The sequence below is a fragment of the Megascapheus bottae genome, chromosome 29, assembly GCF_031878675.1.
Source record: "Megascapheus bottae isolate mThoBot1 chromosome 29, mThoBot2.hap1, whole genome shotgun sequence".
Taxonomy (NCBI): Eukaryota; Metazoa; Chordata; class Mammalia; order Rodentia; family Geomyidae; genus Megascapheus; species Megascapheus bottae.
Window position 1 is genome coordinate 11,256,185 of NC_143537.1, and position 61,395 is coordinate 11,317,579.

Here is a 61,395-nt window from a genome sequence, read left to right on the forward strand (position 1 = left end):
GATCCTGCATGCTGGACAGGAAGAGCTGGGGACAGGAGATGAGACATGGTGAAAGCCAGGATGGGGGCAGGTGTTCTGTTTGCCCACAGCCTATCCCGGGCTCCTCTCATGTCTGATTAGACCAAGAGAGTACCAAGTTCCCTCTCACAGTCCTGGTTCATTTTTTCTTTTCCAGTTGTGAGGCTTGAACTCAGATCCTGGGTACTGTCCCTGAGTTTTTTTGCTCAAGGCTGATGCTCTACCATTTGAACCATAGTGCCATTTCCAGCTTTTTCTTTTCATGCGGAACTCTGATATCTGCAGTGCTGTGCCTGCAGGGAGGCACTCACTCCACAGACAGAGCCACATGTGCCGTGACTATGACAGCCCACACCCCTCACACCCACTCCTTGCACGCCCCTTGACTCCATTCCCAGCTCCACTGGGACTGAGTATCCAGCCTCCCCCTTCCCACACTCGCAAAGGGTTTATGCTTGTCTTCCTGGGGCCCTTTCTTCTGCCAGCCAGAGCACAGACTGTGCACACCATGGCAGTCACAGAGCTCAAAGCCAAAGGCTGAGATGCAGAAGGGAGTGGCCCAGCAGCTGCCCAGGGCCCATTGCCCATCCATGAGACTCTTATCTCCTATTAACCACTAAAATACCAGAAGTGGTGCTATGGCTTAAATTGGTAGAGCACTAGTCTTGAGCTGAAGAGCTTAGGGATAGCACCCAGGTCAAGAGTTCAAGCCCACCACTGACAAAAGAAATATTCTCTTATTTAAAAAAAAAAAACACAAAACTTAAAAAGGGGTCCAAGAGTTTGGCTTAGTGGTAGAGTGCTTGTCTAGCATGTACTAAGACCCAGATTCAATTCCTCGAAACCACATACATACAAAAAAGCTGGAAGTGGTGCTGTGGCTCAAGTGGTAGAGTTCTAGTGTTGAGAAAAGTTCAAGGACAGTGCTCATGCCCTGAGCTCAAGCCCCACTACTGACTCAAAAAAAGAAATTAAAGTTTTCAACTGGGGACAGTGGCTCACGCCTGTAATCCTAGCCACTCAGGAGGCTGAGATCTGAGGGACGCAGTTCAAAGCCAGCCTAGCCACTCAAGGCCAAGAAATTTAAGATACTTTTTTTTTTTACCAGTCCTGGGCTTGAGCTCGGGGCCTGAGCACCATCCTTGGGCTTTCTCAAGACTAGAGCTCTACCACTTGAGCCTCAGCACCACTTCTGGCTTTTTTTCTGTGTATGTGGTACCAAGGAATCGAACTGGGTCTTTATGCATGCTAGCAAGCACTCTACCACTAGGTCAAACTCCCCACCCCCCAAGAGACTCTTATCTCCAATTAACTACTAGAAAACTGGAAGTGCCCCAGTGGCTCAAGGGTGGCATCCTTGAGCTTCAGAGTTCAAGCGCCAAGATCAACAAAAAATAAATAAATTTTCTACTTCAGATTTCTTTATTAGAAAACGATAATCTAGAGGGGCTGGGACTTTGGCCTAGTGGTAGAGTGCTTGCCTCACATGCACAAAGACCGGTGTTTGATTCCTCGGTACCACATACATAGTAAAAGCCAGAAGTATTGCTGTAGCTCAAGTGGCAGAGTGCTAGCTTTGAGTTCAAGGACAGTGCTCATGCCCTGAGGTCAAGCCCCAGGACTGGCACAAAAAAAGAAAGAAAAATAATCTAGGGCTGTGAGGTTGGCCTAGTGGTAGAGTGCCTGCCTAGCATGTATAAAGACCTGGGTTCAATTCCTTGGTATCATATACATAGAAAAAAGCCACAAATGGTGCTGTGGTTCAAGTGGTACTTGAGAAAGCCCAAGGACAGTGCTCAGGCCCTGAGTTCAAGTCCTAGGACTGGCAAAAAAAGAAATATAATCTATTTTTAAAAGAGAGTATTAAAACTGGACTCTGGCTATAATTCTACTTAGAAGTTTGAGTATTATAGATTGAAGCTTGCAGTAGTATTGAAATCTGAGGATTTTATATTGAATCTCCAATAAACTACCAAATATAGCTAGAAGTAGTGTTATGATTTAAATAGTCGAACATTAGCCTTGAGCAAAAGAAATTCATGGTCAGTGCCCACTTGAGTTCAAGAACCAGACAGGACTGACCATGTGCTGGTATCTCACACCTGTAATCCTAACTACTCAGGAGGCTGAATGGATCAAGGTTCAAAGCCAACTTAGGCATTAAAGTCTGAGAGACTCTTATCTCCAATTAACCACCAGAAAACCAGAAGTAGCCAAATGCTCAAATTGGTAGGGCCCAGAGTCCAAGTCCCATGACCAACACACATACATAACAGACACACACACACACACACGCTGCATTGTATTTAAATTGTTTATCAACTGTTTTAGAATACATATTAAGGCTATCTCTCTCATTTTATGGGATGTAAAATAGGTTCATTATTTTAGTGGAAAAATTGTAATTTGTCAGTTACAAATGTGTGTGTGTGTGTGTGTGTGTATGTGTGTGTGTGTGTGACATTTTAAAGTTGCAAAAGCCATAGGACATCCAGAGGACAAAAATAGGATCAATATGTTTCTAAAAGGTATTTTTAAGGAAATGTTTATGATTCATTGACTTTAATTCCTAAAAAGAATTTCCTAAGTGTGACAAAATGGGCAACACTACTTCAAACTTCAGCATAGGTAACATCTACAAATCATACAACCTTGAGCAAGACATAGTACCTTGAGTTTTCTTCTGTAATTTTTATTATAAGACAATTTGTTTCTAGCTGGGCCTGGTGGCTCACCACTGTAATCCTAGTTATTCAGGAGGCTGAGACCTGAAGATCGCAGTTCAAAGCCAGGCTGGGGAACTAAAAAGGTTGTGAGACTCTTACCTCCAATTAACCATCAGAAAACAGGTAATGGCTCCATTGCTCTATGAGTAGAGCAGTAGCCTTGAGCTGAAGAGCTCGGGAGACAAGGACCAGGCCCAGAGTTCAAGTCCCACCACCAATAGAAAGAAAGAAAATATTTCTTTTAAGACCAACACTTCCTGAACTTCCAGGAAGAACCATCAGCAAACCCATAGATGGGATATCTGGGATAAGTTTGAGGGATTATGTATTAGAAATGATAGTGGGAAGAGGCTGAAGATATTAGTGAGAATAGGATTACGTGAAGGATTGACTCTCCCCATTATTCGCCCAGGTCAAGCAAAGCTCCAATTTGTACTCACCTGCTTGCCATCTAACAGGGGCTCAGCTGAAAGTCCCCCATCGGCCCAGGCAGAACATCCCATTCTGGACCTTAATTAATGTACCTATCTATCCCTTGCCCCTGGAGAATTACAACCAGATTTCTACTCCTTCACTTCCGTGTTAAGACCCATATAAGCTGGACCCCAAACCCAGTGCCTGGAACAACCTCCAAGCCCGTGGGAAGGTCTGTGCCCCTTGCTGTCAATAAACAGTCCTCCCGTGTTTGGAATGGAGTCTGGTCTATTCCTTTTCTGTTCTCAGTTTTCCTAACATTAGGAATTATATTTCACTGACAAATACTTTCAATTGTGAATATAAACCACAGCCTCACATCCTGCCTTACTCCTGGAGCCACAGCACCTCTTCTTTTCTAGTGGTCAGCTGGAGATAACAGTTTCAAGATCTGGGCTAGGAGTTTGGCCTAGTGATAGAGTGCTTGCCTAGCATGCATGTAGACCTGGGTTCAATTCCTTGGTACTACATATACAGAAAAAGCTAGAAGCAGTGCTGTGACTCAAATGGCAGAGATCTAGCCTTGAGAAAGCACAAGGACAGTGCTCAGGCCCTGCGTTCATGCACCAGGACTGGCAAAAGAAAAAAAAAAAAAAAACGGTATTCAAAGCCATTAAACTGATTCCTGGGGCCGGGAGTTTGGCCTAGTGGTTAAAGTGCTTGCCTAGCATGCACGAAGGCCCGGGTTCGATTCCTTGGTACCACATACATAGAAAAAAGCTGGAAGTGGTGCTGAGGCTCAAGTGGTGGAGCTCTAGCCTTGAGAAAGTCCAAGGACAGTGCTCAGGCCCTGAGCTCAAGCCCAGGACTGGCAAAAAAAACCCAAAAACAAAACCTGATTCCTGGGTGATTTTCCACTGCACTAATGTATCCACTGGAATGAAATAAAGTAGGATTGTTACAATAACATCAAGCACAAACCCTGGGTTAATTTAGATTTCCCAAAATCTAACAAAACTTCCAAATTCCATCTATAAAATCTGAAGGAGTTTTTGGTTATTTGTTTCAGAATTTTGCCTCTCCCTTTTTTCTTTTTTTTTTTTTTTTTTTGCCCTGAGGCTTGATCGCAGGGCCCTGGCACTGTTCTTGCTCTTCAAGAACTGATAGATTGGGGGGGATGAGGGAGAATGTGAGTGTGGGCAGAGGAGTGAAGTTTAGGGTAGGTCTGTGTTGATATGAAGCTTGCTGGCTTGCCCTACACCAGTCTGTTTTTGTCTTTTCATTCTGCATGCCATACTTTGTTTTGAATTCCTACCTCTTCTCTGGTCCTACAAGTTCCTCTTAGTAATTCAAGGCTACATATCTAGGGGACTTCAACCTTGTCTTCCCACACATTATCTGTTAGACTGTGGAATCATTTTTTTTTGTCTCCTTCGCTCTTGTCTCAGATCCTATACATCTATCTTAAAGATTTATTGTGATTTTTTTTTTCCCAGTCATGGGGCTTGAACTCTGGGCCTGGGCACTGTCCCTTAACTCAAGGCTACCACCCCACCCATGAGCCAAGCCCCACTTCCCATTTTCTAGAAGTTAATTGGAGATAAGAGTCTCAGGTCCTTTAGTGCTCGGGCTGGCTTTGAACCTTGATCCTCAAATCTCAAGCTCCAGAATAGCTAGGATTACAGGCATGAGCCACCACGCCCAGCTTGAGAAAAGTTCTTTTCTAACAAAGCAGGTTGTTTCCTTTCTGGCAATCTTGTGAGAATTTTTTTTCTGAAAAGTTCTTGCTTTTAGCTGGTTGACTTGGACTTTGTTAATTACATTTTAGTTATATCTTTTTTTTCTACTTTTAATTAAGAGATTCTGCTAGAAGGGCCTTGAATTTTTATTAGATCCTGTTGCAGACTGTGAACCTAAGCTCAGCCAATGTGAGCAGAGGGATGAAGCCTGTTGGCTTAGATATAAAAAGGTAGCAGCCCATCTGCTCTGTGTGTTTGCTTCCAGAGTTTTGGCTGACAACTCACCCTTCTGTAGAAGTAAACTTTGCTTTCCCGAACTCCTTTCCAGTTAATGTCTTTATTACTACATGACACTCCGACATCCAGAGCCACTTCTAACAGCAATGATTGCAGAGCAATGTTACATTTTTCTACCTAACAACTATGCCCCAATGGAATTATATCTAAGGCATTCTAACACTTGGCTACCCCAGCCAATGAGTTGGCCAAAAATTCACCAGCCTAAGAGAAGTGTGGTTTGAGAGGTTGAAATGAGTTATGGCATCTATCATGATTTCATTTGTAATATTTTGGAGAATACCAGGACTGCTTTAAATTGTCTCCTCAGCCTCTACCAGTGATGCCTTCCTCATAGAGATCTCTGAGTTCCTAAGTCAGATATACCCAAATTTCAAAAGAATGGCGATATATAAAGAAAAGGAGGAAATTTGGGGAGGAAAAAACAAAGCCAATATTTTCTTTCAAACTGACATGTCTGTACTGGTATTTGCTGGTACTGATATTTCCTAGTATTTACCTTCAATTGCAACTGGGCTCTGTATTGCTCATAACTTGCCAGCAATGTCAAAGGTCTGAGTTATTAAAGAATAGTCCCGCCATCCCTTAGAGTGGGACTTCCCACTGACTTTACCAACTTTCTCTAACTGGAACTGTCAAGAGACGCATTCCCAGTCATATTTCCAGCCAGCCTCCATGAGAAGAGTATGCACCTTTGCTTCTAAAATGGCAGCCTCTTCCAGGAGGAATCTTTCACTGACAGAGTGTTTTCTCGCTGAGCGTGGTGGCTCATGCCTGTAATCCTAACAACTCAGGAGGCTGAGATCTGAGGATCAAGGTTCGGAGCTGGCCCCAGTAGAAAAGAACTTGATCTCCAATTAACCTCTAGAAAATGGGAAGTCGGGCTTGGATCGATGGTAGGGTGGTAGTCTTGAGCAGAAGAGCTCGGGGACAGCATCCGGGCCTAGGAGTAGGGTGGTAGCCTTGAGCTGAAGAGCTCAGGGACAACACCTAGGCCGAATTCAAGCCCCATGACCCACAAAAACAAAAACAACAACAACAACAACAACAAAACAGAGTGCTTTCTGACTTCCTTGTGCTAGCCTATCACCTTGGTAACCAACTATTAACAAATATGACCCTGACTCCCTAGCAGCAAGGAGAAGAAAACAATATCATGGGGTTAGGGTACAGTCTGAGCAGACCACCATGCCCGGTGTGCCTGCCTAGCTCTGGGAAACTGGCAGTGCATCCTTTGGTGGAGAAGTAAAATGCCTTGACAAATAAATCTGTATTTTGGCCTAGTGGTAGAGTGCTTGCCTAGCATGCATGAAGACTCCGGTTCAGTTCCTTGGTACTACATTCATAGAAAAGAAATAGCGGGAAGTGGTGCTGTAGCTCAAGTGGTAGAGCTCCAGCCTTGAGAAAGTCCAAGGACAGTGCTCAGGCCCTGAGCTCAAGGCCCAGGCATTGCAGGGGTGGGGGAAGAGAGGGAGAGAGAGGGAGAGGGAGAGGGAGAGGGAGAGGGAGAGGGAGAGGGAGAGGGAGAGAGAGAGAGAGAGAGAGAGAGAGAGAGAGAGAGAGAGAGAGAGAGAGAGAGAGAGAGCGAGAGCTGTATTTCTTGTGTGTCTATTCATTTCTGACGCACAGAGGATCGTGTTTCCAGGATGTTTGCTGACAGGACTGAAGTCCAGACCTCCTGAATCACAAAACACTATATCTGGACTAGGAGCATGGCTTAGTGCCTAGCATGCATGAAGCTCTGGGTTTGATTCCTCCATACTGCATACTTAAAAAAAGCCAGAAATGGTGCTACGGCTCAAGGGGCAGAGCACTAGCTTTGAGCAAAAAAAAAAAAAATGTCCAAGGACAGTGCCCAAGCTCTGAGTTCAAGGCCCAGGACTGACCAAAAAAAAGAAAAGAAAAAAGAGACACAATGAGACAGACAGACAGAGACAGATAGGAGAGACAGAGACAGAGAGCCAGTGTTCCCTGGGGTTTTTGGGTTGTTTTAGCCCAGCTTTCTATTCCCCTAAGATTCATAAACCTATGATAGAGCTATATATTGGGAAAGATATTTATAATGGGATCACGATAAATTACTAATGAAGAACCTGCAAGACCTTTGTTTTGGTTTTGTCAGTCCTGGGTTTTTGAACTCAGGGCCTGAGTATTGTCTCTGAGCTTTTTCCTGCAGGCTAGCACTCTACCCCTTGAGCCACAGTGCCACCTGTGGCTTTTTCTGTGGATGTGGTACACATACATGCTAGGCAAGCGCTCTGCCACTAAGCCACATTTCCCAACCCCCACTTCAGATTTTGTGGCAGTCCACTGAGAGGATCAGTCCTGCACAAGCTGGTTTCGAACTGCAATCCTCAGATTTCAGCCTCCAGAGGAGGTAGGCCTGAGCCACCAAGCAACCGGCTAGAACCTGAGTATTTTCACTCTTGCTGGTTGGAAAAGTTCCATTCTTTTTTTTTTTTTCCTCCAGAACACCTGCCAGGCATAGAAAGAGGCACCAGTAGCTCACACCAGTAAACCCCAGCTACTTAAAAGGCTGAGATCTGAGGATTGAGGTTCAAAACCAGCCTGGGTATGAGAGTACAGGAGACTCTTCAATTAACCTCAATTAACCACATAATAATAACAATAATAATCATAACAATAACAATAAGAGGTTGCGCTTTGGAGCTCCACCTTGATCAAATGTCTCAGAAACGCGGAGTCCAAGGGTCTGAGTTCAAACCCCAAGACAGGCCCACCAACACAAAGGGCGCATGCGCGCGCATGCGCGTTTGCATAGACACGCACGCATTAAAGCTCCCTACTGGAACGCAGCTGGGTGCGATCTGGGCTACAGTTCACGCTGGTGAGCAGGCTCTCGCGAGATTAGGTAGGCCAGTGTCTCTCCCGCGCGTGCGCGCGCGCACACACATACACACACACACACCCCCAGGCCGGAAGCCCCGCTAGATGAGCCTCAGCCCGCGCCGTAGCGGCCGCCTGAGGAGGAAGGCGGGGATTCGGTGTCCGTCCCGCCTCCTCTCCCGGCCTTTGCCCAGGGTGGTGGATTTCCATCGTGTTCGCCGGTGGCCATGGGGCTCGAACCGCGGACGCTGCCGCCCTCTCCCAACTGGTACTGCACCCGCTGCAGCGACGCGGTGCCCGGGGGCCTCTTCGGCTTCGCCGCGCGGACCTCCGTCTTCCTGGTCCGCGTGGGCCCGGGAGCGGGTGCCATTCCGGGGACGCCCCCGTTTCGAGGTAAGTGAACCCCCTCCCCCGCACTCCCCGTGTGCCGGAGCCCTCCGGTGCACCGTGGGGACCCCGGCCACCTCTGTCCCACAGGCGGAGGGAAGATCCTTCCCGGGTTACTAAGCTAAGGGAGGTCGGCCGCGCCATGGCCGGCGTTCCCGCCTCTGCGCATCCCCCACGTGGAACCGCAGAATGGATGAAAAGGCTGCCCTGGCTACACGGGACATTTAAACCCTGCGTGGCTCTGCAGCCCAGCCACCTCCACCTCCCCGGGCCCCTCCTGAGATCCGGGGGGGGGGAGCTGCCTCCAGCTGCAGACCCCAAGCAGGATCCTACAGCTTCTGTAATGTGAAAGAGGCTAGGCTGCCTGGAGCCGTTGTGGCAGGGGTGGGACTCGAACTTGGGGAGTCTCGGGGGATGACTCCTTGGGTGTTGATGTTGCACACAATAGATTTGGGAACTCCCAAGCTTTATCTGCTTAGCTCTTCCAACCCGTATGATTCTGTCTAGATTCTTTAATAGCCACTGAACCCCGATGTCTGCTTTTTTGGTTCAAGTCATAGGAGAGTTGGTGGGACACACGGAAAAAGTCTCTGGCTTCACATTTTCTCATCACCCTGGTCAATACAACCTCTGTGCTACCAGCTCAGATGACGGTACGGTGAAGATCTGGGATGTAGAGACAAAAGCAGTTGTGACAGAGCATGCACTTCATCAGGTACTGACTTCCTTTTTTTTTTTTTTTTTTGCTAGTCCTGGGACTTGAACTCAGGGTCTGAGCACTGTCCTTGGGCTTTCCTCAAGGCGAGCGCTCTACCACTTGAGCCACAGCACCACTTCCGGCTTTTCTATGTATGTGATACCAACGAATCAAACTCCGGTGTTTTGTGCATGCTAAGCAAGCACTCTACCACTAGGCTAAACTCTCAGCCCCAGGGGTTTTGTTGTTTTTTGTGCATGATCTGGGGCTTGAACTTACGCTTGATCTGTCCCTGAACGTTAGTGCTCTACCACTTGGGTCACAGCTGCTTTTCCGGCTTTTTAGGTGGTTAATTAGAGATAAAGGCCTTTCTTCCTGAGGCTGGCTTTGAACCTCCAGCCTCAGATTTCAGTGTCCCTAGTAGCTAGGATTGTTGGCATAAGCCACCTGGGACTAGCTCATTTCTCAGATTTTTTTAAGTGTCCATGCTGAGAGTACTTTTTAAAAAAATATAGTTTTTCTAGCTCATCTGTACAAGGGAATTTTTCTAATTGTATTCCTTAATTTCATAAACTGTGTTATAGTATGCATCAGAACTTTTTTGAAAGGACATGTGTATTTTGTTTATAAACTGGTGGCTAGCAAACCACTATGCTATTTTAAATCCAAATCACTATGAAAATTCAGCCACATTGAAATCTTGTTAATGTATGCAATAAGTGTAGAGACGTGTCAATGAAGACACAAAGTCTAATAAAATATTTAGTAGCTGGCTTACATAAAGTACTATAAACTATGAGTGAATAGAAATAAAGTTTGTGAGTGTGGGGGAGTGGGTTCATGGGGCTTGAACTCGGCCTGGGTGCCGTCCCTGAGCTCTTCAGGAGCCAAGCCCCACTACCTGTTTTCTAGTGGTTAATTGGAGCTAAGAGTCTCAGGCCCTTTTGTGCTCGGGCTGGCTTTGAACCTTGATCCTCAGATCTCAGCCTCCTAAGTAGATAGGATTACAGGTGTGAGCCACTGCAGCACCTAGCTAATAGAACTAATTTCTAAAACAGATGGTTACTTGATATATTCGTCTTGAAATAAGGAAAAAGGAAAAACTACTTTTACATGAGATTGGCAGTGACCTAAGAACTTCAATAATCAATTAAAGAGGCAGAAAATACTTTAAAAGCCCAGTAAAGCGGCTCACACCTGTAATCCTAGCTACTCAGGAGGCTAAGATCTGAGGATCGTGGTTCAAAGCCAGCCCCGGCACTAGAGAACATGAAACTCTTTTCTGTAATTAACCTCTAAAAAATGGGAAGTGGGACTGACTCAAGAGTAGGGTAGTAACCTTGAGCTGAAGAGCTCAGGGACAGTGCCCAGGCCCAGAGTTCAAGCCCCATGACCCACCAGAAACAAAACAAAACAAAAACTAATGAAGTTCAGTCTGGTGGCTCATGTCTGAATTCTAGTTACTCAGGAGACAGACTAGAGGATAAAGGTTTGAAGCTAATGTGAGCAGAAAAATCTATAATACTTCATTTTCAACTAACCAGCAAAATGCCAGTCTAGAAGCATGGCTCAAACAGTAGAGTCGGCTGTAACCGTAAAGCTGTCACAAATGTTAAGGCAGGTTTATGGTACAGGTTAAAAATCAAGTAAAATTCAACAATGACAAAAATACATATTTGTTTTGTTTTGAAGCATACAATATCAGCATTGCACTGGTCTCCTCGAGTGAAGGATTTAATAGTTTCTGGGGATGAAAAAGGAGTCGTTTTCTGTTATTGGCTTAACAGAAATGACAGCCAGCACCTCTTTATAGAACCCAGGACAATTTTCTGTCTTACTTGTTCGCCTCACCATGAAGATTTAGTAGCTATTGGGTAAGTACTATGCCATCCATATTAATCTTTCTTTTTGTTTATGACTTTTCCATTTGCATTTCCTATTAATATTTCTCAATAGTACCTACTGGGGTTAACTCCCTCTCCCACACCTGATCATCTCATGATCTTTAGGTCCCATTCTTTCTTTTTGCTTTCATTTCCATGACACTGTACTTTGTTGATTTGTTTCTTACTTTATACTAGGGATACAGGGAATGTCTGGCTCTCAGGCCATGGCATCTTTTAAATCATTTGGTTGAAGGCACCTGCAGGTAGGGGCCAAAATTTAGTAAATCTGGTAGCTTGTCCTGGGCCTTGAGCTCAGGGCCTGAGCACTGACATTGAACTTTCTCGAGGCTAGAGCTGTACAACTTGAGCCATAGCACCATTTCCAGCTTTTTTCTATATATATGGTACCAAGGAATCAAACCTGGGTTTTTGTGCATGCTAGGCAAGCACTCTACTAGTAGGCCAGACTTTTGGCCCCTAGTTTGAACTCTTGACATAGGCTGTTCCATTGGAACATTTGAAGACAAAGTCTGACTGGAGTTGATTCAATACACTGATGGGGCCTGGTCTAGGTGGTATATGCTGTTAGCTCAGCAAGAAGATTGTAAATCTGAAGCAAGCCTGAGCTGTATAGTAAGACCTTTCTTTTTCTTTCTCTTTCTTTCCTTCCTTCCCTCACTCCCTCCCTTCCTTTCTCTCCCTCCCTCCTTCTCTTCCTTCCTTCTCTTCCCTTCCTCCCTCCCTCCTTCCTTCCTTCCCTCCCTTCCTCCCTCCCTCCCTCTCTCTTTTTCCTTCTTTTTACGAGTCCTGAGGCTTGAACTCAGGCCCTGAGCACTGTCCTTGGGCTTTCTCAAGGCTAGCATTCTACCACTTGAGCCACAGCACCAGTTCCAGCTTTTTCTATGTATGTGATACCCAGGAATCGAACTCAGGTCTTCGTGCATGCTAGGCAAGCACTCTGCCATTATGCCAAACTCCTCGCCCACCAAATGATTTTATATGGCCCTAAGGTCTGAATATTCCTATTCCTGCCTTCCTCAATGTAAAAGCTTGCGCCACCATGTCAGATTTTGGCCAGGTAATAGTATTAGTGCCAAGAGTGAAGGAGAAAATGAACAGAACCAGGCAGCATGAAATGAACACATTAGTAAGTGCTAGCAGCTTAGGCCTGTAATCCTAGCTACTGGGGAGGTTGAGATCTGAGGATCAATGTTCAAAGCCAGCCATGGAATCACTAAAGAGCTAAAAGTGGAAGTGTTCTTCAAGAGGTAGAGCTCCAGTTCTGAGCATAAAAGCTAAAGGGACAGCATCTAAGCCCTGAGTTCAAGCCCCAGAACCAGCACAAAAAAATAACAATAGGGCTGGGAGTTTGGCCTAGTGGCAGAGTGCTTGCCTAGCATGCATGAAGTCCTCAGTACCAAATACACAGAAAAGGCTAGAAGTGGTGCTGTGGCTCAAGTGGTAGAGGGCTAGCCTTGAGGAAGCCCAAGGACAGTGTTCAAGCCCTGGGACTGGCCAACACACACACACACACACACACACACACACACACACACAGAGAATTTATTATTAGTATTTTCCCTACCCCAAATGCACATTGCCAACTTTGAGATGCCACCATACGAACCCCTGAACCAAAGTGTTTAATACAGAGACTGTCTTCATTGTTCAGTGATATTCCTGACTCTTGTGTTTTAGCTACAAGGATGGCATAGTGGTTATCATTGACATCAGTAAGAAAGGAGAAGTTCTTCACAGGCTTCGAGGCCATGATGATGAGATCCACTCCATAGTCTGGTGTCCCCTACCTGGTGAAGACTGCTTATCCTTAAACCAGGAGGAAAGTTCAGGTATGGATGCTAGAAGGGAACCATCGTATTCCAGATCTAAAATAGCCAAGTGTTGGGTAGGATTAGGTGCTCGGAATTACATTGGAAACTCTAGGTTTCACAAATCAGGCCTGTGAAATAGCTACCTTTTAGAATCTTTGCAAAGTAACTTTTTTCCATAAGTATAAGCTTAATGCAAATTAGAAACAAAAATTACCACTTCTTTCCTAGAAGAACCTGAAATTCCCAATGGGAAAGTTAAGGCAGAAACTCCAGAAACCAAGGGCTGCTACTTAGCCACTGGAAGCAAAGATCAGACCATTCGAATCTGGAGTTGCTCTAGAGGCCGAGGTAAGGCTGATACTTGATGTTTATTTTGTGATGGAGTTTATATTGACATGGCAGAAATACCTGTTTTTCTTTCTTTATCCAACAATGTATAGCATTTGTTTTTACTTTGACCCTTTGGTAGATTTATGGCCAACTAGGAAAAGGAATTTACCCTCTGCTTTTCCAGTTTAGGAAGATCATAGATTGGGTTGCCTCCTTAGCTCCCAATAATGTTTCAGTGGGAAAATGAGGTAATGTTTCAGTGGGAAAAATCATTCTAACTAAACAAGCCTAATAACTTATGATTCACAGGCTCTGTACCATTAGTGACTTCAAATACCAATTGTAATCACTTACTAGTGACCTCATATTAATTGTCAATGTCTTAAGTGCTCATTGACTTTTAATTTCTAGGAGTGATGATTCTGAAATTGCCCTTTCTCAAAAGAAGAGGAGGGGGCATAGACCCAACTGTTAAAGAACGCCTTTGGGTGACACTCTATTGGCCAAAGAATCAACCAACACAGCTGGTATCTAGTTGTTTTGGGTAAGTCTTTGGGTTCCTGCTTTCAGTTTAGACTTGGAGAATCCTGGGTTTCTCTTTGTAGACACAGAGTATGGAGAAAGTGATTGCCAAGATTTACATTTTCATGGCTGGGAGTATAGCCTAGCTTGCCTAGCATGCATGAAGCCCTAGGTTCAATTCTTTAGTACAACATAAATGGAAAAAGACAAAGGTGGTGCTGTGGCTCAAGTAGTAGAATACTATGCTAGTCTTAAGAAAGCTCAAGAGGGGGCTGAAAGTTTGTCCTAGTGGTAGAGTGCTTATCTAGCATGCACATAGACCCCAGTTTGATTCCTCAGTACTACATACATAGAAAAAAATGCCAGAAGTGGTACTGTGACTCAAGTGGTAGAGCTCTTCCCTTGAGAAAACCCAAGGATAGAGCTCAGGCCCTGAGCCACGCCCAGGACTGGCAAAAAAAAAGAAAGAAGGGGCCGGGAGTTTGGCCTTGTAGTGGAGTGCTTATCTAGCATGCATGAACAACCGGGATCGATTCCTTGGTACCACATACATAGAAAAAAGCTGGAAATGGTGCTGCGGCCCAAGTGGTAGAGCTCTAGCCTTGAGAAAGCCCAAGGACAGTGTTCAGGCCCTGAGCTCAAGCCCAGGACTGGCAGAGAGATTGCTCAAGGACAGTGCTCAGGCCCTGAGTTCAAGCCCCAGGACTGGCAGAAGAAAAAGAGAGAGACATTGTTAGGAGCCATTTAGTTTCTGCTTTTTTTTGTTGTTTGTTTGGATGGTCATGGGACTTGCACTCTGGGCCCTTCAGCTCAGGGCTACCACTCCACCACTTTGAGCCACAGCACCACTTCCAGTTTTCTGGTGGTTTATTGGAGATGAATCTCAGGGACTTTCATGCCTGGGCTGGCTTTGAACCACAATCCTCAGATCTCAGCCTCCTGAGTAGCTCCTGAGTACCTCCAAGTGTGAGCCACTGGCACCTGGCCTATTTTCTGCTGTTCTGAGATGGGATCTCATTATATAGCCAAGAATGGTTATGAACTTACCATGCTTCTGCTTTAGCATCCCAAGTGATAGAATTACAGGCATCCCCCACCGTGCCCACCTATCTACCATAGGCTCCTGGAAATAGAAAAATCATGACATGTTTTCTATGTTTACTGTGAAAAGATTAAATAACTTACAGTCTGGTTACTAAGAATTCAGACTCAGGGGGGCTAGAGGTAGGGTACTTGCCTAGCATGCACGAAGACCCAGGTTGGATTTCTCAGTACCACATACATAGAAGAAAGCCGGAAGTGGTGCCGAGGTTCAAGTGGTAGAGCTCTAGCCTTGAGAAAAAGTCCAAGGACAGTGCTCGAGCCCAGGACTGAGGGGGAAAAAAAAGGAATATAGACTCAGATAAAAATGAACTTCAAATTCAATTGGCTACCTGCTTTTTGTTGAAGGAAGCTGAGATCTGAGGATCATGGTTCAAAGCCGGCATGGGAAGAAAAGTCCCTGAGACTCTTATCTCCAATTAAAAACCAGAAATGTTGCTGTGGTTCAAGTGGTAGAGCTCTAACCTTGAGCACAAAGAGACTCAAGTTCAAGCCCCACACTGACCATAAAAAAAATTTTTTTTTGATTGGATAGTGATATTTCCAATTTCCTCTGGTTGTTATGACTATTCAAGAAACAGAATTTATTGAGCATTTCCTGTTGAAGAGAGATAGTGATTTCTCCCCACCAGCAAGTGATTTATGATACTGCAGAGCATGCACATGCACTGGATACCTTCTAATTCAGTGTATAATTGAAGGTAAATTTTGTAAGTTCTGTTAGAATAGCATGTCAAGAACCAGACTGAAAAGCCAGATACTGTTCTGAAAAATGCTTTCAAAAGGAACAATTAAACCAGACATTGGTGGCTCATGTCTATAATCCTTGCTTACGAGGCTGAGATCTGAAGATCATAATTCTAATCCAGCCTAGGCAGGGCAGTCCCTGAGACTCGTCTCCAGCTAAGCAGTGATAAATCCAGAAGTAGACGTATGGCTTAACTGGTAGAGTACCATCCATAAGGTAAAAAGCTAAGGGAGAGCAAAAGTCCCAGAGTTCAAGCCCCAGTCCTGGCACACACAAAAGAGGAACAATGAAATTATCTTCAAGTGAATACTTAAGACCCTGGCTCATCAGTAACTGATTCTAGATTGCTTGTGAGAGAGTGTTAATGCTTTTGTTCTTCCTTCGCAGAGGTGAGCTGCTGCTGTGGGATCTCACCCAGTCTTGGAGACGGAAATATACCCTCTTTAGCACATCAGCAGAAGGACAAAATCATTCCAGAATTGTGTTTAATTTATGTCCTTTGCAAACGGAAGATGATAAACAACTGCTACTTTCTACATCAATGGATAGAGATGTAAGAACAGATTTGTCTCATTCAGCTTCATAGACAGTGATTTCTAATTTGAGCGGGTGTAAAAGGGGCCAGTCATTTTCCCTGTCATGTTCCAGAACTCTGTCTTATTAGTAATCAGTACTAAAAATGACAATCATGTACAGGAAGGGAAATCTCTGAGTAAAAGATACTTTATATTTTAGACAGCAACCTTTATTTTATTTATTTTATTATTTATTTATTTTTTGTGGGTCATGGGGCTGTCCCTGAGCTCTTCAGCTCAAGGCTACCACCCTACCCCTGGATCCACAGCCCTACTTCCCATTTCTTGTGATTAATTGAAGATAATAGTTTCTTGTTTTTTAGTGCTCAGGCTGGCTTTGAACAGCGGTCCTTAGATCTCAGCCTCCTGAGTAGCTAGGATTACTGGTGTGAGCCACTGTGCCCTGCTAGCAGCTTTTTTTTTTTTTTTTTGCCAGTCCTGGGGCTTGACTTCAGGGCCTGGGCACTGTCCTTAGACACTTTTTGCTCAAGGCTAGTACTCTGCCACTTGAGCCATAGTGCCACTTCTGGCTTTTTCTGTGTATATGGTTCTGGGGAATTGAACCCAAGACTTCGTGCATTCTAGGCAAGCACACTACCACTAGGCTATGCTTTTTTTTTTTTTTTTTTCTTGCCAGTCCTGGGCTTGAGCTCAGGGCCTGAGCACTGTCCTTGGACTTTCTCAAGGCTAGAGCTCTACCACTTGAGCCTCAGCACCACTTCCGGCTTTTTTCTATGTATGTGGTACTGAGGAATCGAACCCGGGTCTTCATGCATGCTAGGCAAGCACTTTAACCACTAGGCCAAACTCCCGGCCCCCTAGGCTATGCTTTTAATTTCTATTTTTCTCTTGTATTGTAGCTATCACCCTTACTCAGTTTGCTGAATAAACTACTAGTGCTAGAATAGAATGAGAAAACCGTTCAGAGAATTCAATGACTAGGTTCTGATTTCTCAAGTATAGGACACTGAATTTACTGGAAATAAGTATGCTCCAAGATACATTTGAGCTGAAATTAGTTGCTCGCACTCTCTCAACACAAAGAGATGTTTGTTCCAAACCTACTGTATTACAACACACATTTGGAGTATTGGTGTCTGTTTTCTCTTTCTCTGCTTTTTTTGTTTTCTGTATTTTAGCTGCCCTAACCCTTGAATCATTTCAGGTCAAATGTTGGGACATGGCCACCCTAGAATGTTGTTGGACCCTTCCTTCCCTTGGTGGGTTCGCCTACAGCCTGGCTTTCTCTCCTGTGGATATAGGCTGTTTGGCTATAGGTGTTGGGGACGGCATGATCCGTGTATGGAATACACTCTCCATAAAGAACAACTACGATGTAAAAAATTTTTGGCAAGGTGTCAAATCCAAGGTTACAGCGGTAAGGATGCTTTCTTTTAAGCTTTTTCTTTTTCCTTCTTCAAGTAGGTAGTTGCTTTTTAAAAGGGTCTCTGCTTATTTAATGAACTCTGGGAAATCAAAAGTAAATTTTGTGTGTGTGTGTGAAATCTATAACTAGGAAAGTGAAAGCACTCCCACTGTCTCCAAATTTAACATTTAAAATTATGAAAACTTTGTTTATATGTTTTAATAGTTAAAAATTAGAGCTAGGCATGGTAGCTTACACTTGTAATCCTGAAGAGAGTGAAAGAATTATGATTTAAGAATAGCCCAGGCAAAAAAGTTGACAGTACTGCATCTCAATCAGTATCTGAATCCAGTGCATTGTGCTTTTTATTTCAGCTATTCAGAAAGGATAAAAAGATCATGGTTCAAGTAGGCCTGGTCATAAACATAAAACCTATGGGCCAGGAGTTTGGCTTAGTGATCGAGTGCTTGCCTGGCATGCATGAAGACCCGGGTTCGATTCCTCGGTACCACATACATAGAAAAAAGCTAGAAGTGGTGCTGAAGCCCAAATGGTAGAGCTCTAGCCTTGAGAAAGTCCAAGGACACTGCTCAGGCCCTGAGTTAAGCCCCAGGACTGGCAATAAACTAAAACCCTACTAGAAAAATGACTAAAGCAAAAAGAGTGGGCATGTGGCTTAACTGGTAGAAGGCCTGCCTAACATGCATGAGACCCTAAGTTTAAATACTAGGATAGACTGGAGGGAAGGATGAAGGAAAGGAAGGAAGAAAAGTAGTAAGGGATGAGTTACTGATTATAATCACATATTGGAATGATGTGAAGGTTAGAATGCATTCAGGTTAGAATACATATATAACTTTGTTATCTAAAATACTTATGTGCCCATTTAGTTTTAAGAGCAGTAAATGTCTGATTTTAAAATATAATACAAGAGTGGTTAGAAATTAATCCTTTTTTTCTGCTACAATCACTATTTAATCTTTCATCCACAGTCTATTGTGCTTCTCTAGACTTGAGCTCTACCACTGGAGCCACAGCACCACTTCTGGCTTTTTGCTATGTATGTGGTACTGAAGAATTAAACCTAGGTCTTCATGAATGCTAGGCAAGCACTCTACTGCTAGGCCAAATTCCTGGCCCATTTAAATGCTTTAACTTTTTTTTTTTTTTTTTTTTGGCCAGTTGTAGGGCTTAACTCAGAGCCTGAGCACTATCCTTGGACATTTCTCAAGGCTAGCACTCTACCACTTTGAGCCACAGCACCACTTCCTGTTTCCTGGTGGTTAGAGATAATAATTTCATGGACTTTCTTGCCTAGGCTGCCTTTGAACCACAGAACCACCAGCCATCATGCCTGTAATCCTAGCATCTTAGGAGGCTGAAATCTGAGGATTGCAGTTCAAAGCCAGCCTGGGCAGAAAAGCTCCTGAGACTCTTACCTCCAATAAACTACTCGAAAAATCCTGGAAGTGGAGCTGTGGCTCAAGTAGTAGAGCACCTCTAGCCTTGAGCACAAACTGTGCTCAGACTGTTGAGTTCAAACTCCAGGTCCAATAATAACAACAATAACAACAAAACTAAAATAGTCAATAGAAAATTTAAAGAAATCGAGGGCAAAAAGTATTTGAATATTGTAAGGACTCTTGGGATTGGAGGTATGCTTTAGTCAGTTGGTAGGATACCAGCCAATAAATGAAAGTATCAGGTACCAAGTCCTAGTACCTGAATTATATGTACTGTATTCCTCTCCTCTCATCTATTCTCATTTGGAAACTTTTCTTATAGCTGTGCTGGCACCCAAACAAAGAAGGTTGTTTGGCTTTTGGAACTGATGATGGAAAAGTGGGATTATATGACACCTACTCAAACAAGTAAGAACTGGGTGATGCTTACTTATTAGCACACTGACTAACCAAAATGTCAGTGTGAATTTAATTTTGAATTCTTAAACCTACATGCACATCAGTATTATCTGAAAACTTTTTAAAGTGACAGTCTGCCTTGATGACTAAAATTTAGAACTCAAAAATAAATAAATTTACCTGTTTATTTTGGTGCCGGTCCTGGGACTTGAACTGAGGGCACTGTTGCTGATGATCTTTTTGCTCAAGGCTAGCACTCCACTACTTGAGCCACAGCTCCACTTCCAGGTTTTGGTGAGTTATTGGAAATAAAGACTTATTAACAGATATTCCTGCCCAGGCTGGCTTTAAACCTCCAAGCTCAGGTCTCAGGCTCTTGAGTAGGGAGGATTATAAGCACCTGGCCAGGGTTATTTATTTAGTTACTTATTTATTTATTCGTTTATTTATTTAACCAGTCCTGGGACTTGAACTCAGGGTTTGGGTGCTGTCACTAAGTTAGCACTCTACCGCTTGAGCCACAGCACTACTTATGGATTTTTCTATATATGTAGTACAGAGGAATTGAACTCAGGTCTTTGTGCATGCTAGGCAAACACTCTACCACTAGCCCAAACTCCTGGACCACAATTTCAGTTTTTTAGTAGTTAATTGGAGATAAGAGTCTTACTAACTGTCCTGCTAAGGCTGGCTTTGAACCTGAATCTTTAGATCTCAGCCTTCTTGGTAGCTAGTATTATAGGCCTGAGTCTGGGGTCTAGATCAGAAATTTATTTTTCTTTTTTTAATTTTTACAGGGGAGGTTGCTCTTGATTATAATTGTAGCTACTCAGGAGGCTGATATCTGAGGATTGAAGTTCAAAGCCAGCCCATGCAAAAAAAGGCTCTGAGAGTCTTTTCTTTCTTTTCTTTTCCTTCCTTCCTTCCTTTTTTTTTTTTTTTTTTTTTTTTGCCAGTCCTTCAGTCCTGGGGCTTAAGTGCTCAGGGGCTGAGCACTGTCCTTGGACTTTCTCAAGGCTAGTGCTCTGCCTCTTGAGCCACAGCACTACTTCTGACTTTTCTATGTATGTAGTCCTGAGGAATTAACCTGGTTCTTCATGCATGCAAGCCTCTACTAGGCCAAATTCCTGGCCCAATAACTGAAAACTATATTGATTTAAATATCTCTGTGTCATCATAAAATTGCTAAAAAAAAATCTTATCAGCATATCATTATAAGGTGAATTTTCAGGACTAACATTAAAACAGTTACATAGATGGAGAAAGAATATTGCTATATTTTTAGGTATTTAAGCTTATTCTTTCCCTTAGCTGGAGAAATGCTGGTTCATTGTCTAGAATGATTCTTATCAATTAGTCAGGTCCATAAAAATAAATAATGCCACATTTGGTGCTGTCATTGATTTTGGAATTCTGAAATGACACCTGGAAGATAATTTGTGTTAGAAGTCATACAATGTCGGCTGGGAGTTTGGCCTAGTGGTTAAAGTGCTTGCCTAACATGTATGAAGACCTGGGTTCGATTCCTTGGTACCACATACATAGAAAAAAGCTGGAAGTGGTGCTGAGGCTCAAGTGGTAGAGCTCTAGCCTTGAGAAAGTCCAAGAACAGTGCTCAGGCCCTGAGCTCAAGCCCAGGACTGGCCAAAAAAAAAAAAAGTCATACAATGAGACAGTGTTTGTTTTGTTAGTTCTGCACTATACCACTAGGCCAAACTCCTGGCCAATATGGCAGTTTTATACAAAGTATGCTTTACTGACACATATCACTAGAAAATTTTAAGAGCAAGGCTTCTTTAAAAAAGATAGTCAACTGCCAGGAACGGTGGCTCACACCTGTAATCCTACCTACTCAGGAGGCTGAAATCTGAGGATCAAGGTTCAAAGCCAGCTGGTACACGAAAGTCCATGAGACACTACCATGTATGTGGTACCAAGGAATTGAACCCGGGTCTTCGTGCATGCTAGGCAGGCACTCTACCACTAGGCCAAACTCCCAGTCCTGACAATTTCTGTCTTGACAGGTAGAATTAGTAACCTCTTAGATTTCTAGCTGTCATAACCTTTATATTTCTATAATGCTACAGCAATGTTAGAATACTTGACAATTTCAAAATGGGCTGCTTCAGAGCGCAGACAGGACAATCCCAAACTGGCCATATGGATGAGAATTGACTTTTTCTTTTCTTTTTCTTTTTGGCTAGTCCTGGGGCTTGAACTCAGGGACTAGGCACTGTCCTTGGACACTTTTTGCTCAAAGCTAGTGCTTGAGCCACAGTGCACTTCCAACTTTTTCTGAGTTCTATGGTGCCAAGGAATCAAACCCAGTGCTTCGTGCATGCTAAGCGAGCACTCTACCACTAGGCTACGCTCCCAGCCCCAAGAATTATTGACTTTTTTCTAGGTAAGGGGTATTTAGGGCTAGTTTTTGTATATTAGGTATTACTGCGTATATCAAGTGCTTTTTTTTTTTTTGCAATCAACAGGAGATTGTACTGAAACTACTTTTTCTATGAATAACTGAGTTTGTAATAAAGTCATTTTAGAAAAAGATGGGCTGTGTTCCCCTATTCCTTCTTATTATTTAAATCTTCCTCTTTGTTTTATACCACCTCCCACCCCAAAGACCTCCACAGATTTCTAGTACATATCATAAGAAGACTGTGTACACCTTAGCCTGGGGTCCACCAGTGCCTCCGATGTCACTTGGTAAGAGCATGCACCATTCTTTAACAAATATGTTGGGTTTTATTTCACTTTAATCCTAAGACATTAAAACTAGAAGGAGTTATAAATGTCCTAAGTTGTAATTTTCTGTGTGCCCAAGAATTCATGAAAGTAGCACTAGCAAGTAATAAATTGGAGTGTCTAGAAGAAACGATTTACCTATAACTCCCCTAAGCTCTAAAGCATTAATAGAGCAGACATTTGTCATTGTTTATTGTTCTGGGTCCTGGACTTTGACTAATATATTCTGTTCCTTTTCCTCTTCTAGCCACCATCAGCCTTGTCTTTGTTTTTCTTGTCTCAAAGAAATAAGTCAGGGCCAGGAATTTGGCCTATTGGTAGAATGCTTGGCTAGAATGCACGAAGACCTGGGTTTGATGCCTCGGTACTGCATAGAAAAATATGTCAAACTGGGCATCACATCTGTAATCCTAGTACTCAGGGAAGTTAAGACATGAGGGTCATGGTTCAAACCCAGCCTTGGCAGAAAAATCTACCTGCCTTTTATTACTAGTAAAGCTGTGGTATTTCCTTATTGCAGTGAAACATCCTAAATTTCTGTAGTTCTTATAAATGGATTATTAAGTCATCAGAATGTAAGCAGCCTTCAGTTACACTTTATTCATTTGACAAAAGGATTGCTGTGCATACTAGGGAAATACTTTAGAAACCTTGCAGTTTAGTTATGGGAATTTCTGCAGTCCTGTATATTTAAATGTCCAAAAAGTAGAATATTCTTTTTTTTTCCCCCAGACCTATGGCTTGAACTCAAGGCCTGAGCACTGTCCTTGGGCTTTCTCAAGGCTAGAGCTCTACCACTTGAGCAGCAGCACCACTCCGGGTCTTTGTGCATGCTAGGCAGGCATTGTACCACTGGGCTAAACTCCCGGCCTATGAGATTCTTACTCCCAATTAAACACAAAACAAGCTAGAAGTGTTGCCGTGACTCAAATGATAGAGTACTAGTCTTGAGCAAAAGCTCAGGGATGGCGCCTAGGACCGACCAGAAAATGAGAATGCCATACAGATAAAAGTATAAGGATCTCTAGAAATAAAGGAAATAAAGCAAGCCTTCCCAGAAGCCTGACGAGTAGGCTAAGATCTAATAGATGTGATTTATCTGTATTGATACTGAAGTTGTCTGAAATCTTAGACTTTTACCTAAATAACAAATATAATTGAAAGCAAAAGGGCATTAGAAGTATAAGGTTCTTCATATATCTGCTAATAAATTTCAGTGACTACAAATTAATTTCTGGGGCGGGGAACTAGTGAGAATTTTCAGAATTGATGTTGCAGAAAAATGTTTAAATGTGTTGTGTCTTGGAAATTATCATAGAGTAAAGAATATCTCTTTTAATTCTCCCTACAGTTGTGTATAGGATAGAAAGAACAGTTTATTCCAATGTATTAAAATGTTCCAGATTTTTATTTCTTGAATCTCCTAGTCTGACATACTCTGGAAACAAATCCTTAAGTTGTTGAAAATGATAAGCTTTCTTTTCTGCTATAGGAGGAGAAGGAGACAGACCTTCCCTTACTTTGTACAGCTGTGGTGGGGAAGGGATTGTCTTACAGCATAACCCCTGGAAGCTTAGTGGAGAGGCCTTTGATATCAACAAACTCATCAGGGACACCAATTCAACCAAAGTGAGTAGCTGTGGTCTGAAACCTCACCTCTGGTTCCTCTGTTCCCCTCTTGCATGCTACCTACCACACTAGTGATATCCACCGTGCTGGGTCAGACTTTTTTTTTTTTTGCCAATCCTGGGCCTGAGCACTGTCCTTGGACTTTCTCAAGTCTAGAGCTCTACCACTTGAGCCTCAGCACCCCTTCCAGCTTTTTTTCTATATGTGGTACCAAGGAATCAAACCCGGGTCTTCTTGCATGCTAGGCAAGCACTTTAACCACTAGGCCAAACTCCTGACCCTGGGTCAGACTTTGTTGGCAGAGTGAATGAATGTGTTACCTTAGGGGACTTTATCATTGAGTGACATGAAGCACTCAGTTGCAGTGTTTCATGATGAGATTTCATATCTTAACCATAAAGCTTCCTTTTTAGGCCAAGTATTTAACTTGAAACAAAATGATGCCATGGCAAAAAAAAAAAAGACCAAATAGGCTTTTCAAATCCAACCACAAAGTATTTTTGCTCAAGACACCATATACAGCTAGCCTTATTGTGTGTGTGTGTATGTGTGTGTGTGTTGCCAGTCCTGGTGTTTGCCAGTTGTGGGGCTTGAACTCAGGGCCTAGGCAGTGTTCTTGGGCTTTCTCAAGGATAGAGCTCTACCACTCAAAGCCACAGCACCACTTCTGGCTTTTTCTGTGTATGTGGTACTGAGGAATTGAATCTAGGTCTTTGTGCATGCTAGGCAAGCACTCTACCACTAGGTTAAACTCCCAGCCCTTCCTATATGTTTTGATCATATAAAAATGTTTAACTCTAATTAAAATTTTTTCTTTTTTTTTTTTGTCATGGGACTTGAATTCTGGGCCTGGGCATTGTCCCTGAGCCCTCAGCTCAAGGCTACTGCCCTACCCCTTAAGCCACAGTGCCACTCCAGTTTTCTGGTGGTTCATTGGAGATAAGAGTCTCACAGACTTCAGTGCCCAGGCTGGCTTTGAACCTCAATCTTCAAATCTGAGCCTCCTGAGTAGCTAGGATTTCAGGCATAAGTTACTGTGCCTGGCTTTTTATCTATTTTTTAAAAATGAAAAGATTTTTAAATTCCCAAGTATACATCTCATTAGGAGGTTGAGATGATGCAAAGAAGCCCTCGCTTAAAACAGCATTCCTGTGTCTTAGTTTTTGTATGTGTGTGCCAATCCTGTTTTTTGTTGTTTTTTGTTTGTTTCCTTTAGACTATTCCTCTACCACTTGCCATAGCTCTACTTTCAGTTTTTTTGGTCATTAATTAGAAATAAGGGATATCTCATTCCTTCCTGCCCCGTCTGGTTAACCACAATTCTCAAATCTTAGCTTCTTGGGTAGCTAGGATTATAGGCATGAGCCATTAGTACCCAGCTATGTTACTTATATTTAAATCATGTGATCTGCTGAGTGTTTTCCTGTTTTTATTTTGTGAAAATATCCCTCCCTGAAATAAATAGTAAAAGAGCGAGGTAAAAGCTAGAAAACTAGAAGTGGCGCTGTGGCTCAAGGGCTGGGATGGTAGCTTTGAGCTGACAAGCATAGAGACAGTGTCCAAGCCCAAGGGTAGAGCAGTAGCCTTGAGCTGAAGAGCTCAGGGACAGGGCCCAGGCCCAGAGTCAAAGCCCCATGATAAACAACAACAACAAAAAGAACAAGGTAAAAGATACTATGATTCTCCCAAATAAACAAAAAAAGATACATAATGTGCTTAATTTAAGTTATAAAGTGAACATTTTGGAGTTGTTGAAATGCTGCATATATTTAGTGGCATTTAGGGAAGCAATCAAATATCCAAAGCATTCAAGCTAATGAGCATGAAGTAGTATGAACAGTATTAATGTGTATATCCTCAGCTGCAGTCACCATTGAGCCATAAATTTAAATCTCATGGGTTTCCTGTAGGCATTTTAGGTTTAAGTAAAATAATTTCTCCTGCCTTTCTTTTGTTTATTTACTTATTTTATTTAAAGTCCAAGACTGGGACTCAAAGTTGGTACCTGATACTTTAGCTCACTGGCTAATGGTTTACCAACTAAGCCATGCCTTTAACCCTAATTTCTGATTTTAAAAAGCCAGAAAAGATAATAGTGATAATACTTTTCATCCAGAAACCCACATTTAATTGTTTGGTTTAATATTCTATGGGTATGCTTACATGGCATCTTTTTGTTTTTGTGTGTACTCAGGCTTCAAATCAGTAAGTTACCCTCTCATAGAAACCAGACTCATGCTTATAATACTGGCTACTCCAGAGGCTGAGATTTGAGAATCAAAGTTCTTATCCAGCCCGGAGACGAAAGTCTGTAAGACTCTGATCTCCAAAATAAACTGGGGAATTGAACTGTGGGTCAAGCAGTGAAGCACTGCTCTTGAGGGAAGTGGCCAATTGAGAAGGCAAGGTCCTGAGTTCATGCCTCAGTAGTAGCACACAAAAAAGTTAATTTCCTTTTCCTTGACCACTGTAATAAATTTCTCATTAAAATAATCAACATTGGGCGCTGGGAGTGTAGCCTAGAGGTAGAGTGCTCGCCTAGCATGCATGAAGCCCTGGATTCTATTCTTCAGTGCCACATATTCAGAAAAAGCCAGAAGTGGAGCTGTGGCTTGAGTGTTAGAATGCTAGCCTTGAGCAAAAAGCATCCAAGGACAGTGCTCAGGCCCAGTTCAAACCCCATGACTGGCAAAAAAAAAAACAAACAAAAAACAAAGAACATTGTATTGGGGCTGGGAGTATTGGTGCTCTGAGGCTCAAGTGGTAGAGCACTAGCCTTGAGAAAGTGCAAGGACAGTGCTTAGACCCTGAGCTCAAGTCCAGGACTGGCAAAAAAAAAAAGAAAAAGAACATTGTACTGATGGTTACTAACGTTACTGTAACAATCATATATTGATAATATTCCTTTATTTTCCTAAATTTTACTTACACATTATTATCCAGTAATAAAAATAATTTCTTGTGGAGAGTTTGGCTTAGTAGTTGAGTGCTTGCCTAGCATGCACAAAGACCCGGGTTCAATTCTTCATAGTACCGTATACATAGAAAAAGCCAGAAGTGGGGCTGTGACTCAAGTTGCAGACCATCAGCCTTAAGAAAGCCCAAGGACAGTGTTCAGGCCTTCAGAGTTTCAAGCCCCAGGACTGGCAAAAAGAAAAAGAAAGAAAAAACTCATCTTTAGAAAGTTTTTAAATGGCAGTTAAGGATCAGGGGTATATACGAGGAGTCTTGACTGGAAGTAGGTATTTGCGAGCTCTTCACGTATATAAGTGATAGTTGCATTGGGAATGGGGCTTACTGGTAGAGTGCTTGCCCAGCATACTTGAAGTCCTGGATTCAATTCCTCAGTACCCCATAAACAGAAAAGGCTGGAAGTGGTGCTTTGGCTCAAGTGGTAGAGTACTAGCCTTGAGCAAAAGCAGCTCAAGGAGAATGACCAGAAAGAAAAAAAAAAGAAGAAATTTGAATAAGCTGGGCATCCATGAAGTATGAAGTAGGCTAAAGAAACCAGCAAGAAGAAGGTCCACATAGTCTTAGAAATAGAAAATAAGAATATGTACATTTTGTTAAGGGACCTTGAAATCCATGCTATCACATATAAGTTAAACGTGCCTGACAGTAGTAACTTGCCTCTATTCCAGTAAATAAATTATTCTTAGCATACTTGTTCATAGTAATTTTTTAAGTTGCCTAGAGACTGGCTGCCATGTAATTAAGATGTGGTTAACCATAGGAATTTTTCAAAAAATGTTGTGTTGTCAGCATTAATTTGTAAGATATAAAGAGAAAAACATACTTATAGTCAGAATCGGTTTTTCTTTCTAGTACAAATTGCCTGTGCACACAGAGATCAGCTGGAAAGCAGATGGCAAAATCATGGCTCTTGGCAATGAAGATGGGTATGTGTTTGTTTCCTTAAAAAAAAAAAAAATAGGGCTGGGACTGTGGCTTAGTGGGTATTTAGTGGTAGACTGCTTGTCTAGCATGCATGAAACCCTGGGTTCAATTCCACATAAAAACAGAAAAGGCCAGAAGTGGTGCTGTAGTTCAAGTGGTAAAGTGCTGCTGTAGTTCAAGTGGTAAAGTGCCAGCCTTGAGCAAAAAAAGCTCAGGGACAGTGCTCAGGCCCTGAGCTCAAGCCCAGGACTGAAAACAGGCATGGGGAGAGGTGGGTCCAGGGAAAGAGATAGAGTTTCACTATGTAGCTCTGCGTTGGCCTGGAACTCAGGTTGGTCTCACCCTCATTATCCTCCCAATTCAGGGATTACAGACATGAATCACCATAGTTGGCTCAGGATTGCTTGGGAAAGAATGCTCTTTTTAGACATGGAAAGAATTATTAGGTCTTCTTTGGAGTAGATGGCTTTTTGCATTTGGCAATAAAGTTAAATCACATTTCTTGCCTTGTTATGTTTTTCGTTAAAAAAATTTATTAAAGAATGTATTAACATTAATTTGTACATCATATTTCAAATGACGTATTTAACAAGTAAGTATTCAAGAAGGGAATCTATCTACAATCACAAGCACTTAGATTTTAGAACATAATTAAAATTAGACTGAGGGCTTATATGTCATAGATACATATTAATCTATGTAATAAAACATTATGTCTGTAGAGTCATAGATTTTTATCTTGTCCGTTGGCTATGTAGAATTCCATTGTATATATATACACCACATTTTCTGTATCCATTGATCTGCAGTAGGGCATCTGGATTGTTTCCATCACCTGCCTATTGTGAATAGTGCAGAGATGAACATAGCTGAGCAGGTGTCCTTATCATATCCTGGGTTATGGAGTTCAGGATAGATGCCCAGGAGTGGTATGGCGGGATCATATTTTCAGTTCAAGGAACCTCCACACTGCTTTCCAGAGTGGCTGAACTTGCTTACAATCTTGGTATGTTTCTTATTCCAGATCAATAGAAATATTTCAGGTTCCCAACTTGAAGCTGATCTGCATCATCCAGCAACATCACAAACTTGTGAATACAATTACATGGCATCACGAGCATGGCAGCCAGCCGGAGCTCAGCTATCTAATGGCCTCAGGCTCCAACAATGCAGTCATTTATGTGCACAATCTGAAAACGGTCATAGGTAATACTTGGTTATTATGTGTTCAGTTACTTTCAACCTGATCTTTGTATGTTTCTATGTTCTTTTGTTGTTGGTCATGAGGCTTGAACTCTGGGCTTGGATGTTTTCCTTGAGCTCTTCAGCTAGCAGCTAGCAGCATTCTACCACTTGAGCCACAGCACCACTTCCTCTACTTTCTTTTTAGCATTTCAATTACTGTTTCCTTCTTTTTCAGAAGTAGCAATTTTGTCATCCTTTAAAATTTTATTCACACACTTCAAAAATGTTAGATACCAATGGCTCATGTTTTTAATACTAGCTACTCAGGAGACTGAGATCTGAGGATCCCAGTTTAAAGCCAGCCTGGGCAGAAAACTCTGAAAGACACTTATTTCCAGTTAACCAACAAAAAGTCAGGAGTGGAGATGTTGCTCAAGTGGTAGAGTGCCAGCCTTGAGCAATAACACTAAGGTAGAGAGGCCTAGTTCAAACTTCATTTCTTACGTGGACACACACACAACCTACTTTCTTTTATAATCCCATGCTTGACCATTGATCAATGTTAACTGCCTTTTTTTTTTCCCTGGGGTTTGGAAGGGCAGTCCTGGAGATTGAACTAAAGGCCTAGATGTTATCCCTGAGCTTTTGTGTACAAGGCTAGCACTCTACCACTTAAGCCACAACTCTGCTTTCCAGTGTTTGGGGTAGTAATTGGAGATAAAGAGTCTCATGGACTTTAGTGCCAGGGCTGGCTTTGAACCATAGTCCGCAGATCTCAGCCTTCTGAAGAGCTAGAAGTACAGGCAAGAGCCACCAGCCCACAACTAGAAGAGCCACACACACACCCACACACCCTTTTTTTTTTTTGCCAGTCCTGGGGCTTGAACTCAGGGCCTGAGCACTGTCTTTGAGCTTTCTCAAGGCTAGTACTCTACCACTTGAGCCACAGCACCACTTCGGGTTTTTTTCTATGTATGTGGTACCAAGGAATTGAAACATAGGCTTTTTGCAAGCTAAGCAAGCACTCTACCACTAGGCCATGCTCCCAGTCCCTTATCTATTGTCCCTCCCCCATAATAAACTTCATTTTATACCTTTTAACCTAGAAAATATTAAGAAATATATTATTTTCCTTTTTTTCTTTGTTGATTGTAAGGCTTGATTTCAGGGCTTGGGCTCTGGTCCTGAGCCTCTTTTGTACTCAAAACTAGTACTCTACCACTTGAATCACAGCACCATTTCCAGCTGCTGCTGCTGCAGCTACTGCTACTGCTATTGCTGCTTCTTCCTCTTCCTCCTCTTCCTCTTCCTCCTCCCCCCTCCTCCTCCTCCTCCTCCTCCTCTTCTTCTTCTTCTTCTTTTTAATTTTTTTGAGTCCTTTGAATTCAAGGCCTGAGCACTGCGCTGGAACTTTCTCAAGGCTAACACTCTACCACTTGAGCCACAGCATCACTTCCAGCTTTTTCTGTGTATGTGGTACCAAGGAACCAAACCCAGGGCTTTGTGTATATGAGGAAAGCACTTTACCACTAGGCCACACTCCCAGCTCACTTCCAACTTTTTCTGAGTAGTTTATTGGAGATAAGAGTCTCAGGGACTTTTCTGCCCCAGCTAGTTTTAAACTGCAGTCCTTAGATCTCAGCCTCCTGAGTAACTAGGGTTACACTGGCACCTGCTTTATTATTTTCCTTTTGTTGGCTTTCAGAAGGAAATTCTGAAAATTTTGACTGTGGCCTTTCTCTATATCCTTTTCTTAGAGAGCAATCCTGAGTCTCCAGTGACCATAACAGAGCCCTACCGGACCCTCTCAGGACATACAGCCAAGATTACCAGTCTGGCGTGGAGCCCACATCATGATGGGAGATTGGTGTCTGCTTCATATGATGGAACAGCACAGGTAATGTGTCGTTAACCTCTCCTCCACCTTGAGGCTTCCTCACGGTGCATTTGAACCTAAGAATTAAGGAAGCATCAGAGAGATTATCTGAGCTCTAGAAGCCATTTTGTTTATTCTGGACTCTTAAGTCTTGTTTTTGTTTTTTGTTTTTGTGGGGTTTTTTTTGACAGTTCTGGGGTTTGAATTCAAGGCCTGGGCACTGCCCTTAGACATTTTTTGCTCAAGGCTAGCGCTCTGCCACTTGAGCCATAGTGCCACTTCCAGCTTTTTGTGTGTATGTGGCACTGAGGAATCGAACCCAGGGCTTCATGCATAGGAGGCAAACACCCTACCACTAGGCTGCGCTCCCAGCCCAGGATAAGCCTGGATTTTATACTTAGACAACACAAAATGTATTAATAAGAAGTAGCAAATTCTGCAACCTTTTTACAGATTTCATCCTGATTTACTGTGAGTACCTAGACAGAATTCACATGTTTTGGGTTGATATTTTCTTTTTTGTTTTATTACAGGGTTTAGTGCCTTTGGCTTTTTCACACAGTCTGGCATTCTTCCCATTTTGGGCCTTTTGAGGATTAATTAGAGATAAGAGTCTGATGAGCTTGAACTCAAGGCCTAGTCACTGTCTCTGGACTTCTTTTGCTCAAGGCTAGCACTTTACCACTTGAGCCATAGCACCACTTTTGCCTTTTTCTGTTGATGTAGTACTAAGGAATTGAACCCAAGGCTTTATGCATTTTAGGCAAGGGCTCTACCACTAAGCCACATTCCTAGCTCCAAAGCTCTTATTTATTTATTTTTCTCTTTTGTGAGTCATGAGTCTTGAACTTGGCCTGGGTGGGCGCTGTCCTTGAGTTCTTCAGCTCAAGGCTACTGCCCTACCCCTGGAGCTGGGTGCTGTCCCTGAGCTCTTCAGCTCAAGGCTGCCTCCCTACCTGAGCCAAGCCCTGCTTCCCATTTTCTAGTGGTTAATTTTAAATAAGAGTCTCAGGTTCTTTTGTGCCCGGATGGATTTGAACCTTGATCCTCAGATCTCCACCTCCTGTGTAGCTATGATTACAAGTGTGAGCCACCAAGTCCAGCTTTGTTCTGTTTTGTTTTTGAATAAGTAATTTATCCTCCAGGATAATAGAACAACGGTCATAGGTAATACTTGGTTATTCTGTGTTCAGCTACTTTCAAACTGATCTTTGTATGTCTCTATGTTCTTTTGTTGTTGTTCTGTCACGTGGTATTGGTGTTGGATGCAGGTGTGGGATACTCTCCAGGAAGAGCCTCTGTGCAACTTCCGAGGACATCGAGGCCGGCTGCTCTGTGTGGCATGGTCCCCGTTGGATCCAGATTGCATCTATTCAGGGGCAGATGACTTCTGTGTGTACAAATGGCTGACTTCTATGCAAGACCATTCCAGGCCTCCCCAAGGTCAGTCAGAGCATAGAGTCCATAAGAGTATGCCTAATATGCGCTCTCTTTTCCTTAGATTGACCAGAGCCATGCAAGACACTATTCATTCAGAGCCCCAGCAAGGGTGGCAAGGCCGTAGAAAAACACTGCCTGTCACCTAGAGCTTGGTGGCTAAGCATCATTCTTCACTGTAAAGTCCAAGGCTTTTTTGGGAAATAGAAAGATCCAGGACATCATGTTGTGCCAGAAAGCCAAGGAGAACTAAGGACATAGAAGCCAGCTTGAAGTGGCTGCTGCTAGTGATGAAAACTGGGACTGTTTGAACTTGAAAAGAAGTAACAGAAAAAATTTATTTCTCATTACAAAAATATTGAGTAATAGTGAGCATGACCACGTGGTAGAAACAACTAGAAACAATTAGACTATATTATAACAAATAGAAGTTGGGAGTTGATACCTCACTCAGGAGGCTGAGGTGTGAGGGTTGCAGATTGAAGCCAGCCAGGCAGGAAAGTTTATGACTCCCTTCTCTGCTAAGCTACCAAAAAAGCTGGAAGTGAAGCTGTGCTCAAGTGGTAAGAGTAATAGCCTTAAGGAAAAGAAGCTCGTGAGCGGGGGTGCCAGTGGTTCACCCCTGTAATCCTAGCTACTCAGGAGGCTGAGATCTGAGCATCATGGTCAGAGACAGCCTAGGAGACTTATCTCCAATTAAACACCAGAACATGGGAAGTGGCATTGTGACTTAAAGTGGTAGAGTACTAACCTTGAGCTGGAAGAGCTCAGGGACAGCTCCCAGGCCCAGAGTTCAAGCCTCACGACTAAACAAACAAACAAAAAAGAAGTTAACAGACAACACCCAGTCTCAGGAGCAGCACTAAAAATTTGAAAAGGTAGACATTTACATAAATTACTTGATAGGTTTACATGAAAAATTCTAAAAAAGAATATTCAGCTTTGTCTATGGTTTCCAAATACTGGCAACAGCTCAAATGCTTTTCTGCAGAGAAATTTATTACCTGTTGAACACAGTTCCTACAGTGGACTTCTACTCAGCAAAAAAAATAAATAAGCTAGAAGGTAATAGGTTAGAGGTGTGGTTCAGTTGTACTGCATAAACTTTTCATATATATAGTATGTGTAGGTGTGTATATGTATACACATACTATATATACAAACATTTGTGTGTGTGTGTGTGTGTGCACAAATGCTCACATTTCCCTGTGTTGAATGCATAGAACCAGCAAACAGAAAGAGGAAAAAAAATCCAGTTCTCTGTACTACCCTGAAAAACTAAGTACTAATAAACACAACAAAATGATAAATCTCAAAAAAATAAACTGAACAAAAGAAGCCAGTTACAAAAGATAGCATATTACTATTTAATTTCTGTTTAGATGAAATCCTATAAAAGGCAAAAGTAAACTATAGTGACAGCAGTCAGTATCAAAGACTGGGGCTCAGGAAGGAGATGTGTTTTAATACAGACATGAAAAAAAAAATTTTTTTTGCCAGTCCTGGGGCTTGAACTCAGGGCCTGGCACTGTCCTTGGACACTTTTTGCTCAGGGCTAGCCTTTGCCACTTTGAGCCACAGTACCACTTCCAGATTTTTCTGTGTATGTGATTCTAGAAAGTCAAACCCAGGGCTTCGTGCCTGCTAGGCAAGCATGCTACCACAAGGCCACAGTCGGGCCCAAGAAAGAACTTTTAGGAGTGAAAGAAATACTTTATTTTGTTTGTGGTGGCAGCGGGAGGTTACATGAGTGGATCTATGGGAATCCATCAAAATAGTAAAAAAAAAAAAAAAAAAAGTGAATCTTACAGCATTGTGATATTTTAATCTTGAGAAAGTTCAAGGACAGTGCCCAGGCCCTGAGTTGAAGTCCTAGCACTGATCGCCCCCCCCTCAAAAAAAAAAAAAACTGAACAAAGGAGGCAGTGCTGGTAGTTCACACCTGTAATCCTAGTTACTCAGGAGACTGAGATCTCAGGATTGTGGTTCAAAGCCAGCCTGGGCACAAAAGTCCCCCTGAGACTTGCAACGATTAACCACTCAGAAGCCAGAAGTAGAGCTTTAGCTGAAAATAGTAGAGCACTGGCCTTAAGCAAAAGAACTCAGGGATAGCACTCAGGCCCTGAATTCAAGTGATACGAAAGAAAGAAAGAAAGAGAGAGAGACAGAGAGAGAGAGAACAAAGCTAAAGGATACAGACTTTAAAAAGAAATGAGTGCTTGACTAAATGGTGACATAATTCATTCTCATGATAAAATGCTAAGTGATAAATATAAGTTGATGAGAATTTTGTGTAGACTCCCATTCCATATCATCTAATAAAAATGCTAGCGTATATAAGCCTTCCATAGGAAGCTGTTTCATATTGCCATCTAAAACTGAACTCATAAGAGAAAAGGTATAAATCACCATTCAGGTATTATACTGACTTCTTTTTCTTTTTTTTTTTTTTTTAGCTGGTCCTGGGGCATGTGCTTTAAATCATGTAATTCAATGTAATTCAGAGGGTTTTTGTAAAGCATTGGTAGGGAGGGGGAGGTGGGGATAGCAGTAGGAGGGGAGGGAAAATGGAAAGGCTAAATTTGGTCAAAGAATTTTTTTTTTTTCCAGTCCTGGCCTTGAGCTCAGAGCCTAAGCATTGTCCTTGGACTTTTCTCAAGGTTAGAGCTCTACCACATGTACCTCAGCACCACTTCTGGTACTGAGAAATCAAACCCAGGTACCACATACTCAGAAAAAGCCAGAAGTGGTGCTGTGGTTCAGGTGGCAGAGCACTAGCATTGAACAAAAAGTATCCAAAGACAATGCACAGCTCCTGAATTCAAGCCAAAGAAAGAAAAGCAAAAGTCTGTCGGAGTAATGTAATAAGAGTTTTGAGAACACCTAGGATCCCTTTAACCAAGTTTTTCTTACTGTGATTTTTATTTTGGGGGGGATAGGCAAAAAAAGTATTGAATTAGAGAAAAAACGGCTCTCTCAACCTAAGCCAAAGGCCAAAAAGAAGAAAAAACCTACCTTGCGCATGCCTATAAAGCAGGAGTCACTTGAGGGAAATGAGGAGACCAAGGAAAATTCAGTACCCACAGAGAATGGGGTGTCGGACCAGGAGGGTGAAGAAGAAGCCCCGGAGGCAGACTTACCCTGTGGCCTCACTTCCGTGGGTATGTGCAGAATCACCTATTTACTCACTAACCCATAAGATTTCATCATGGCAACGTACACTAAGCCAGGTCCTTGCTCAGTTTGAAACTTCTTTATCTCACCTACCTTATTTCCCACCTTTTAACTTAGGTAGTATCTTCAGTGCCTTTGGAAATCATATTAATTTTTCTTAAAACATCATTTCTCTAAAATAAATCCCCTTGAAATGTTAAAGGGAATCTGCTGGATGATTGAAATAGAAAAGGTCAAGTTTTGTTTTAAAAAAATAAAACTAGAGGATGGGGGGTGTTGGGGGGGGAGGGAAATGGGCCTACCAAGACATGTGAAAGGGTATCAATGTATGTGAATTAATGCACCTTCTATCTGGCAAATACCATGTAACCCTTTTACTAATTACAAAAATAAAAAAATAAAAAAAAAATAAAACTAGACAGAGTAACACCATGGGACAAGGTGAAATAAGGATAGTGTGTACATAGACTTTTAAGGAAAAGAGACTTAACAATGTGACATCTTCAGCCCCATCTGTTGCTTACAAATGTCTGGGCTTCAGAGCTACTGCTCCAGTGTGAACTGCAAAGTGTCACCATCTTACCTTGATCTCATTACTAGCTTTTTGTCTTATTGGGAAAAAAAAAAAAGAATTATGAACAGTTAAGCTGGGGTATAAGCTCTGAGAAGTCTGAGAGATCACTAATCTTCCATAATAATCTTCCCAGTTCAGCTTGACTCAAGGGTAGGGTGGTAGCCTTGAGCTGAAGAGCTCAGGGACAGTGCCCAGGCTGGGTTTGAGCCCTACAATTCCCCTCCCCCATACCCCCCCAAAATAATAATTTTCCCAGTTCATGAAAGAGAAAAAGTTATTATTGGGTAAAATAGCACTTTTACTCTTATACTCATTATACTATCTGGTCCTTATGGATTGTTGAATGAATAAATATATCAGATAATATAGAGTTGTTATGATTTACTTCTATTTAATCTAGAAGGAAGAAAGGAAGTGGATTTTTTTTTTAAATGATGGTCCTGGGATTGGTACTCTCTGCCTTGTGCTTTCTAGGCAAGATCTGTACCTTTAGAATCACACCTCTGACCCTATGTTGAAGTGGCAAAAAGCCATAGTCTACTCGAATCTTTGATCCTCTCTATGTATAGCTGTTGGACCCATAGCATGGGAAAATAAAGCTTCACATATTTTGGCTGCTGTATCACCAAATGGCTGCCCGTAAGGGATGCTTCCTGGAGTTGATCAGCAGATTACCTTTTCTTTCCTCCAAATCTATGCCTTTAGGATTGTGTCTCTATCATGTGCAGCTTATTCTCCATTACTAAAGTGGTTCTTTGTATAACTAAATTTGTAGTTGGCACTTGGCAATCCAAATATTAAGTGCCTGGTCACTTGAGCAGAGTTTAGATACTTTTTGTTCTCAGATACAAAGTTGAAGAGACTAGAAATTTAAATTTTTCCTTAGTAAGATAGACAAGGGACAGTTTTCCAAAGTATGCCTAGTATGGGTAAACTTGAATTTCTAAGCTTGGTAATGCTTTCTATTTTGAGAATTAGATTCTGCACAATTCTTATGTCAAGCATTGTTTTTATTTTCCCCCGTGGTTTAGATGCTAGAGAACCAATTATCTGCAGTCCGGTTTCCTCCAGCTTTGAAAAGTCAAAAGTCATTATTAATAACAAAGTTACTTTACTGAAAAAGGAACCAACTAAAGAGAAATCAGGTTAGTATCTAATAACCAAAATGTGCTCTTAAAGTTAATTAAACTATTATATGCAACTTAGAACTCAAGGATTTATGATAAAATAGGGTGGATTTTCTGCTTATGTTTTAGTTATGGGCAATAGATTTTTGTGAATGTGTGTGTTTTCCGTTTTTGTTTGTTTGCCAGTCCCGGGGCTTGAACTCAGGGCCTGGGCACTGTCCTTAGGCTTTCTCAAGGCTAGTGCTGTACCACTTCAGTCACAGCACCACTTCCAGCCTTTTCTGTGTATGTGGTACTGAGGAATCGAACCCGGGGCTTCATGCATGCTAGGCAAGCACTCTACCACTAGCCCACGCTCCTGGCCCCTGAACTGTTTTTAACATCTGATAAAATGTTTTATCGCGGTGGCTGTTGCTTCATTGATGCTACCAAGGGCATTTTGGGTATGTTGTGGACATTAACTAGATAGTTTAATGTAGGATTTAGAATCTTTGTATCTAGAGGCACAGGTCACTCTGGTACAGTGCAGTTATGCAATAGACATCCATTCCATTTTATTTCTTACCCACTTTCCAGCTTGGCATTCTTTTATTGTATTTCAGAAGCCTCGATCAAGAAGAGGAAAGCTCGGTCCATGCTTCCTCTGAGTACAAGCCTGGACCACAGGTCCAAAGAGGAACTTCATCATGACTGTTTGGTACTGGCCACTGCAAAACACTCCAAAGGTAAAGACATAAACTTTGATCAACACACATGCATCTGTGGGTTTGTATATCAATGATGCATGTTTAACTGATCATACGAGTAAAATAACATCTAAAATTAACTGTATCTACGTTCCTTTTTTTTTTTTTTTTTGCCAGTCCTGGGCTTGAGCTCAGGGCCTGAGCACTGTCCTTGGACTTTCTCAAGGCTAGAGCTCTACCACTTGAGCCTCAGCACCACTTCCGGCTTTTTTCTATGTATGTGGTGCCGAGGAATCGAACCCGGGTCTTTGTGCATGCTAGGCAAGCACTTTAACCACTAGGCCAAACTCCCGGCCCCGTTCCTTTTTTTTTTTGGTGGGTCATGGGCCTTGAACTCGGCCTGGACACTGTCCCTGAGCTCTTCAGCTCAAGGCTTCTGCCATACCCTTGAGCCAAGCCCCACTTCCTGTTTTCTGCAGGTTAAGTGGAGATAAGAGTCTCAGGTCCTTTAGTGCCCTAGCTGACTTTGAACCTTGATCCTCAGATCTCAACCTCCTGAGTAGCTAGGATTACAGGCGTGAGCTTCTGTGTCACCTCTGCGTTCTTTCGTAGCCTTTGCTCTTTGGGGTGTGGTCCTCTGCTTTATCCTTCTCAATATGAGTCTCAGAATTGGTGTGTTGGAGCTAGCTGCTGGTGGCTCACATCTGTAATTCTAGCTCCTCAGGAAGCTGAGACCTGAGGATCAAGGTTCAAAGCCAGCCGGACATGAAAGTCCATGAAACTCTTATCTTCAATTAAAACCTTGCAGAAAACTGAAAGTGGTACTAGCTCAAGTGGTAGAGCAATAGCCTTGAGCTGAAGAGTTCAGGGATAACACCTAAGCCCAGAGTTCAAGCGCCATGACCAACACACACACACACAAAAAAGAATTGGTATTGGTCTATCTGGGTATGAATCTATTCCACTGTTCTTCCCACTGATAGTCTTTAGGTAGAAAAAAAATTTTTCCTTATTGAAAATACATCCATTCAACAGTTCCTTTAAAATATGTCATGAAAGTTTTTTCTTTATGGAGGGTGTATGTTTGTTTCCTGCTTTTCAAATCATTACTTAATAACCATTGTTTTGGTATTGGGTGACTTCATTATTTTAATTCTGGATGGTTTTTTTTTTTCTTTGTTTTTGTTTTTCCTATACTCATAGTTGATCTCAGGGTCTCATACTAGCTTACTTTCCATGCTTAGCCTGCACTCTACCACTTGAGCCATACCTACAGTCTAGCTTTTTGCTTGTTAATTTAAGATGGAGTTTGTTTGCTTCTTTGCCTGGGCTAGCTTTGAACCACCATTCTCCAGATCTAGGCCTCCGAGTGGCTAGTATTACCATTTGCCACCAGTGAGTGCCTAATTAAATTTTATGTTTTCAAAAGGGTGACAGGTAATAAAATGGAAATCATAATATTATAAAATGTAACTTCTTCCCACCCCCTTATGCCTTTGCCCCTTCTTCCTACAGGCCACCCTATTACAAGATTCTAGTGTCTTGTCAGAGGCATAGAAACTTGTAAACTTGTATATGTGCTTTTTTTTTTTTAATAATGACTTCATTGTGGAGTTTTACAGTAATTTTATAAATTACAATATATATATTTATACTGGATCCTCTGTTGAAAATACAAACTTTTTAGCCGGGCACAGTGGCGCACACCTGTAGTCCTAGCTACTCAGGAGGCTGAGATTTGAGGATCCCAGTTCAAAGCTAGCCCGAGACAGAACTAAAAAGTCCGGGAGACTCATCTCTAATTAACCACTAGAAAATCGGAAATGGTACTGTGGCTCAAAGGGTAAGGATAGCGTCCAGGCCCAGAGTTCAAGTCCCATGACCAACAAAAAAGAAAGAAAGAAAATGCAATTTTTTGAAAATCAGAGAGTAAAAATTGAATCCCAGGTCAGGAACATGGCCTAGTGGTAGAGTGTTTGCCTGTCATGCACAAAGACCTGGGTTTGATTCCAGATACATAGAAAAACCAGAAGTGGTGCTAAGGCTCAAGTGTTAGAATGCTAGCTTTGCGGAAAGCCCAAGGATAATGCTCAGGCCCTAAATTCAAGCTCCAGGACTGGCAAAAAAAAAAAAAAAAAAAAAAATTACATTTTCACATTTGAGTTTTAGGGATTTGTTGTTTTTGTTTTTTGGCTTTTGAGGTGTGAGTGGGCCGGTTCCCAGGGTTTGAACTCAGGGCCTGGAGGCTTTTGTTTCAAATTTATTTGCTCAAGGCAGTCACTCTACCATTTGAACCATATCTCTACTTCTAGTTTTTTGCTTCTTAATTGAAGATAAGAATCTTGAAGGTTTATTTGAGCATTGGAGTTGGCTTTAAACTGTGATACTCAGATCTCAGCAGCTAGATTTATAGGTATGAGCCACAAACCCCTGACTATATTTTGCTTCCTTTGTAACCAAAACAAGTATTTCTGTTGGGGTAAACAAGGGCAATATAGGCTATGTGTATATAAATATATAGGTATATATATGTTTGTCATTTTAAATGTACAGAGCGAAATGAGGATGTGTCTGCTGATCTTGAGGAAAGATTTCACCTGGGGCTTTTCACAGACAGGCCTACCCTGTACAGAATGATTGAGACTGAAGGTGAGACAAATCCAGTCATCTTCTCATCCAATATGTATGTTCTGTGGTATTGTCATGGTTACTTGTGTGTGTGTGCTCTAGGCTTAAATTCAGGGCTTATACACTGCCCCTTAGCTTTTTCATTCAAGGATTAACTACCATTTGAACCAAGCTTGACTTTGTGCTTTTTGCAGAGCATAGAGGTAAGAGTCTCATGGACTTCTCTGGGCTGACTTTGAATCCTCAGATCTCAGCCATAGCTAGGTAGGATTACAGGCATAAATCACCAGCACCCCCCTTTTCTTTTTTCTTTTCTTTTTTTTTTTTTTTTTTTTGGTCAGTTGTGGGGCTCAGACTCTGGGCCTGGATACTGTCCCTAAGCTCTTCAGCTCAAGGCTATTTTGCCTTACCCCTGGAACCACAGCACCACTTCTGGTTTTCTAGTGGTTAATTGGAGATAAGAGTCTCACGGACTTTAGTGCCCAGGCTGGCTTTGAATCGTGATCCTCAGATCTTAGCCTCCTGAATAGCTAGGATTACAGGTATGAGCCACTGTGCCTGTCTCATATTTTTTTTTCCTTTGCTTTTTTAAAACCTTTTCGCTTTTTTTCTTTTTGCCAATCCTGGGACTTAAACTCATGGCCTGAGCACTATCCTTGGGCTTTCTCAAGACTAGAGCTCCCACTTGAGCCACAGCACCACTTCTGACTTTTTCTATGTACCTGGTACCGAGGAATCAAGCCCTGGTCTTCATGCATGCTAGGTAAGCACTCTACCATAGGCCAAGCTCCTGGCCCCAAAAATCAACTCTCTTTTTTTGCCAGTGCTGGGGCTTGAACTCAGGGCCTGAGCACTGTCCTTGGGCTTTTTTTTTTTCTCAAGGCTAGTGGTCTGCCACTTGGGCCACCACACCACTTCCAGCTTTTTTCTATGTATGTGGTACCAAGGAATTGAACCCTGGTCTTCATGTATGCTAGACAAGCACTCTACCACTAGGCTAACTGCCCAGCCCCCCGCACCTACCTTTTTATAGTTACTTTTACAACTTGCATTTTCATACATATTCCTCATACCCTAAAAAGTCACTCCTAACTAACAAGATGTGAGGAAAGAAGTTGAGTTGATAAATTACCAAATGGCTTTTATCCCCATTACGATAATTCTGGTAGGAAACATAATTCCTCTTTCACTTTGCCTTCTTTTTCTAGAAGTCATTGAAATGGTTTTTAAACTTCACTCAAATATTATCTTTTCCAAACAGGGAAAGGTCACTTGGAAAATGGCCACCCTGAACTATTTCACCAGCTGATGCTTTGGAAAGGAGATCTAAAGGGTGTCCTTCAGACGGCAGCAGAACGAGGAGAGCTGACAGACAATCTTGTGGCTATGGCACCAGTAGGTATGTTCTCAACAAACACACAGACATCTCTAGGCTATATGTTCACTAGCTCTTAGTGGTACCAATCTTAATCATATAATTAAATATAAGTACAGTTACAGGCTGGGTGCCAGTGGCTCATACCTGTAATCCTAGCTACTCAGGAGGCTGAGATCTGAGGATCAAGGTTAAAAGCCAGCCCAGGCACAAAAGGACCTGAGACTCTTACCTCCAGTTAACCTATAAAAACCAAGAAGTGTGGCTTGGCTCTAGGGGTATGGCAGAAGCCTTGAGCTGAAGAGCTCAGGGACAATGCCCAGTCTGAGTTCAAGCCCCATGACCTCCCCCTCCCCCCCCAAAAAAGTGAACCTTATGTATACACACTATATTACTAAATCTGCATACCAATAGCTCTTTTTAATAACCATTCCTTCGGTTTAGGAACTCGTCCACTTCACAAGATCACCATCAGTCTTTCCAAGTAGTCCCCCATGACCCAATTACCATCCACTTGTGCTCTCTTCTCCCCCCTCCTCCCATACACACACACACACTTAAAAGACTCCAGCACTTTAGCATGGCTACTCAAGAACACAAGCATCCAGATCTGAGGGACAAAGCATAGCATGTGTAAACATCATGCTGACCAATAAACGCATACAATTTTTAACATACCTGTAACCTGCACTTATCAGTTACTTGTTTTTGTTTTTTAAGATAAGAGTCTCACATGGTCTTTAGTGTCCAGGCTGGCTTTGAACAGCAATTAGTGCATTCTGACACAGAATAGAGCTCTGAGGGCTAAGAGATGAAGTGTATCAGGAAATGAGTACCCAACAGAATATTACTACTTTTTTTTCCCCCCTCTCTTTTTTCCCCTCTCTCTCTCTCTTTTTTTTTTTCTTTGTGGGCCATGGGGCTTGAACTTGGCTTGCGTGCTGTCTCTGAGCTGTTCAGCTCAAGGATACCAGTCTGTCCATGAGCAAGCCCCACTTGCCGTTTTCTAGAGGTTAACTGGAGATAAGAGTCTCAGGTCTGTTTGTACCAGGCTGGCTTTGAACCTTGATCCTCAGATCTCATCCTCCTGAGTACCTTGGATTATAGGCGTGATCCACCGCATCCAGCCCCCTTTCTTTTTTTTCCTTTTTATTATTTTCTCTTTTGCCAGTGCTGGGACTTGAACTCAAGGCTTGGACTGTCCCTGTCCCTGACTTGGTCTTTTTTTTTTTTTTTTTTTTTTTTTTTTTGCCAGTCCTGGAGCTTGAATTCCAGGCCTGGGTCCTGTCCCTAGGCTGTTTTTTTGCTCAAGGCTAGCACTCGACCATTTGAGCTATAGCACCAGTTCTAGCTTTTTCTGTTTCTGTGGTACTGAGGAATCAAACCCAGAGCTTCACATTCCCAGCCTTGTCCTAGAGATTTTGTGCTCAAGACTGGCTCTACCACGTAAGCCATAGCTTCACTTCCCAGCTGTTTGGAAGTTCATTGGAGATAAAGAGTCTCACGGGCTTTCCTGCACAGGCTGGCTTCACACCTTGATCCTCAAAGAGTCCAGCCTCATGAACCAGCAGCGTCTGGCTCGTGTTATTTAACTGTTGACCCTGAATATAACAGCATGCAGCGCAAGAAACATGGTATCATCAACACTGCTGTCTCGCCTCATTCTCCTTCCTGATTGCTGGTGGCAATTGATTACATCAGCCAGCACTGTCACTTTCCTTAGCTGCCATACCTTTTTGTGTCCTTTGACCTGTTTAAAACCTTTTATACAAGGAAACAATGTATGTTTTAGAATGTGAGAATGGGGAGAGGAATTCATCAGTAAATGTTCTGCTTCTTTTAGTGATCCTAAACTAGGCAGTTTTAACCCAAACATGCCTTCTTTTTGTTTCTGGAAAGCTGGCTATCATGTGTGGCTGTGGGCCGTGGAAGCCTTTGCCAAGCAGCTGTGTTTCCAGGATCAGCACGTCAAGGCTGCATCTCACCTGCTTTCCATCCACAAAGTATATGAAGCTGTGGAGCTGCTCAAGTCAAACCACTTCTATAGGTTTGTATGGTTCAATAGTTGACCAGTAGTCAGCCATCACATATAATTAAAACTTTCTTGTTAAAGTAATAACAATTAGAGGAGTCAAGCATAAAATAAATCAAGCTGGGCGCTAGTGGCTCATGCCTGTAACCCTCGCTACTCAGGAGTCTGAGATCTGAGGATCATGGCTCAAAGGCAGCCCCAGCAGAAAAGTCCATGAGACTTTATCTTCAATTAAACTGCCAGAAAACCAGAAGTAGCACTGTGGCTCAAGTGTTAGACTGCTACCCTTTTGCCAACTGAACAAAAAATAAAAAAAATCTAACTGGGTACCAGTGGCTCACTCCTGTAATCCAAGCTACTCAGGAGGCTGAGACCTGTGGGTCATGAGTTAAAAATCTGAGACAAGGGCCAGGAGTTTGATTTGTGGTAGAGTACTTGCCTAGCATGCATGAAGACCTGGGTTCAATTCCTCGGTTCCACATACATAGGATAGCCGGAAGTAATGCTGTGGCTAAAGTGGTAGCACGCTAGCCTTGAGAAAGCCTAAGGCCCCAAGCTCAGACCCTGAGATCAAGCCCAGGCTGGCCAAAAAAAAAAGTCTTGAGATATTTAATTCCCAGTTAACCACCAACTCTGCTGGAAGCAGAGTTGTGGCTCAAGTGGTAGAGTGCTAGTTAGCCTTGAGCGAAAAAGCTAAGGAAGAATGGGAGTCCTTAAGCCCATTAACAGTGCCCAATAAAAAAGAACTTAATGAATTACCTGGGGAATCTTCCTTTTTGTGATCCACCTGTGGCTGGAAACAGACTCTTGCCAGCCCTCCTCAAAGCTTTCCATATACCCATTTATTTATTTTTTAAAAATTCAAAAACTACAGGGCAACTACTCAGGAAGCTGAGATCTGAGGATCAAGGTTCAAAGCCAGCCCAGGCAGGAAAGTTCTTGAGACTCTTATCTCCAGTTAACCACCAGAAAACCAGAAGTGTTGCTGTGGCTCAAGTGGGAGAGTGCTAGCCTTGAGATGAACACAGCTCAGGGACAGTGCCCAGGCCCAGAGTTCAAGCCTCACAAGAGACCAAAAATAAAAAAAGAATTCAAAAACCTTCAGTCATCCATGTTAGCTTCTAACCTGCCTTCACCCTCTAAATTCTAGAATTACGGGTATTAGTTACACCATGACAAAGGCTCTGCATTGATTCTTACCTGATCAATAGTTTTGTCCACAGTTGCTTTTGCCCAGTCAGTACAAGCATCAACACGTTTTTAATATTTGGGTGGGTGGTTGGTTGGTTGGTTTTTGTTCCTCTCAGGGATTGAACTTGGGGCCTGAGCATTGTCTTTTTACTCAAGACTAGCATTGTACAACTTTGAGCAACAGTGCCATTTTTGTTTTTTGAGTGCTTAATTGGCGATGAGTCTCACAGGGACTTTCCTGCCTGAGCTGGCTTTGAACTTCGAATCTCAGATCTTAGCCTCCTGAATGGGTAGGATTTACAAGTATGAGTCACCAGTGTTCAGCTAGGCAAGCACTCCACCACTAAGTACATTCTCAACCCCGTCAACAGTTTCGAGAGGTCAGATAATTTTTTTGCATTATTAGAAAATGATTTTGACTTCATAAACCCTCCCAACAGAAATCCAAAGGTCCTTCTTTAAAAACTGTTGATCTTGCCCGGTGCCCATGGCTCACGCTGTAATCTGAGCTACTTAGGAGGCTCAGATGTGAGTATCATGGTTCAGAGCCAGCCCAGGCACAAAAGTCTGAGACTCCTATCTCCAATGAACCACCAGGAAACTGGAAGTGGCTCTGTAGCTCAAGTGGTAGAGCAATAGCCTTGATGAAAAGCTCAGGGACAGCCCTCAAGCCCACAGTTCAAGCCCCATGAGTGACTGTAGGGGAAAAACAAAACAAAAAAACTATTGATCTTGTGAACCATTGAACAGAGCATGTTTTAAACTGCTCCATGCAATGGGAATTTTTTTTTTTTTTTTTTTTTTTTTTAGGGACTTAGCACAAAAGGCCCTCTTTATCCTTTCTCCCAGCCCCTTTTAGAGCCTATATATTTACTGAAGTTGCTACCAGGCCGGCTCGGTAGCTCACACCTGTAATCCTAGCTACTCAGGAGAAAAAGATCTGAGGATCAAGGCTCAAAGCCAGCCTGGGCAGAAAAATCTGATAGACTTTTATTTCCACCTAGCCCCAGAAAAAAGGGGTATGGTTCAAATGGTGGAAAACCAAAAAAAGCTGAAGGAGATGGTGAGCCTTATTTTTAAGCTCCCCAGTACTGGTGCAGGGGAAAACAATACTGAACTAACTTTTTTTTGTCTTTAGAGAAGCTATTGCAGTTGCCAAGGCCCGGCTGAGGCCCGAGGACCCCGTCTTGAAGGACCTTTACCTCAGCTGGGGAACCATCCTGGAAAGAGATGGCCATTATGCCATAGCAGCCAAATGGTAAGCCTGAGGGGAACTCATGTGCTCTTGAACATAGAAAGGCTTCTGCCAGGAAGAGCGGGACAAGAGTTACCCTTCTGTAGTGACAAATGGAGATAAGGAGCTAGAAAATCTTATTTTATGAATTAAACATTTGTAATTATAAGGAGGCTTTACTGTGACATTTCCATCTGTGCACACAGTATATACAACATATTTTCACCCAGGCTTATCAATCTTATTGGATTCTGAAACCAAGTTTTTAGACTCCAAGCCCAAAGTCCAGGACTCCCAGCTTAGGAAGTCTGGCCCATTAACCCCCATATGCCAAATAAATAGACCTGCTGAGGGGCAGAGGAAGGAGGTTTATTACGTGTCAGCCAGCCATGAGAAGTTACTCCACTATATTTTCAGCAGTCTTCACGGGTGCAGACATTGACTTCAGATTAAATAGGGAGAGTTGGGAGCAGGGATTGAGAAGGTATCCATAGTTAAAATAGTATAATAGATGAGGGAGGCCTGGTTGACCAGTCTTTGTCCTTGGAAAAGTTCCGAACAAGCTGTCATTTTATTACTGGAATAGACTACAAACAAGGTAGTCTCCTGATTTTGGGCTCTTTTTTTTTTTTTTTTTTTTTTTTTTCTGCTGGTCCTGGGCTTGAGCTCAGGGCTTGAGCACTGTCCTTGGACTTTCTCAAGGCTAGAGCTCTACCACTTGAGCCTCAACACCACTTCCGGCTTTTTTTTTTCCTATGTATGTGGTACCAAGGAATTGAACCCGGATCTTCGTGCATGCTAGGCAAGCACTTTAACCACTAGGCCAAACTCCCAGCCCCTGGGCTGTTTTCTTTTAAGATGGTAAAGAGAAGGCATTGCTTGTTTGAGGGGTAGTTTGCCTTCCACACATGACACCAGTGAATCTTCTCTTTCCAGAATCCAGGGTAGTTATAAAGTAACGACAGCAGAGAATAACTCGGGTCACAGGGCACAGATACAAAGTTGGGGACTTAGTTTACACAACTCAGAGAAAGCATCTTAGCCTTTTACATTCCTACCTCCTTAGGAATTTTTTTTTATTGTCAAAGTGATACACAGAGGAGTTACAGTAGTGAGTACATTTTTTGTTGAACATTGTTACTCCCTCCCATGTTTCTCTCCCACTTTCCTTCTTCCTTAGGATTTCTGTATATCATAACAAACAATAAACCTGAGTAGCAGACTGAGAATTGTTACTTTTTTCTAAAGAGTTGTCTTAAACCATTACATAAGGAGACTGGTAGGGATTGTCTCTCTGAGCTGTCCTGGCCTCAGCCTTCATAGAAACAACTTGACACAGTGACACCTAAGACTGTAGGTGTCATGCAGCAAAGTGGAAAAAAAGAAGCAATTCTGTCTTCTGGGGAATGGGACTAGATGTTTATGATTCTCTGCTTTGGGTTTTTATTCATATTATAGCTATTTAGGTGCCACTTCTGCTTACGATGCAGCCAAAGTTTTGGCCAAGAAGGGGGATGCTGCATCACTTCGAACAGCTGCAGAGCTGGCTGCAATTGTTGGAGAAAATGAGCTGTCTGCTTCACTGGCTCTCAGATGTGCCCAAGAATTGCTGCTGGCCAAGAATTGGGTGGGAGCCCAGGAAGCCTTGCAGCTACATGAAAATCTGCAGGTCAGTCTGGTAATTAATTCCTCCTGCTTAAAAAGAAAGGGTTGGAAGTGATGCCGTAACTTACTGGTAGAGTGCTAATCTTGAGCAAAAAGCTCAGAGAGGGCTGGGGATGTGGCTTGGCGGTAGAGTGCTTACTTAGCATGCATGAAGCCCTGAGTTAGATTCCTCATTAACACACGAACAGAAAAAGCCAGAAGTCGCACTGTGGCTCAAGTGGCAGAGTACTACCCTTGAGCACAGAGAGGCCCAGGGACAGTGCCCAGACTTTGAGTTCAAAAAGATCAGAGATAGCACTTAAGGCCCTGAATTCAAGCCCCACAACCAGCAAAAAGAAAATAATAAAAGGAGGGTGTCAGGTCTGGGAGTTTGGCCTAGTGGTACAGTGCTTGCCTAGCATGCACAAAGACCTGGGTTCGATTCCTCGGTACCACATACATAGAAAAAAAAAGCCAGAAGTGGTGCTGAGGCTCAAGTGGTAGAGCTCTAGCCTTGAAAGTCCAAGGACAGTGCTTAGGCCCTGAGCTCAAGTCCAGCACTGGCAAAAAGAAAAAAAGGAGTGGTCCCGTAACTCACACTGATTAACCTAGCTACTAAGGAGGTTGGGATCTGAGAATCACAGTTCAAAACCAGCCTGGGCAAAACACTTTCTCTCTAAATCAACCACCAAAAAGCTGTAAGTGAAGCTATAACTCAAGTAATAGGGTCTAGCCATGAGCAAAAAGGTTTTGGGACACGCCGGTACAGTGATGCATGCCTGTAATCCTAGCTACTCAGGAGGCTGAGATCTGAGGATCAAGGTTCAAAGCCAGCCTGGGCACTAAAGGCCTTGAGACTGTTATCTAGAAAATGGGAAGTGGGGCTGTGGCTCAAGTGGTAGGGCGGTAGCCTTGAGCTGAAGAGCTCAAGGATAACACCCAGGCCCAGAGTTCAAGCCCCACAACCAACACCTCCCCCAAAAAACAAAAATGTACAGGCAACACCATTGCCCTATGTTCAGGCCCCTGGACTGGCACCCCAAAGAAAAGGGGGGGAAAATCAAAGATCCAAATCCTCTTCTAGTCAAAGTGAATAACCCCAGTGACACAAATTATTAACCAATTTGGAAGTATCCTTAGAAGAGTACAGCAAGCCCTGGCCATGATATCTTACTTAAGTGCTCTGGGATTGTTTGTTGCCATATTCAGATTAAGAGAGAATGTAGTCATTCACAGTAATTCTGTGGCAGGGGAGAAGGGGAGGGAGGGGGGCAAGGCCTGTGTACTATCTCTGAGCCTCTTTGTGCTCAAGGCTAACACTCTACCACTTGAGCCATAGCATCACTTTCAGCACTTTTCTGAGTAGTTTGTTGGAGATAATAGTCTCATGGAATTATGATCCTCAGACCTCAGCCTTCCTTAGACTGCCCTACCTAGGCTGGCTTTGAACCGTGATCCTTACATTTCAGCTTCTTGAGTAGCTAGGATTACAGGCTTGAGCCATCATAATCCAGCTGAGGTTGTGTGGTATTAAAATTGGTTAGGGGGCTGGGGATGTGGTTTAGTGGTAGAGTGCTTACCTAGTATGCATGAAGCCTGGGCTTCACTCCTCACTACCGCCTAAACAGAAAAATCAGGAAGTGGTGCTGTAGCTCAAGTGGTAGAGTTCTAGCCTTGAACTGCCCCCCCTCCCCAAAAAAAAGTGGTTTGGGGGCCTCCAAGTGTAGACATCCCCAAAAAGACATCTGGAAAGTGCCTGTCAGATTTTACCTCTCTTACTCCCCTCCCACAGGACTCAGGTTGTTCAGAAAGCTCGTCGGACAGGGTTCAGATGTTGCAGATTGAAAAGGAGAGTCTGAGAAACTGGGAAAGCTGTAGGTAACCTCAGTGCTGCCCCTGTGTAATGAACACTTCCTCTTTTGTTGTTGGGTCCCAGGGTCAGAGACTGGTATTTTGTCTCCTTGAGCTATTGTGCAAACATCTGGAGGAAAAACAGCTTCCAGAAGGCAGAAGCTCCTCCGCTTCTTACCACACTTGGGCAACAAGTACAGAAGGGCCCTTTGTGCAGAGAGTGACTGCAGTGTGGAAAAGCGTCTTCAACCTTGACACGCCGGCGAAATATCATGGAGCCTTGAAGAAACTGCAAGATGTGAAATACCCATCTGCTACAAATAACACACCTTCCAAACAGGTACCCATATTCACCAGCTTTTGACTTGAACCATTCAGAAGTGAGACTTCCACAGTCCATATCAGTATAATAGAGAAAGAAAATATAATTGCACTTCAGAAGACTGAAGCAGTTTCAGAGTCAGGTGCTAATGACTTACACTTGTAATTCTTGCTATTCAGGAGGCTGAGATCTGAAGGTTATGGTTCATAGATTATGGTTCAAAGCTAGCCGAGGTAGGAGAGTTTGTGAAATTCCTATCTTCATTTCACTGCAGGTTAAGCTGTGGCTATGCCCAGGCCCTGACTTCAAGCTCCATTCCCTGCCATCAACTAGTTAAAGCAGCCCTGGGTATCTAAAAAGATCCTTCAGACTAAGTAAAAAGTTGGTTAGTTTTAAAGTTGGTATTAGGTAAATATTTCCCTTTTTCAAGGGTCTAAAAAATACAGAAATACAAGCTAGGCTATGGTAGCTCAAGCCTGTAATCCCAGCTGTTCAAGAGGCTGATATCTAAGGATGAAGGTTTGAAGCCTGCCTGGGCAGAAAAGTCTATAAGATTCTTATCTCCAGTCAAACACCAAAAATGTGGAGGTGCTGCTGTGACTCCTATGGTAGTGCTAATCTTGAGCAGAAAAGGTGGGGCTGCAAAGGTGTGTGGTGGAGACTAGAGGACCTTTCACAAATGTGAATTGACCATCTATAATTGTCACGGCTCAGCAGGCAGAGAATTGAGGATTGCTAGCCAGAGTCAGCATCTGGAGGAAAGTCCATGAGACTCCTTTTTCTAGTTAACCACCCAAGGCTGGAAGTAGATATTTCACTGAAGTGGTAGAATGCTGGCCCTGAGTATAAAAGCTAAGTGATAGAACTCAAACCCTGAGTTCAAGCCTCAGTACCTCGATGGGGGAGGGGGCAGGAAGGTGTTGATTCTACATACTTGTTTTCTATCTGTAGTTAGGTATGGTGCTGGTGTTTCCTTCATGTCTGCCATAGGATTGTGGGTAATTGACATTCTGGTCCTCTCTCCAGCTCCTGCTCCACATTTGCCACGATCTGACCTTGGTGGTACTGAACCAGCAGGTGGCCGCGTGGGATGAGGCAGTGACAGCACTGCTTCGGGCTGTGGTCCGGAGCTATGACTCCGGGAATTTCACCATCATGCAGGAAGTGCACTGGACCTTCCTCCCTGACGGTAAATGATCCCCACCTGACTCACATTGCTGCCTGAGCCAGTGTTTCCAGTGTTCGACTACACGCCACTGATGGTGTGACATTTGGATTCTGGGGTTGGCATTGGCCAAACTGTGTCTTCTTAGTAGGAACTGAACCTTCTAATTGAGCTCCTAAGAGGAAGCCAAAATGACTTTACTATCTTTTTGTCTGGCTCTACCCAGCTCACTATCTCCTACCCACTTTCCATGCCATCCATTTTAAGAGGGAAGGAAAGACTAACGCTATCACAAGCCACTGTGAGCTCTGGGCAGAAGGCCTGTGTTTCCATGGATGTCACTGCTGCTGCTTCTTTCTTGTCTCTTAGGTGGCAGGTAACAGAACCTGAGAATTGGAAGCTATAGTTCTGTTAGGTAAATATAATAACTCAAAATTCTTTTCTTCTCCTAGGCTGTGACTACTTAAGAGATAAACTGGGTGATGATGAAGTTCCTGCCGTACCAGCTTTTAAAAGTTTAGAGGCCTTTTATATATATGGGCAGCTGTATGAAATCTGGTGGTCTTTGTCCAGGTCTGAGTCCAGTGTCTGGGCAATAGCTGGCCACAAGAGGACACACTTGATCAAGCAAGATCAGCAGCTAGACAATCCTAGTACTGAAGAGACTGACTCCAAAGCTGGTTCTCAGCCAGAGCCACACTTGTCTCCCCAGTCAGACTTGAGACTCACTGAGAAGAGTCGGCGTGTGCTGAGTACTTGTAAAGAGCTCCTTTCAGAAAAGCACGCCATTCTTCAGCACTCACAGAGAACTGTTGCTGGTGTCCAAGAGACATTAGCAGAAATGATCCGCCAACACCAGAAGAATCAGCTCTGTAAATCCACAGCCAGCAGCCCTGACAAGAATGAACTTGAACAGGAAGCAGAGCAGGTCCCCACCAGTGCTCAGAGTCAGTGGTAAGTATAAAGCAAGTACAGATGAGATGAGATGCACCCTATGGGATTCTCACGTAACCAGGTCCGTGTAAGTACATGACACCTTGATTGGCATAATGTAAGAAGGAAGGGAAGAGTTGAGTCCCGTGTGAGTTCTAATCTGGACCCTGCTGAATGACCTCAGCAAGTCTCTTCTGTGTCTGGCTTTAGTGCCCTGATCAATAGCACGTTGTTTAGGTGGCTCAAATTGTAGAATGCCAACCTTAGCAAAAAAAGCAAAGCCAGAGTGAAGCCCTGATTTCAGCCACAGTACTGGCCACAAAATAAGTGACATTTTGTTGGCTTTGAGAATGTGTCAGTGCACAATGGTATCCTTCTCTTGTGCACTAAGTAGATTCCGCTCCCCAAAAGTCATGTAAAAATATGGAGTTGCATTATTACATTATTAATGGAAAATGTGCTTCTTTTATTTTTCTGGATTTTTATTTATTTATTTATTTTGCCACCAGTCCTGGGACTTGCACTCCGGGCCTAGGTGTGTCCCTGAGCTTCTTTTGCTCAAGACTAGCACTCTACCACACAGACCACAGTACCACGTCAGGCTTTTTTGAGTAGTTTACTTGAGAAAAGAGTCTTACAAACTTTCCTCCTCAGGCCAACTTTGAACTGTGATTCTCACATCTGTCTCCTGAGTAGATAGGATTATAGACATGAGCCACTGGTGCCCGGCTTGGACTAATTTTTTTTTTTTTGCCTGTCCTGGGGCTTGAACTCAGGGCCTGAGCACTATCCTTGGGCTTTCTCAAGGCTAGAGCTCTACCACTTGCGCCACAGCACCTTGGCTTTTTATGTGGTACTGGGGAATCGAACCCTGGTCTTCATGCATGCTAGGCAAGCACTCTACCAGTAGGCCAAACTCCCGGCCCTTTTTTTTTTAATGCCAGTAATGGGGCTTGAACTCGGGCCTGGGCACTGTCCTTGGGTTTTTCTCAAGGCTAGCCTTCTACCACTTGAGCCATAGCACCACTTCTGGCTTTTTTCTGTGTATATAGTACCCAGGAATTGAAACTGTGGCTTCACACATGCTAGGCAAACACTCTACCAGTAGGCCATGCTCTTGAGCCTTTGTGCTTGAAAGCACAAAGGAGTGAAACTGTTCACTTGACTGATAAAGTTTAAATTAGTAGGATGCTATCACTTATTGTGAAAACGGGCCAGGTGAGGAAGAACAGCTGATCACCCGTCAGTATGAACTGGATTTTTATCATTTCAGGGCAATTTGTTTGAAGATTGGCAATGACTGACAATTACTGCTTGTTGACTTTGCTGGCCTTTTTTAAAATTTTGTGCACCAATAAACAGTCTAGAACAATACAATCCAGTGTTGGTGGCTCATACATATAATCCTAGGTGCTTGGGATTGAGGTCTGGAGCCAGCCCAGGCAAGAAAGTCCTTGAAACTCCTATCTCCACTTAACCACCAAAAATTGAAAAGTAGAACTATGGCTCAATCAACTAGTAGAATGCTACCCTTGAGCACAAAAGTTCAGGGACAGCACCTATACCCTAAATCCAACCCCAGTACTGGAACAAAAATAGTTACCGAAGTTCATGCCTGTAATCCTAGCTACTCAGGAGGCTGAGATCTGAAGATCCTGATTCAAAGCCAGCTGGGCCCAAAAGAATGTGAGACTCTTACCTCCAATTAATTTCTAGAAAACAGGAAGTGAGGCTATGGCTAAAGGGTAGGGCGGTAGTCTTGAGCTGACGAGCTGAAGGACAACATCCAGGCCCAAAGTTCAAGCCCCATGACCCACCAAAAAAAAAAAAATAGTTACCAGGCCATAATAATCCAACCCAAAAATATACAAAGGACTTGAGTAGACATTTGTCCAAAAGATGTATAAATGGTTAAGATGCACATGGAAAGATAATCCACATCATTTATCTTTTAGGAAATGCAGATAAAATTTTAAATACAGTAACACTTCATGGGCCTGGGAGCATGGCCTCATGGTAGAGTGTTTGCCTAGCATGCACAAAGCCCTGGGTTCAATTCCTCAGTATCACATACTGAGGAAAAAGCCAGGAGTGGTGCTGCGGCTCAAATGGTAGAGTGGTAGCCTTGAAAATCTCAGGCACCAGGGTCTGGGAATGTGGTTTAGAGGTAAAGTGCTTGCCTAGCATCCATGAGGCCCAGGGTTCAATTCCTTGGTACCACATAAGCAAATAATTAATAAAATTAACCCTTCCCCCCCTCCCAATTTTTTTTTTTAATTCTCAGAAACTATTCCCAGGCCCTGCATTCAAGCCCCAGGACCAGCAACACAAATTAAAAGCGTAAAATTACCATGAAATCCAGCAATCACACCAGACATTAGTGGTTCCTGCCTGTAATACTAGGTATTTAGAAAGCTGAGAAGAAGGTTGTTTTGTTTGATTTTGTTTGTTTTGCCAGTCCTGGCACTTGAATTCGGGGCTTGGGCTCAGCTTGACTCTGAGCTTCCTTTGTTCAAGGCTCTACCACTTGAGCCACAGCTCCGCTTCTGGCTTTTTCTATATATGTGGTATTGAGGAATTGAACCCAAAGCTTCATGCATGCTGGCCAAGCCCTCTACCACTAGGCCACATGCTCAGCCCAGGCTGAGAAGTTCAACAGTTTCATAAGAATTGAAGTTAGGAATTCAGAGGCACGTGGATCACTAGTTCAAGGCCCATTGGGATACATAAGTAGATCCTAATAATACCAATACTAATAAAACCATCATTAGTGACCATAGCTAAAGCAAGGAAGAAACTATGTGTTCACTGGCTAAGTAAATGTGGAACATCCATACAATAAACTATTCAATCTTTTTTATTTTTTTGGTGAGAGGGTTGGGGCGGAATAGGGGTCCTTGGGCTTTAAGGGCCTGGGCACTGTTCCTAAGCTTTTGTGCTCCTGGCTAGTGCTCTACAACTTAAGCCACAACTTCACTTCTGGCTTTTTTGGTGGTTAATTGGAGATGTGTCTCCTGGACTTTCTTGCCCATGCTAGCTTCAAACCACAGTCCTCAGATCATAGCCTCCTGAGTAGCTAGGATTACAGGCATGTGCCACTGACACCCAGCTTGAACTATTTAATCTTACAAAGAAAGGACTTCTGATATGCTACAGCATGATGAGTCTTAAAGACCCACTGTTAAAGAGAGTAGAATTTAAGGTTCACAAGATAGAAAGATCTGAGCAGGCGCAGTGGCTCATGCCTGTAATCCTAGCTACTCAGGAGATTGAGATCTAAGGATCTGAGGTTCAAAGCCAGCCCAGGCACAAAAGTTCATGGGACTCTTACCTCCAGTGAACCACCAGGAAACCGGAAATGACACTGTGGCTCAAAGTGGTAGAGCTAGTACTAGCCTTGAGCTGAAGCACTCAGTGACAGTACCCAGGCCCTGAGTTCAAGTCTCATGTGTGACAAAAAAAAAAAAAAAGAGGGCGGGTCTTTAAGGATTTGGCTCAGTGGAAGAGCACTTTCCTGGCAAGTGCAAGGCCCTGAGTTAGGTCCTCACCTGGGGGACTGGGGGGAAGAGAGGGTTAAAATAAGGAACTTAATGTATTAATATTTTACCACAATCAAAGCTATTGGGATATGAGGAAGGTTACCCAAGGCAAGATATATGACTTACATTTTCTTCTTATTACTTAGTAAAGAAGAAGAAAAGGAGCCAGTTTCTCTGCCTGAATTAACCAAAAGGCTCACAGAGGCAAATGAGAGAATAGCTAAGTTTCCTGAGAGTATTAAGGTAAGATTTACTTGGTAAAACATTACTTTCCATGTTATTACTTGACTGTCAAAATCATATTTTTCAAGTTTTTTTTTTTTCCCCACCCAATCTTGGGGCTTGAACTCAGAGCCTGGGCACTGTCCTCCAGCTTTTTCAAGGCTAGTGCTCTACCACTTGAGCCACAGCACCACTTGTGGCTTTTTCTGTGTATATGGTGCTGAGGAATCGAATCCAGATCTTCATGAATGCTAAGCAAGCACTCTACCACTTGGCCAAACTTCTGGTCCTCAGGTTTTTAAAACTTGATGGTGATGGTGATGGTGGAGTTGTACACAAGGGTTATGATTTAAGTCAGGTGATAAGTATAATACCTCTTGAACAATGTCACTCCTTCCTTCACTTTTCCCAGTTTCTCCCTCCCATCCCTGCCCACAGATTATGTAATTCATTTTACACACACACACACAGTTCCCATTTCCTGGAATTTATTTTGATACATATTCTTTTGTTTTTTTTAGTCAATCTGATTTGTATGTGCTTAAAATTTAGGATCTGAACCTATCACAGTGGCATGAGCCCCTGTGGCTCGGATCTCTAACCCTACCTTGACAGGAAGCTGAGATCTGGAGAATCGTGGTTTGAGGCCAGCCTAGGCAAAATGTTCACAACACCCCCATTTTAACCAGTAACTAGTGTTACATACGTGTATATACCTATCATTCCAGCTACACAGGAAGCATACATTTCAGTCCAGGATGCTCTGGGGCAAAAAAAGAGATTCAAGATGCGACTCAAGTAATAGAACAACTGCCTAGCAAGCATAGGACTCTGAGTTCAAACCTCACCACCTCCATTTTCTTTTTCTGTTTAGGATCCCATTACCATTGATTCACTAAGCTGTTTTGTGAAAGTATAAATAATTACTGACCTAACATGTAGTGTTATATCTCAGTCTTCAGAGAAACCAAGCAAATGTTACAGTTGAAAAGTAAGAAGTAACACGTAAGCGGTACCATCGACAGGGTAGCAGTTTGCGAACAGACAGGTACACCTGGCTGTGGCCCTCATAGAGTCGCAGCATTTTGGGGGTTGATTTCAGTAGAGCACTAGAAAATGATTCTCTGTTAGGAAGGACGTGCTTTTAAGAATCCTTTCCTTAGGACCACTGAAATTGTCTTAGGGCTCACGGACTCAGAGCAGTTGCAGAGCACACACGGCCCTGCCCTTCTGGACTCTTTAGCCAGTGCTTCCTTATCTCTCCTCATACCCTCTTTTTTTAGACCTGGCCCTTCCCTGATGTGTTGGAGTGCTGCCTTGTCCTGCTCTGCATCAAGTCCCAGTGTCCTGGCTGTGTGACTCAAGAAATGCAACAACACGCCCACGAGCTCCTTCAGAAATATGGCACCTCGAAAACATACAGAAGACACTGCCAGACCCTCTGCACGTGAACTTTGAAAGGACCCAGAAGAAACTGTGCCACAGAACCATCACCGCCTTTCTGCAGTCACCCCTAGCCAGGTTCCCCCTCAGACCCCTAGGTATGTTTGCAGTCATCCACATACTTGGTAAGGGTCAAGCGTGAACCACCTGTCTACACTACACCAGTGGATGCCGACTGGGCCCTCGGTTGTGGTGTCCTAGTAAAGGAAATATCATGGAAAGCCAGCAGTCATTCTCCAGAACGAATCTGCCAGGTGACTGCGGTCATCCCCAAAGCCTTACATGGGTTTTGCCCCAAAGAGTTCTCTGTTGTGTAAATCACCTCAAGTGTTATGTCCTTAAACACAAGCTACCTTTATAAATACTTCACTGATCGGAAACATCTCATTCTTGGGGGTGTTTTTGGTAGCCTGGAATTTTCCACCTATACTCTAGAGTTTGAGAGCTAGGCCTTATCCATTCCCCTCGACTCTCCACCCTCCGTGTAAACTTGAGGATGAAAATTTGTTTTCACTGTTTTAAGGAACAGCTTTTAAAAAATAAATTTATTCACCTGGGGTCAGGTGCAGTAACGCCCGCCTGTAATCGTAGCTACTCAGGAGGCTGAGATCTGAGGAGCAAGGTTCAAAGTCAGTCCAGGCACAAAAGGACCTGAGACTCTTATCTCCAGTTAACCTCCAGCAAACAAGAATTGAGGCTTGGCTCAAGGGTAGGGTGGTAGCCTTGAGCTGAAGAATTCAGGGACAGCGCCCAGGCCAAGTTTAAGCCCCATGACCCACAAAAAAAATAATAGTAATAATAATTTTCCCCTGATACTGGGGCTTGAACTCAATGCCTAGGTTCTGTCCCTGTGCTTTTTCACTCAAGGCTTGTTAGTGCTCTACTACTTGTGCCACAAGGCAACTTCCAGTTTCTTGCTGATTATTTGGAGATAAAGAGTCTCATGGAATTTCTTGCATGGGCTGGCTTTGAAGCTCGAATCATATTTCAGCCTTCAAAATAGCTAGGATTCTAGGTGGGAGTCACCAGGCCAAGTTTTTCTACACCCCCCCTTCCCCTTTTATATTATGCTAGTATTTAAACTTAGGGCATCACATTTACACTGAACTTTCCTGCTCACAGCTCACACTCTACCACTTGAGCTATGCCCCCAATCCAGACTTGCTTATGTAAACACATCACTCACAGGAACAAATAAGTCAGGAGGGATTATCCCTTCTGTTTATGAGAAAGGATTGGTAGTACTCATATAACTTGGAAAGAAATTAGTTTTTAGTGGTTCTTAATCTTGGGAAGAATTAAGACTAAACAGGATGGTCTTTAGGGAAAAATGTATATTACTATTTACATGGTGACATTAGCATCATTGGACTCTCACTATGATGTAATGGAATCCTAAGTGCTAGTTAAGTGTAAGCCCTTGTATTCTCTTTGGTTATTTGAACATATTTCTGTAATACCCAGTTCTAAGACAAAAGAAGCAGTCTTCAGATAAGGTTGGGAAGCAGCACTCCTCAAAAACTGCTTTTGTTTGCTAGTCCTGGGGCTTGAACTTAGGGCCTGGGCACCGTCCTTGGACAGTTTTTGCTCAAGGCTAACATTTTGCCACTAGAGCACAGCACGACTTCTAGCTTCTTCTGTGTATGTGGTTCCAGGGAATTGAACCCAGGGCTGCTAGGCAAGCACTGTACCACTAGGCCATGTTTAAGACCCTGTGTTTTTGGGGGTTTTTTTGTTGTTGTTGTTTTCTCTTCCATCCAAGACCAGGATTCAAGCTTGGTCCAAATGCTTTCACTCTGGCTAGTGTTGAGCCAGCTAAGCCATGCCTCCAACCCCATGGGGTTTTTTTGTGCTACTACTGGCACTGGCACTCAAGGGCTAGGTGCTACTGAATTTCTTTTTGCTCAGAGCTAGAGCTCTACCACTTATGCCACAGCTCCACTTACAGCTTTATTGGTAGTTTATTGGAGATGAGTCTCACAGTCCCTGTTGCCTGAGCTGACTTAGAGCTGTTTTTCTCAGAGTTCAGCCTTCTGAGTGGTTTAGAATTACAGGTATGAGCCGCTGGGTGCTGACTGGCTTTTTTTTTTTTTTTTTTTTTTTTTTTTTTTGCCAGTCCTGGGCTTGAGCTCAGGGCCTGAGCACTGTCCTTGGACTTTCTCAAGGCTAGAGCTCTACCACTTGAGCCTCAGCACCACTTCCGGCTTTTTTTCTATATGTGGTACTGAGGAATCGAACCCAGGTCTTCATGCATGCTAGGCAAGCCCTTTAACCACTAAGCCAAACTCCCGGCCCCTGACTGGCTTTTTTACTCAAGATCAGCACTACCACCTGAGCAACAGCCCCACTTCACGAGCTAATTATGAGTTGCTGTGATCATGTCAACCCATGATCCTCACAGGTGTGAGCCAGCAGCACCCATCTTGAGAACTGTTTTGAGATTTATTACAAAAGTTTTTTTTTTTCAGGGGAGTGGGGGAGCCAAGTCCTGGGGCTTGGGCTTTCTCAAGGCTAGCACTCTACCACTTGAGCCACAGCACCACTTCTGGCTTTTTCTGTGTATGTGGTACCAAGGAATCGAAGCCAGGGCTTCATGTATGCTAGGCAAGCACTGTACCATTAGGCCACACTCCTGGCCCCAAAGCTTTTCTTGAGCATCTCTTTTGCAGTTACCTGCTAAGGTTTGGGACTGTTGTGGGCAGGAACTCTCCCAGAAGAGCAAAGCTTGAGAAGTGATTTTCAAAGGCTTCTGTGTCTACCTCCAGAGTTTTAAAAATGCAAGCCCCAAAAAAGAAATCTTATAAAATATTTTTGTCCTCATAGTTCTTTACAGTTAGGTGAATTTTAGGAAGTGGCTAGGATTACAAGGATGGACCACCACACCCTTTATAGAGAATCTTCTTGATGGCAAAGATACAAATGGGCATAGTTCAATTAAAAACTAGACAGCATTGCAGCTTACTAAAATGAAACTTAAATGGGAGAAAACATTTTTTTCCATTTGAATAGAGAGCATTGTTGTTGATTGTTATTCTAACAATCAAAGGGCCTATATGTAATACAGGGAAAGATTGTCTTGGGAAAAAAAATGTTGGAAAGCTGGGAGTGGTTGCTCACACCTGTAATCCTAGCTACTCAAGAGGCTTAGATCTGAGGACCTGAGACTCTTATCTCCAGTTCACCTCTAGAAAATGGGAAGTGGGGCTTGGCTCAATGGTAGGGTGGTAGCCTTGAGCTGAAGAGCTCAGGGACAGTGTGTAGGCCACTGACCCATTAAAAAACAAAGCAAAACAAAAAAACAGTGGGAGCGGAGTGGCGGTGGCTCATTCTAGCTGCTCAGCAGTCTGAGATCTGGAGGATCGAAGTTCAGAGCCAGCCCAGGCACTTAAGTATATGAGACTCTTATCTCCAATTAACCACCAGAAGATAGGAAGTGGCACTATGGCTCAAAGTGGTAGAGCACTACCCTTGAACTGAAAAGCTCAGGGACCAGGCCCAGAGCTCAAAGCTCTTTTTTTTTTTTCCTGACCAAAAAAAAAAGAAATTGAAACCAAAAAGGGCTGGAAGGGCCATGAACCTAACCTAGTAGTAGAGTGCTTGCACGAATACCGAGTTTGATTCCTTGGTACCACATACATAGAAAAAAGCCGCAAGTGGTGCTGTGGCGTGGTAGAGCTCAGGCCCTGAGTTCAAGCCCTAGAACTGGCAAAAAAAGGAAAGAAGGAAGAGAAAAGGAAAGAAAGAAAAAGGACTGGGATGTGGCTTAATTGAAAAGCACGTGCCTAGCAAGCCCAAGTCACTAAGATTAACAAGTATCATTAGAAAGGAAAAAAATTAAGTTGGAAATTCAGTACTTTCCTCTTAATTGCCTCTTTGCAATACTGTATAATTAGCTTCAGCAATTTTAACTCCCTAATTGTCAGGAACACAAAGAGCCAGAGTACCAAGAAGTTCATTCAGGGTTTCTGAACAAAAAGCAAATTTTCACTGAGAATTTTTACTCTTGACCATATCCAAAGAAATAACTTTCTCATCCCTAATTTCAAAGTTGTTAAAACTACTATTTCATTAAGCCCCCAGCACTGGTTGCTCACAGGTGGCTGAGATTTGAAGATCGCAGTTCAGAGACAGCTCAG

The 61,395-nt window shown here is 43.0% G+C and overlaps 1 protein-coding gene across 2 annotated transcripts; it reads left to right on the forward strand.

Moving 5' to 3' along the window:
- Positions 1–8,140: 8,140 nt before the first annotated feature.
- On the forward strand, positions 8,141–57,643 carry Gemin5 (gem nuclear organelle associated protein 5). 2 transcript variants are annotated; one of them, XM_090320882.1, is made up of 28 exons: positions 8,141–8,434; positions 8,983–9,143; positions 10,818–10,999; positions 12,710–12,861; positions 13,072–13,191; positions 13,585–13,717; positions 15,932–16,097; positions 17,285–17,497; positions 19,271–19,356; positions 21,974–22,056; positions 23,588–23,724; positions 27,550–27,623; positions 28,646–28,827; positions 30,564–30,703; positions 31,954–32,125; positions 35,059–35,280; positions 36,899–37,012; positions 37,597–37,719; positions 40,234–40,329; positions 41,570–41,707; positions 43,583–43,730; positions 46,045–46,164; positions 47,599–47,809; positions 49,721–49,975; positions 50,984–51,146; positions 51,575–52,076; positions 55,741–55,837; positions 57,100–57,643. In XM_090320882.1, exons 1-28 carry the CDS (start codon positions 8,269–8,271, stop codon positions 57,265–57,267), a joined length of 4,524 nt encoding a protein of 1,507 aa, XP_090177008.1. In that variant the 5' UTR covers positions 8,141–8,268; the 3' UTR covers positions 57,268–57,643. The 2 variants fall into 2 exon arrangements, with proteins under 2 accessions (XP_090177008.1, XP_090177009.1); XM_090320883.1 differs by having other exon boundaries at positions 13,075–13,191.
- The last annotated feature ends 3,752 nt before the right edge of the window (positions 57,644–61,395 follow it).

Excerpts from the sequence above, each read along its gene's own strand:
- Gemin5 (XM_090320882.1), top strand. The coding sequence starts at position 8,269 with ATGGGGCTCGAACCGCGGACGCTGCCGCCCTCTCCCAACTGGTACTGC. Across the intron at positions 13,192-13,584 it reads GAGTTGCTCTAGAGGCCGAG|GAGTGATGATTCTGAAATTG; the intron begins GTAAGGCTGATA and ends TTTAATTTCTAG. Across the intron at positions 16,098-17,284 it reads CTACATCAATGGATAGAGAT|GTCAAATGTTGGGACATGGC; the intron begins GTAAGAACAGAT and ends GAATCATTTCAG.